The sequence below is a fragment of the Rhipicephalus microplus genome, chromosome X (genome assembly GCF_043290135.1).
Source record: "Rhipicephalus microplus isolate Deutch F79 chromosome X, USDA_Rmic, whole genome shotgun sequence".
Taxonomy (NCBI): Eukaryota; Metazoa; Arthropoda; class Arachnida; order Ixodida; family Ixodidae; genus Rhipicephalus; species Rhipicephalus microplus.
Window position 1 is genome coordinate 469109961 of NC_134710.1, and position 72089 is coordinate 469182049.

General features: G+C 48.2%; 1 protein-coding gene across 1 annotated transcript; it reads left to right on the forward strand.

The window, feature by feature from the left end:
* Positions 1-12741: 12741 nt before the first annotated feature.
* LOC119161766 (uncharacterized) lies at positions 12742-16031 on the forward strand. The gene is made up of 3 exons (XM_075876981.1): positions 12742-13066; positions 13863-14063; positions 15388-16031. The coding sequence occupies exons 1-3, from the start codon at positions 12742-12744 to the stop codon at positions 16029-16031; spliced, it is 1170 nt and encodes a 389-aa protein (XP_075733096.1).
* Positions 16032-72089: the final 56058 nt, after the last annotated feature.

Here is a 72089-nt window from a genome sequence, read left to right on the forward strand (position 1 = left end):
GCAATCGTGCAGCCATTGCATAAGCAGATTGTGGAAAACACGATAAAGTTGGACCACCTATTGATGACCGCTGAAGGTTCGGCCATTTCGTTTAAGAGCAACCAGTTATGACCCGGCACCAAACTAATCTAACTTTTATGAAATATGTGGGCAATAATGCACAAAACACCTTTATTATGCGCAATTCAGCACGAACACAAAGTTAAGCGCAAAGAGACAAAGGATCTGTAATTATAACAGCCGCTCAAATTCTCGGGTTTAACTTTCGTAAGGCGAGTACCGCCGCGAGAAACTCAGCCACGAAAATGGGCATCCAATCAGGTAGTCGGAGCGATTAGGACCAATCCAAGCTCGGGATGAATACACCAACAGCTGACTTTTCATCCCACTGTGCTGCATCTGTACAATAATTACACTTGTTTTGATGCTCTGCAAGCGTCCTTGAAATAGACCATCTAGAGTGTGATGGGGGATTATGTTTGCATTAAAAGGAAAAATGTAGTCAAATTGATTATCCACATGGGGTGAATTATCGCTGGTCGGCCTTATCTCGCAGATACGTACATTCCGGGGGCCCAGTAAATGTTCTAGAAATATAATTTGTGGGGCGTAAAACCGTGGCCATCTAACACCAAAAAATACTTCAGGAGAGGATATGAATACCGTCTCTGATTGCTGGAGTGGCGACTCATAAATTCTTAGAAACGTATGAACGGTCAAAATACGAAACCTACACGAAAGAGAAGGAACTCTTGATCTAGGTTTAAAATGCAGTTAGAAATAATTTGAGGTAGACCAAGGCACAAGCGCAACAATTATTTTTTCTAACTGTATGAGATGCCGGATTTTGTAGGCTGGAGCACCAGAGAAAAGCACGCATCTGAATTCCAGAATAGGACCAACATACATTTAATATATCCTTACTAGTGTATCCCTGCTCGTGCCTATTCAGTAGTTCCTTATTCTACGTAACATGACAAAGACTCGTGCACCCTTAGCAGCTAAGTACTCTATGTGTTGGTGCTAGTTAGGACATGCATTTTAAATGTCCCCAAGATATTTATTAGATTCCACTTGTGGTATGTCCAACGAATGGTAACATAATGAGATGCACAACGGGTGTTTCAAGAAAAAAAACAAGATGTGGACATCTGCTTGGATTCAGTAAAAGGTGATTGTCATCAAGCAAGTTCTCCAGGGTGTTAAGGTAAGACTGCAGGTGGTCGTATAACATCTGAATGGTGTCTGCTGTAGCAATTAGGGCGATATTGTATGCATAAATATCAGTTGTTATGTCCTGGTTACGTGGAATGGTGACCATTGCAACAATAAATAACACCGAAGAAACCGCTGAGCCTTGTGGTACTCCTCTCGTTTGTGTGTGCATAGTCTATGAGACGCCACCTGTGAAACAACAAACATTCTTGTCCAAAAGAAATTCATGAATCAACGTTACTAGGTAGGCCAGACAATAGAGGGTTCCAGCTGATTTATTAGGATACCATGCTGTACAGTATCATATGCGTTAGAGATATCCTAAGTAACTAGAGCTGCATATTTGTTGTCCCGTTGGGCTAACTGTATACGACTTGCTAAACAACATGAGCATTCTATACGGATCACCTAGCCCTAACCCGATTCGACAGGAGCTAAGAGTTGACCTTTCTTCAATAAATTTATTTATCCTTCTTCCACGTAGTAAAAGTATTCGTTTTCTATCTTTTTATCTCATCTCAGGCACCATCCGATTCATGGCCTATTTACAAAGGTGCTTGTGCCAGGATGCCTAAGAACTAACCAACCACCAAACCAATGCATAAAGTTAGAAGAGTGGTAGATGCATTTTTTCAGATCTTTTAGTTAGTGTGTTATTTGTATAAGCTTGAATTAGCTTTTGATATATGGATGTTTGTTTGCTTGCACATCTGCTTTGGCTCTTACCCACTAAGGTGGATGGCGGCACATAATTTGTCTACTCTTCGTGCTTGCAGGCGGCATCGCTCTTGTGGTTTCATTTATTTCTGTGTTTTAGTTTTGTTTCGAATGAAAGAACAAACCATTTTGAAGTTCGTGCGCTGATTTTGAATAGTGATCCTAAGAGGTTAAGGTGCCCTACCGCAGTGTTGTGGTGGCTAAGGTACTTGGCTCTTGACCTGCAGGTCGAGGGATCGAATCCCGGCTGTGGTGGCTGCATATTAGATGGAGGTGAAAATGCTGTAGTGCGGTGTGCTCAGACTCAGACGCATAGTAAAAAAACCCAGGTCGTCAATTTCTGGAGCCCTCCACTATGGCGTCTCTTAAAATCATATGGTGGTTTTGCGAAATTAACCCTTTTGACCCTGGTGTCGTCACTTGATGTGACCACACGAACTTTCTTCTAGAACCTTGAAAACATAAATAGACCTGCTCATTCTGAGAGAAGTATTTTTTCAACTATCGCCCCTGCCATCGACCACACCATTGTTTCATTTTTGCAGAGTATGGAGCCGTAAAAAAGAAGCATGTGGACTGATGTTGTTGGTGACGATCACGCGGGCAAGTAAAAGCAGGATTGCGGCAGTTTCAGTTTGAAGTCCTGAAGTTGCTTTAGGAGCTCCAATGCTTTCAAATACTACGTTTGTTCAGATTTTGTGCAGTCTAGGGCATAGCAGCAATAATGTTGCCTTCTCTGTCATGTCATGAATACAGAGCTATGATGATCTCATTTGATGTTATGGCTGTAAATGCATAAATAGTTAGACTACTGACTAATATTTTTTTGTTGTATCCTGAGACTATACCTATTAGCAAAAAACGTACTAAGAATGTGTTTGACAAAAATAAAAATTTCTGCGCTGAAAGAGTTAAACCCCATATATGAATCAATTAAAAGGTGAAGGTGGTGAAGTGTAACTGAAGCACATTTGCCGATTGTTGCTTTGTCACAAAGCAGCTTCAAGCCACGCTAAGCTAGAAGAAACATAGTGTATGAACACTATGCAAATTGATGGACGAACCCTATTTGTCATGCTCGCTTAAGTGCCATGCCTTGCAGCTCACAAATGCGATAGCGTCAGATTTCTTTTTAGAGTTTATTTAGGAAACTTCATGACTGGCAGTTAATGTTTCGATTTCTCGTTTAAAGACCTTGGCTCTTGCCCACAAGAAGGATGAACTACACTGTACCATATGAGGAAAATCTAAATGCAATGCTTGATATAACAGAGAAAATTCAGATGTCCATGCTGAGCCACGAGTCTGAGACCTAGTCGTCGTCGTAATCAACGGTGTGAAACTCCACCTGCGCTTGATGTGAGTTGTCTGGTAGTCTGTCATCGTACGTTTAAGGTGCAAGGAAGAACGTTGCCAGGAAAATTGAAGGCGGAGCTTCAGACGTGGACACACGTCGAGCGGTTCGATGTGCCCGCTCATGTCGGCGTGTTTTCGCTCCACTTTGATTGGCAGCTGCTGGACGAGCCGAATCAGCTGACCGCACATGGTCCTGCTCAACGTCGGGCGGCAGCTGCTCGGTGTGCCGGAGCTAGTCACTATGGTCGTGCAGCATATCAGGCAGCAGGTGCTCGATGAGGCGGAGCAGGTCACTGTGGTCACGCACCACGTTGGGCGGCAGCTGATGAAGGAGCCGGTACAGCTCACTGTGGTACTGCTCGACGTCGAGTGCAGCTGCACGATGTGGCGGATCAGGTCGCCTCTGTCGCACACCACTTCAGGCGGCAGCTGCTTGATGAGCCGGTTCAGCTCACCATGGTCCTGTTCGACGTCAGGCAGCTGATGCTCGATGCACCGGACCAGTTCGCTGTAAACGCACACTATTTCGGCCGGCAGCTGCTGGATGAGCCGGTTCAGCTCACTGTGGTTCTGCTAAACGTCGGGTGGTAGATGCGCGATATAATATATCAGGTGGCTGCATTCGCGCACCACTTCCGGGGGCAGCTGCGGGATGAGCCGGCTCAGCTCACCGTGGTCCTGCACAATTTTAGGCGGCAACTGCTCGATGAGTTGCATCAGGCCGCCGTGGTCCTGCTCGACATTGGGCGGCAGCTGTTCAATGAGCTGGATCAGGTCGCTGTGGTCGTGCTCGATGTCGGGCGGCAGCTGCTCGATGCGCCGGATCAGGTCGCCATCCTCGCGCACCACTTCGGGTGGCAGCTGTTGGATGTGCCGGATCAGGCTGCCATGGACCTGCTCGACGTCAGGTGGCAGCTGCTCAATGAACCGGAGCAAGTCACCGTGGTAACGCAACACTTCAGGCGATAGCCGATGAATGAGCCGGTTAAGCTCACCGGGGTCCTCCTCTACGTCGTGCAGTGCTGCTCCATGCGCATGGTCAGGTCGCCGTGGTCACACACAACTCCGGGCGGCCGCTGCTCGATGAGCCAGATAAGGTCACCGTGGTCCTCCTCGAAGTCGGGCGTCATCTGCTCGATGCGCTGAACCAGGTTGCCAAGGTTGCGCTTCACTTAAAGCGGCAGCTGCTGGGTGAGCTGGAACAGCTCACTGTGGCCTGTTCGATGTCGGGTGGCAGCTGCTCGATACGCCAGACCAGGTTGCTGTGGCGTCGCAGCATGTCGGGCGGCAGCTGCTGAATGAGCCGGGCGAAGTCGGTTGTCAGCTGCTCGATGCGCTGGATCAAGTCGCCATGGTTTCGCATCCCTTCGGGCGGCTGCTGCTGGGTGAGCTGTATCGGCTCACACGCTGGTCTTGCTCAGCGTCAGGTGGCAGCTGCTCGATGTGGCGGATCAGGTCAAAATGGTCCAGCTCGCCGTCAGGCGGCAGCTGCTCAATACGCCGGACCTGGTTGCTGTGGTGGCGCAGCACGTCGGGTGGCAGCTGCTCGATGCGCCAGAACAGTTTTTTGTGCTCACGCTTCACGTGGGGTGGCAGCTGCTCAATGTGCTGGATCAGCTCAGTGTGGTCCCGTGCTCCACTCCGTGTGGCAGCTGCTCGATGCACCGAATGAGGTGGCCGTAGTCGTGCTTCATATCGGGCGGCAGCTGCACTATGCGCCAGATCAGGTCGTCGTGGTCTTGCTCCACACCGGGGGCAGGAATTCAATGTGCCGCATCAGCTCACCCATGTGGCGGTCCACGTCGGGTGGCAGCTACTCGATGTACCCGATCAGATCACCGCAGTCCCGCTTCAAGGCGGTTGGCAAATATTCGATGCGCCACTTCAAGTCATTACGGATTTGTTTCACGGCGGGTGGCAGGTGTTTGATGTGCCGGATCATCTCACCGTGGTAGGGTTCCACGTCGGGTGCCAACTGCTCGATCAGGTCGTCGTTGTCCCGCTCCACGATGGATCATCATCACCATCATCATCAGCCTGACTACGTCCACTGCAGGACAAAGGCCTCTCCCATGTTCCGCCAGTTAACCCGGTCCTGTGCTTGCTGCTGCCAATTTATACCCGCAAACTTCTTAATCTCATCTGCCCACCTAACCTTCTGTCTCCCCCTAACCCGCTTCCCTTCTCTGGGAATCCAGTCAGTTACCCTAATGACCAGCGGTTATCCTGTCTACGCGCTACATGCCCTGCCCATGTCCATTTCTTCTTCTTGATTTCAGCTATGATATCCTTAACCCCCGTTTGTTCCGTAATCCACTCTGCTCTCTTCTTGTCTCTTAAGGTTACACCTACCATTTTTCTTTCCATTGCTCGCTGCGTCGTCCTCAATTTAAGCTGAACCCTCTTTGTAAGTCTCCAGGTTTCTGCTCCGTAGCTAAGTACCGGCAAGATACAGCTGTTATATACCTTCCTCTTGAGGGATAGTGGCAATCTACCTGGCATAATTTGAGAGTGCTTGCCGAATGTGCTCCACCCCATTCTTATTCTTCTAGTTACTTCAATCTCGTGGTTCGACTCTGCGGTTATTACCTGCCCTAAGTAGACCTAGTCTTTTACAACTTCAAGTGCACTATTACCTATCTCGAAGCGCTGCTCCTTGCCGAGGTTGTTGTACATTACTTTCGTTTTCTGCAGATTAATTTTAAGACCCACCTTTCTGCTCTCCTTGTCTAGCTCCGTAATCATGAGTTGCAATTCGTCCCCCGAGTTACTCAGCAATGCAATGTCATCGGCGAAGCGCAGGTTACTAAGGTATTCTCCATTGACTCTTATCCCTAACTGTTCCCATTCTAGGCTTACGAAAACCTCCTGTAAGCATGCGGTAAATAGCACTGGGGAAATTGTGTCCCCCTGCCTTACACCCTTCTTGATTGGTATTCTGTTGCTTTCTTTATGAAGCACTATGGTAGCAGTTGATCCCCTGTAGATTTCTTCCAGAATGTTTATATATACTTCATCTACGCCCTGATTCCGCAGTGTTTGCATGACGGCTGATATTTCTACTGAATCAAACGCCTTCTCGTAATCTATGAAGGCTATGTATAGGGGTTGGTTATACTCTGAGCATTTCTCTATTACCTGATTGATAGCATGAATGTGGTCAATTGTTGAGTAGCCTGTTCGAAATCCTGCTTGTTCCTTTGGTTGATTGAATTCTAATGTTTTCTTTACTCTGTTAGCAATTACCTTTGTAAATAGCTTGTATACTACAGAGAGCAAGCTGATCGGCCTGTACTTCCTCAAGTCCTTGTCATCTCCTTTCTTATGTATTAAATGTATTTCTTATGTATGCCACGATGGATGGCAGGTGCTTGATGCGCGGGATTAGGTCACAGTGGTCGCGCTTCAAGTAGAGCGGCAGCTGCTCGATGCAGTGCATAAGATTGGCGTGCTAGTGCTCCACGTCAGGTAGGAGCTGCTCGATGCGCTGGATAATGTCGCCTTGGTCGCAATCCGGGTCGGATGGCAGCTGCTCGATGTGCCGTACCAGGTCGTCGTTGTCTCGCCGCATGACGGATGGAAGGAGATGGATGTGCTAGATGAGGTCACCGTGGTCGCGCTGCACGTCGGGCGGCAGCTGCCCTATGCGCCAAGTAAGACTGGCGTGGTAGCGCTCCACGTCGGGTGGCAGTAGTTTGATGCGCCAAATAAGGTCCCCGTGGTCACACTCCACATCGGGCAGCAGCTGGTCGGTTCGCCCAATCGGGTCGCCATGGTTGTGCTCTACGTGTGGCTATTGTTCCTCGTCGTACTTTAATGGACGGTAGTTCTTCGTCGATTACATGCACAGGAAAGAAAGAAATGAGTGCATTACCAATATTTACAAGTAGGTGAGAACCACCAGGACTGCCAGCCTTTCGCGCACTCAGTCCGCTTCTTGCTCGTCGATTAGTCTACGACGGTGGGGCCATGCCCACTGCATCGTAACATCACCACCGGCGGACGAAGCGCCGTCACGGCGCTGCTAAGTCAATCAGGACTGGCAGTTTCGTATAGTTTTAGTCGTGACACATGAACATTATCAGTAGGTGGGGTGGCAGAAGACAAGTGTGGTTGAACGGGAGGGATGAGGTAGTCGACGTCGGTGACCTTGCAGAGAACTTTGTAGGGCCCTGTGTATCGTGGCAGGAGCTTCTCGCACAAGCCTTCACGTCGATGCGGCGTCCAAAGTAGAACGATAGAGTCCGCAGTGTAGTCAACGTCACGGTACCAGTCATCATAGCGGACTTTTTGTGAGGTCTCAGAAGCAGTGAGCCTAGTGTGCGTGATTTGGTGAGCGACGCGGGCTCGAGATGCAACGTCCTGAGCTTATGCCATTGGTTCGGTGGTATCAGAAGGAAGGAGCGTGTCGAATGGCAACGCAGGGTAGCGGCCGTACAGAAGAAAGAACGAAGAATAGCCGCTGGTGTCATGCCTTGACGAATTGTATGCAAACGTAACGTAGGGGAGCGTTGTGTCGCAGTCATGGTGGTCAGAAGAGACGTACATGGACAACATTTCTGAGGAGTTTGGTTGAGGCGCTCCGTGAGACCGTTGGTCTGCGGTTGGTAGGGAGTAGTAAGATGATGTTTGGTAGAGCAGCTACGGAGGATTTCGGTGATAACTTTTGCGAGGAAGCAGCGACAACGATCCCTCAGAAGCTAGCACGGAGCCCCATGCCTCAGAATGACATCATTCAGTAGAAAGTCTGCGACGTCTGTAGCGCAGCTACTTGGCAAGACACGAGTTATAGCGTATCTGGTTGCATAGTCAGTTGCGACAGCAATCTATTTGTTGCCTGACACGGAAGTCGGAAAAGGACTGAGCAAGTCGAGACCGACGCGGAAGAATGGTTTCGGGGGAATGTCGATAGGTTGCAGCAGGCCTACCGTACGGATAGCAGGACGTTTGCGACGCTGGGAGCTCTCGCAAGCAGCGACACAGTGGCGCACAAATTTAGACAGGCCAGGCCAAAAGAACCGTTGTCGCACGCGGTGATAGGTGCGTGAAACCCCAGGTGTCCTCCCGTCAGAGCATCATGCAGATGTTGAAGAATGGTCGCACGCAGGTGTCGAGGAATAACTAGCAATAATTCCGGGCCATCAGGCTTCATGTTGCGGCAATACAGAATTTCGTTGCGAAGCACGTATTGACGGAGCGAAAGGTTAGAATGTCCTGAAGATATTCGCTCAATGACTGTCTTGAGGGTTGCGTCCCGGCGCTGCTCTGTACCGATGACGCACAAACCAGATATGACGAGCACACAAGAATCGCTCTCATGGACAGCGAGGCTAGCAGGATCCAACAGATAGCGCGAGAGAGAATCGGCATCTTGGTGCAACTTGCCAGACTTATAAATTACGTCGAAGTTATACCCCTGAAGGCGTAGTGCCTAGCGACCTGGGCGATCAGTTGGGTTCTTGAGCGACGACAACCAACACAGAGCGTGGTGGTCCGTAATAACAGAAAACTCCCGGCCATACAAGTAGGGGCGAAATTGCACTATAGCCCAGACCAGTGCAAGACTTTCGCGCTTCGTTATCGAATAGTTTCGCTCAGATGTGGAGAAAAGGCGGCTGGCATATGCAATAACATGCGTTTGGCCTCCCTGGTGTTGAGCGAGAACGGCGCCGATGCCGTGAGCACTGGCGTCTGTGCAAACTTCAGTCGTCGTGGACGGGTCGAATTGAGCCAGTATTGGTAGTGAAGAGAGCAGGTCGATTAGCGTGGCAAACGCTGCTGCTTGGGCTTGGCCACACGAGCATGGCGCGTTCTTTTTGAGAAGATCAGTTAGTGGTCGTGCAATTGTAGCGAAATTGCGTATAAAACGTTGGAAGTACGAGCATAAGCCCACAAAACAACCAACATTTTTGTCGAAGAAGGCAGAGGAAAGTTCTTCACAGCGGTAATCTTGTCAGGGTCCGGTTGGACTCCAGACGCACTTACGCGATGACTAAGGACCTTGATTTCTTGTCAGCCGAAATTGCACATTTTGGAGTTCAGCTAGAGCCCCGCTCGACGAAAAACGGCTAGAATGGTCGACAAACAAGTTAGGTGGCTTTGAAACGATGGGGAAAAATTATCACATAGTTGAGGCAGCAAAGGCAGATTGACCATTTATAACCATGGAGGAGAGAGTACATCATGCGTTCCAACGTTGCCGGGGCGTTGCACAGCCCAAAAGGCATAACCTTGAACTGATAAAGACCATCTGGTGTGACTAAGGCAGTTTTTTCTCGGTCTAAGTCGTCGAGAGAAATTCGCCAATAGCCTGAACGCAGATCTATAGATGAAAGTTATCGCGCGCCATGATTGCAGTCAAGGGCGTCGTCGATTTGTGGCAGCGGATATACGTCTTTGCGGGTTATGTTGTTCAAGGAACTGTAGTCAACGCAAAATTTCCAACTGCCATCCTTCTTTTTGACTAAAACAACAGGTGACGTCCATGGACTTGAAGAGGCCTCTATGACTCCTTTGGAGAGCATCTTCTTGACTTCTCGTTGTATGACCTGGCGTTCGGACTGGGAAACACGATATGGTCACCGTCTAACAGGACTGGCATCGCCGGTATGTATTTGATGATGCACGATGAACGTTTGACCTAAAGAGCAGTCATCGATGTCAAAAATATCTCAATAGACGGTCAGAACATGTTGAAGTTGCGCAGTCTGACAGGGCAGAAGATCAGGGGCAATCATCATCGTGATTTCGTCGGTAGGTGCATTTGCTCGGCTGGAAGCAATTGGGGACGAGGAGTCCTCAGGGTCTAATGCCACGATGCTACATGCATCATGTGGTGAAACATGGGCTAACTAAATACATTGCGGGAGAATAGGCTCGAATTACTAAAGTTGAGAAGCGGAAGCTGAACGTAGTTGTCCACAATAGTCCCAAGGATATGCGGCATAGCAACACTTCGGGCCAAGAGTACATCCACTATATCCACTATGTAGTCACCGTCAGGAAGAGCTGGTGATACCGTTAAGGCCACAAACTTGGTGGCTAGCGGTGACAGGCGAACATAATCAACAACGCACAAGCGGTGCGACGGTGAGGACGGCACAGTTCCAAGTCGAGGCAGTTCAAAATGGAGAACGCCGGTTGCACAGTCGATAAGAGCGGCATGAGTGGACAAGAAATCCAATCCAAGAATCAGGTCATTCGGGCACTGATCAATAACTGAAAAGAGAACAGATGTGGTGTGATCGGCGATTGTGATGCATGCGGTGCACATTCCTCTGATGGCAAGACACGTATGATGACAGGAACAGCCGGTGTAAGCACTTTCTTCTGGTGGCGACGAAGTTGGCCACTCATCACCGAAATATGTGCCCCGGTGTCAATAAGTGCAGAAATAGTTAGCCCGGTAACGTTCACGTCGAACAAATTTCGTCGTGTCGGCAGTACGAGGAGAGGATTTGATGTCGGTTTCGAGGATGCATCTTCACCGCACAGAGCTGCACCGCTTAGTATCCCTAGTGGGAATTGAGCGAGGACGTCGGGCGTTGTCGTAGAGGAGAAGGGGATGCCGGGCGACGTCCAGGAAGCGAACGAGACTGATGACGTCGAGGCGACGGTGAGCGGCTGTGCTGCGTATCAGGGGCATCGAAGGCGTAGGGTGAAAGGCGGCGGTAGTTGTCGGCGATCGGCGCAGGGGGCTGGAAAAGGCGGTAGCTGTTCGCGCGACGAGCAGTGTTGTACTGAGTTCGGGACGAAGACCAATGGTTTTGGCAATACCGTGCGACATAACCTATGCGGCGGCAGTTAAAGCAGATCGGACGATATCCACAGTTCTCCATTCGGCCGGATCGTGAGAGTGTAGATAATACCATTCCTGGGGCGGTGACCTGGGACGAGGCGGCGAGCTTGAACGGAAGCTATTTTGTCGAGACTGAGCAACCACGCACACATCGAAGCCCAAATCGCTGAGTTCTTCCCGCACAATCGACTGTACCAAGCAAACCTGAACTACTTGCAAATCGATGTGGCCGTTGGCGGGAAGAGCAGGTGTGATTGCTGCGATTTCCCGCCGGACGATTCGCGTAATTTCACATACCGGTGAAGACTGTCGACGAGAGGTCAATCCATGTTGTTGTCTTTGTCGACTTTACGACGTAGAGCCAGCACGTCCTGTATGTACGAGATAGACGCCTCTGTGGATATCTGAGCGTGTATAGACAACTCCTAATTCGCAGCCACCTTTCGACCGATGGGCTCCCAAATAAGTCGCGAAGCTTCTCCTTGAAGGTGTCCCAACTGCCGATCTTCTCCTCATGTTTCTCGTACCAGACTTTGGCCGTGCCTTTTGAGGTGAAACAGCACGTTGGCTAGCATGAGAGTTGGGTCATATCGGTTGAGCGCACTGGTACGTTCGTAGGTGGCTATCCAGTCGTCGACATTAACTTCGTCCGTGCACTTTTAGGCAAAATTACCCGAAAAAGGAGTAAAGAAGCCCAATAGCAGCGCGCGATTTACGGATAGACCGTTGAGGAGCAACCACAGAGGGAGGCGTGGAGCGCGAAGCCAAGGGATGAACCGCCCGGGCATTGCAGGTAGCGCGAAAAGCGTTGCCAAGGTGACCAGGTCTCCCTCTTTTCCTCTGCTGGCTCAGTCTTCCCCTGTATTTTGCCGGCGACGGTCCGCGTCGCGTCGCACTCGGAGTGCTTGACCACGGCTGCCTGGATTCTACGAGTTAAGAATTACGACGTGGTGCTTGTGTGTACACTTGGGTGAGCGTGAGCTGCTGCTTTTGGTTTCGCTGCACCAATGAAGTCTGGAGCAAGTCTCAACACGTCACCACGCCGCGCTGTATATCTCTGGCTTCAAGATTGTCACGACCAACACACGACAGCAATAGTTGAAAAGGCCAATATGGCGGCCGAGAAGAACAAGCCTATCGGATATATACTTCAGTCTGATTCAGGGCAGAAAACAGCGCTGGATTCTAAGGCCCGTATTCACAAACGCTCCTTCACTCACGGGCTCCCCTCGACTTGACGAAGTCAAGGCGGAGCGTGCTCCTCCACTCAAGGAGCCGATGTGCTTCATGAACGCTACTCGAGGGCTCTTTCGCCAAGGGCCGACTCGAGAAACGCTCCTTCATTTGGCTTTTGTAAGACGCATCTGGTAGCGAGGATATGTGATAAAATACCACATTAAATAACAAAAATTTAGGTTGAAACACTTTGGATAGGTTGAAAAATTGTCGGCTGTCACTAAATGTGAACGGTGGAAGTAATAAGCGAGACTTCAAATAGTATAAGCTAGTTTCGAATCAGGCAGGCGCCATATTAGCCAAGCCACGCCAGAGCCGAAGCCACCAGGATTGGATGCCGGTTTTGCGAAGACTCGTTTCACGCGTGAACGAAGTTTTGTTGCATTTTGTGTCATGGTGCCGTAGTGACGAACGGTGCAATGTCTCTCAACGACGACCGTGGCGTTGCGCGTGACGGCAGGAAGACCACCGCAACGCGGTTCGTGGTCACGCGTGAGGAGCGTGAACTGCTTGTCAATCTGGTGACGCGGCACAAGGCAGTTATCGAAAACAAGAGAACTGACGCGCTCGACAAGCGCGCTAAGGACAGTGCCTGGGAAAAGCTGACGAGCGAATACAACAGCCAACCAGGCATTCGTCGCGTTACGGGGGCACAGCTGCGTAAGTTGTGGGACAATGAAAAGTCCAGGTGGAAGAAGAAGCAGTCAGAGGAAAACGAAACTTGTATGCCACAGGCACGTTTACGTTTGTTTACTACTCTAAACGGGGAGTTTTCGAATAGCACTAAGCTAGCAGGCCTCGTGGGCGTAGCGTTTACGTATGGGGGTCATATATAAGTGTTCGAACTGCGTCTCTTGCGTAAGCTTTCCGAAAACGCCCTAATGAGGGCATGGGTTCCGCTCTGAAATATATGTGGTAAATAAATGGGTGCCTGCAAGAATTGTGCGAATCATGGGCGTGCACAGGTTTCTTCTTAAGGGGAAGGGGGTGATGGGTTTTCGCTTGCAGAAGCATTTTTTTAAATAGCATCACGTCGTCACCATTCATATTTTTTTCGGCAAAATCTTCTTGCACTTTTTGTTCACCATCGGGTGCCAAGTGTGTCATTTTATTTTGAAATAAGAAATGCTTTTGCTCAGTTTGAACGTGCTTTGCACTCTTTATACATATATTTTATATATAAGTGCGTGTTTTGGTTTCTTTGTCAGTATTTCTGTGTATTTTTGTAGGACATCTTTTTTTCTCTAACTTAAATCACTGTGCAGTTTTTTCTTTTAATTTCTTTTCTTGTATTTACTGATGTATTTTTCTCTATTTACTTTGTACTAGCCCCTCTTACTCGATTCCGTATTGGGCTCTGTAAGGTTTGATGAATAAATAAATAAATGGGTAGTAGTAGTAGTACAATAAGTAGTTATCTGTGCACCATGAATTTTCGCTTCCTATTTCTCTCGCATATGCGTTGTCTTCCTTAAGCACTTTCTTTGTGCTGTCACTTGAAATTTCAATGTATCCACGTAACAACATTTTCGCACCTTAGGGGGCGGGCCATCTACCTGCGGGCCAATGAGCCCCTCATTGGCGCTTGTTGGAGCGGTGGCATCACACATGGGGACACGGCTCCAGAACCCGCATGACAGTGATGGAGTCCACCTCAATCAGCCAGTGCTTTCTTTATCGCCGTCGCGGATTTTCGAGAGGATGCTCACTGGTAGCCAAGGCAACAGGGAAGAGCTGCTTGGTAAAAGACGAATGGGCAAAAACTGTCAGATTGCATCAACTTATGCATATTGCAATCAACTTGTGCTTACGCAATATTGCATCAACTTATGCATGTATACAATGTGCGAAGTATTGCGTTCGAATGTTGTTTAGTTTTGTGACCAATGCCACTGTTCATACAATTTGCATATGCATTTTACTAAAGTTTACGTGTACAAATAATTCTCATTCTCATGTCAAGAACATGCCATGGTGTTAACAGAAAGAAATGCTATGATAAGCCTACTATTACTCTTTTAAAAAGTTCCTAGCATAATTTGACGTGGTTTCGCAAGTACTTGTGTGACATATACAGATACATTTCACATCATGGGTGGCCTTCTAATTAGCCCAACTTTGGAATTGTATTTCAACTTTGTTTTTTGTGTGCAGATGCCCTTTTCCCAGCGCCAGTTCCCGGCAGGAAGAGGCTGAATAGTCCACGAGCTAGTACTCTTCATTTGCCAGGGATAGAATTCACCAATTGATTCAATATTTTTGCCACAACTGAAGTTCATATTCGTGAAGGACAGTCACTTTCTTGATTGTGTTTGTGTCTGATACCGTATGCATTCACATGAAGTATCTGTCACTATGTGTGATTACTGGTAAGGGGCTTGTATGTTTGCAGAGTGACGGTGTTGCATGCCACCAGCTCACATTATTCATTTTCATATTTACAACTGTTATTATTTTTATATTTCCATCACGTACCGATTTGTTGAAAATGTCGCGTGCTCACGTAAAAGCATGAAAACACACAAATATCTGTGCCTGTACCGTAAAGAGGCTTTTCTGATTACCTCGTATGCCAGCACAGCACCAGTTCTGCTTCTTTTGTATGTGCAGACACTACCAATGTCATGCCATGGCCAGCTGTTGGAGTCACCAAGAGCTATGGGTTTGCCGACATCGGGAGCACAGGCGCCGCTAGTCATAAGGCCCAAGTGCATGCAGCTATAAAAGTGCTGGCGACATGGCTTCTCGGGTTGTGTGACTAACATAAAAGAGGAATATTGAAGATAAGTTATTTCTACAGTTTTATGTAAAATTACACCTGCCTTTTGCATGAAGTATGTGGTTAACGTATATCACACACTTCAGAAAGAGGATGTGGGTAAAGGTATTTTAAATAAAATGCTTCTGAGGTATTCCACTGTAAAGCTCTCTTAGCTACTGCCATAGCGATATTCAGGTTGGACAGAACAGTATTATGAATTATCTGTGCAAGTAACAGGCCGGGCATGACCCGGATAAACTGCCACACTTCTCTTTTACTTGCAGGCCTGATGCGTGATATAAAACGTGCATGTATTTGTACGTGCAGCAGCATCTAACAGTCATGCTGACAATGCTTACACGTGTTACGTTTCCCTACCTTATGCAATTGTATTGTGTGTGTGCAGACGAGACAATTCAGCCACAACTGCGACCGAGCGAGGGTGCTGGTTCCCCCGGACCTCAGACTACACAGTCACCCACGGAAGGTGCTTGCGCAAGCTGTCCCTCTCACACATTGACAGTAGTTGCTCCTGGAAACGAGAAGTCACAAAAAACAGCAGTAGCTCCAGAAGAAAATGGGGAAAATTTGGTTGGTGCAGGAGAACGCCAACGGCCGAAATCAACGCGAAGCCGCCTAGCAGCCATAGAGCGTGTGCCTACCCCAGAAGTTGCGGCCCGAATGGAGGCACTGAAAACTGATGAGCAGCGCAAGGCACAGCTGCATGCCCTAGAGCAGTGCTTGCGTAAGCAGCAGCTCTTGCACCAACGAAAAATGCACAGTATGCAAGTGCAGCGGGAGCAGGAGCTGCATAAAATGCAAGTGCAGCTGTTGGAGCAGCAGCTGGAGCAGCAAAAATGGCACTTCAAAATCAAGCGCCAGAAGCTCCTTTTTCAATTACAGGAAAAACAGCAGCAGCGCATAGAAACCCAGCTGGAACAAAAATAAAGCTTGTGTGCAATCTCACACACCTGATGCTTTTAAAAGACATCTGAGACAGCTCCATGAGTGATCAAAAAATTTATTGTTGCGAGTCGGCAACGATGAAAAGAAAACCTAAAACGTGACGAATTCAGGAACTTTTCAGCATGCTCCAATATGTGAACATGCATAGATTTCCCAATCTGAGGTTGTTGTTCTACTCAAAAGAACATATTACACAATTTATTCATTAGGCGAGGTAAATGCACGAGTAATCAGCCGCATTTGGCATCGAGATCCGAGTAGGGTGTCGGCTTGGTTCGCCACAGCAGGCTGCTGCCGCCTCAAGTGTTGTGGGATAATTACAGGTGGTGGTTCTGCGATTGCTGTAGGACTGCAAGGTTGTGTAGGGCAGCACAGGCCGTTGTAATGACGGCGGAGCACTCCACCAAGTTTTGTAGCCCCATGTCTAAACACGGGAAGCGACGTTTCCACATGCCAAAGGCCCGCTCGATCGTGTTTCTAGTGCGCATGTGAGCTGCTTGATACCAATGCAAAGAAATCAATGTCATGTTACTGTATGAACTTACACTTATTAAACGATACACTTGAGTATTACAACCATGCCACTAGTCAAAACTGTTTCTGCTAATATATCGATTCTCTTGTAACGTGGGATATAATCAGTGCACAAAAAAAAACGATACATGCACCACGCTTATTGTAATAAAAGACTTCAAGCGCGATAGGTAGCACACACGTACATGTTTCGTTCTGGAGATGAAAATTAAAGGGTTATACAGCCGTACTAACCGGCTCTCAGGGCTGTACGGTGGCGGGTCAGCCATCGGGGTCATGAGAAATGACGTGCAGGGGTATCCAGCATCGCCAACTAGGAGACCCGGTACTCGTTTTTTTTTACGTACAGAACACGTGCACGACTGTTGTCGAAAATACGACTGTCATGCACTGATCCCGGCCAGCTCAAAACGACGTCGTATAATTGTAGCTTTGGCCCTGCAATCACCTATTGAAAATGCAATACATGTTATACTGTGTTTTTGTGCTGAAGCAGCCGTCTACTACGAACGTACTTAATGCCTGTATGATCTTGTTTCAGTGCAGTATATTCACTTTTGTTTCAGAGTGCAAAGCTACAGTCATGATAATTCAAAGCTATTCCATTTGTGGGCCAATATCAGCTGCATTCACAGGACAGGCGTCATCGCAGACACTCATGCAATATTTGACGCTGATCGGATCGCTCCGCAGCCAGCACTCGCACGAGAGGGGTGAATTACCACTGCAACAAAAACTTCAGTCCCCCCCTCCCACTGCACCCCTAGCATTGCAAATGCGACCTGGGCCTGCTCGCTCATCTCGCGAATTGCTTAGCGCGGACTGAAGGAGGACCGTGTGAGAACATGTGATGTTTGGTGTTGTAGTAAGCAATCCGTGGGTTTAAATCGCGATTTGGTCTTTCTTGTGAATACAGCTTTACTGGGTTGCAAACAAGCTAAACAAAATCATAAAAAAACGCCACGTTGTTACAATAGCTTGCACGGGGTTTTATCATCGAATAATCTACCATGAAGTTTTTTTGCTAATATGCAGTTTATGGAATGCCTCGTGCAGTGTTAATGTTGAATTACTACATCTTAGAAGTACTGCAAAGCTTTCAACGTTAGCAGCGAAGAATGAGCAAGTTACCTGAACATTTATGGAGAAGCAACCCTTCTGGTTGCGCTAAACTTCGCCATTAGGCCCACCAGGTGATTTGCTACGGACGTGGGTGCAATCAATGCACCCTTTCACACCGGGAAACTTGGTGATCCGGTAGGATTACACCATCGTCTCACGCAACCTGTCATCGGAGTTAGGGAAATTCACGACAGCCGAGAACAAGTGCTTCGCGATCAGCCGTGACACATGTTCCATGACGCGGCTCACCGTCGGCTTAGACACATTCACCAAGTCGCCCATCCCAACTTGAAAAGTACCCGCTCCATAAAAGCACAGCGTATTAAGAAGCTGCATCAGATGTGGAAGAGGGTGGCCACGCTTGCTGCAGCTCTCCTCAAATGGCAAGCAAACAAGTAGCTTCTTCACGCTGCTCTTGGTGAAGCGATAGCGCGCGAGAATTTCACTGTCTGTGAAGTGCTCCATGGGGTTCAACCGGTCTCTCAAATGTTGGCGTGGTATGCTTACACAGTCCTCTACGACGCCAAACAGCTCGTCGACGCGGAGAACATAATCGACGAACGACGCGTAGTCCGCCATGATACTTGGCTCGAGGGACGATTCAAGGTAGCTCGATCGCTTCCTTAGAAATCTCGAGGAAGTGAAGGAAGCGTTTCAAGTGAAGGGCGCTTTGTGAATGGAAAAACGCCACTTAAGGAGCGTTTCGAATGAAGGGTCGAATCAAGGAGCGTTTGTGAATACGGGGGTAAGGCAAGTAGGTTATCATTCTTTATTCTGTTCTACTTGTCGTGTGTGCGATAAGAATTGCGCTTGCCGGCAACGGGCTCGGTGGTGTTGTATATCGCACGCACGAAATGCATCGCCAAGGTCCGCTTCGGCGTCTGCATTTCCATTGTGTTTTTCGACCACCTGGAAATTGGCCGCAATTGCTGTTGGCCTCCCGTACGCTCGCTCATCGAGTGCTCGCCTGTCTTCGCCGCCGCGATGAGCTTCGGGCTGGCGATATTGGGCTGAGACATCGTCGCTGTGTTGGGAGTCGTCGAAAACACGTTACGGGTTCTCGTAAAGAACTTGGTTTGTAGTATGTCGCGCGCTGTAAGTGCACCAGCCTGGGCTGGCGGGGCTTTCGCTAGCGTCGGAACTCACTGAAAATTCGTCGCTATTACAGTTGGCTTTCCCGCCAGTCGGTCACAAGAAGCTCGGCACCGTGCACTGGCCGCGGCGGCGGCCCGAAATTGTGGAAAAGGGTCGCATTACCGTCGATTTCTTCGGTGCTTGCTCCAAACTAGCTCGGCGCTGTTTGCGGCGCCGGCCAAGCGTACGCTCGCTTTCCCGTTCGAAGTTCGCCTGTGGCAGACACTCCGCGTGCAGCGCCGTGTTTGGTCTCGCGTTCGCTTGCTCTAGCTGAACGATGTCGCTCGCTTAGGACTCGCCGACTTGTTAGCGGCACGTTGGTTTGCGGAGTTATGACTTCGGCCGCCGCTCCTAAGCTGTTGCGCTACGGGGATGCGGATCGAAATGAGTCTTTGACGATGTTTGACATCACGGTCAAATTAACATGTCATATCTCACATATGTTTTCATTTCACCTTGCACGTATTTCTCATATGCATTTGTAGGCATCCTCTGTCACGTGTGACTCACTATTTTACATACTTATTGTGCAGCCGTGGGCACACACCGTGCTGAAGACTGTGCGCTGACGTCTGCGATGCCCGTCATCCATCTCTTTCGTCACAGCAGCTTCAGGAGGACTGTGCGAGATGTGAAGGTAAAGTTATTTGTTTGTCATATTTTAACACTTGTTTTTATATTAACGTGCACGTACTTGTCATATGCGTGCATCTTCATCTTCTGTGCCGTGTGCCTTACAATTTTTACTATATTATTGCACGTGCAGCCGTGGGAACACAACAGGCAGAAGGCTGCGTGCGCTGGCGTCTGCAATGCCCCGTCGAAGGAGCTCCCCAACGAGTGAAAGAGATTTGACAACGAGACTGCACTTGTACACTTCACCATGAATTCACTTAAAAGAATGGGGAGAGTTCAAGTGTATGTAGAAAAATAAAAGATTTCAATGTCTCACTTTTGTCTTTTGTTGTTGCCGTGACTGTGAAAACAGTTACACATAGGTGGCTAACTACTTTTTCGCGTGTTCTTTTCTGCGAAATTTGTTTCTCACTGTGCAGAAAAACGGGCTAAAAAGTATTAGACCTGGTGGAAAATAAACAAAAAACAACGTTTGAACTGGGGAAAAAAGTTCATCTGATTGGAGTATCTGAGTGGATCAACCTTTCGTCCGGCAAGGTGCAACTGAGAGGACTAACGGTTGCCCGGTAAGGTGTAAATTTGGGGATTGACAGTTGCGCTATAAGGTGCAAATGTGAAGACTAAATATTAGTCCTTAGGGGAGAACTGTGGGACTAACGGTTACACACTAAGGTGTAAATATGAGGACTAAATGTTAGTCCCTTAAGAGGACTGACTGTTATACCCAGTGCCGTTAGTCCTCAAAGGAATTAATAGTTGTGGCAGCTTCATTAGTCCCCAAAAGGACGAACCACACACCCTTTTAACACCCCTTTGCCTTAGAGCGTATCACAGAACGTTCCTGGATGCTTCGGATGCGTCAGCACGTACGTGGGTGGGGGTGGGGCCGGTGGAGGCGTTGCCGTGGATGGTGTAGGCGTTGCCAAATCCGATGGAGAGGTGGCCGTGGGATCAGTCCCGTGTTTCACCACGGAAACTCCAGTTTGACGACCACTGCGGAGCTCCGTTGTATGGCACTTTGTACCCAGCACCTCCACTAATTTGTTACGGGGATTACAAGCACACGGAAGAAAGAAATGAGTGTATTACCAATATTTACAAGTAAGTGAGAACCACCAGGGCTGCCAGCCTTCCGCGCGCCAGTCCGCTTCTTCCTCTTCGATTAGTCTACGACGGTGGGGCCATGCCCACTGCCTCGTAACAGTATCGTCAACTCCTCGTCCTCACAAAGGTTTTCGTCCTCATATGCTCCCTCACTATCCAGCATCCGCCAGTCAGGAATGCTTGACTGGCAGAGCGTCTGGGTGATCATGCTAGTGAAGGTGATGATGATGATGATGATGATGTTTTCATTATGTCTCTTGCCCGCTCAGGAGATATGCCAAGAATTGAGGATGTAAAATTTATGGTCTTTCAAATGATACCTAATCCTAACAGAAGGAGAATAAAGCACACCTAAATACAGAAAGACTGTAACAATTTCTTTTTGCTAATCTGGCCAGACAGAATAATATATATCTTGAATAGAAATTGCAGTAATTTCGAACACTCGGTGCATTCTTGTCCTTCTTGTTAACCTTCACTTATGGCTCATACCCACTGTGGGAAATTGGTCAATAATTGAGTGGCCTTAAAAAGTATTACTCGAATTTAGGGTAAAAGAACTCTTATAATGAAAACGTTACAAATTTTAGAATGTAACTTTTATGAACACTAATCTTTACCTGCTATAAAGTTTTTTTATTAGTAATAAATAATAACCATTATTAAAACATAACTTAACAAGGAACTTATGTGTATGTCGACAGAGAAAAATAATAAGATTAGTTTGTTATTCTTTTTGATTTATTCACATAATTCTGCTCTGCCTCGCAATCTTTCGGACAGGCAAACCCAGAAATATAGGCTCCAAGTGATAGAAGCACGGGTATAGATAAATTCACTCTAAGGCGTAAACGGTTTTTATCTTCAATCAACAAGCAGTAGTAAATGAAAAACGTGTCAAACAGTAATGATTTACAGTTTCTGTTTCGCCACAGTAAGCGCACATTAGATAAATAGCCCGATTGGACCTGTGATGATAGAAGTTTAGTTTAGGCAACCTACCGGGAAGCCTCGTAATTGCGACTTTCAGTTTACGTGTGTCACTAGAGGATTGGCGCAAGGGATATAACAAGTGCGATTATTTCGCCGAATTTGTGGGTGATGTACCTGCGGAGCTTTCCACATTGGTACGCCTGTGCAATCGCGCAGCCATTACATAAGCAGATTGTGGAAAACAGAATAAAGTTGGTGCACTTATTGATGACTTCGCTAAAGAATCGACCATTTTGTTTAAGAGCAACCCTTCATGACCCGGCACCAAATGTGGGGGTAATAATGCACAAAACACCTTTATTATGCGCGATTCAGCACCAACAGGAAGTTCAGCGCAAAGAGACAAAGAATCTGTAATTGTAACAGCCGATAAAGTTTTCGGGTTTAACTTTCGTTTCTTTATTTTATTAATATAGAAATACTGTCAACCCTCTATCAAGGGTCATTACAAGAAAGGTACGACACACTGTACAAGAAAATTGGGGATATAACTATACATCTGCCAATGATAAACCAGGTATACATATATACAAATCCATGAAAACTCTGCATTCCAAACGAAAAACTAAAAAGACACACCCTGATTTGCAATGCAACGAATACCGATCGCAATAATATTTACAATAAATCACATAAATTGAATCAAGTAAATGCACAAATTTATTAACATCACCCGCATTGACAATGTGATTCGGTAACGTATTCCAACCTTCGATGACATCGGGGAAGAAAGTATGACGGTACGCTTTCGTTCGTGCAAAATAAGGTTGCAGTACTCGTGTATGGTTTGCGCTCTCGCTTCGTTTCACAGGTTTTTCTATGTAGTCATTTCTGTTAATTTTAAACTCACCTTCTAATAATTGAAAAAAAAAACTTTAATCTATTTTTGCGTCTGCGCTTGTGGAGCGTCTCCAGATCACATAGTTGTAGCATTTCTGTGACTGAGTCGTTCTGCTTATATCTCGAGAATATAAAGCGAGCTGCAAGCCGTTGTATGCGCTCAAGTTTATTTACAAGCACTTTTTGGTGGGGACTCCACACAATACTGGCATATTCCAGTATCGGCCATATGAAAGTTTTAAAAGCAAGAAGTTTTACGTCCATACTAGCACCCTGCAGTTTTTTTCTTAATATGTATATTTTTTGTGAGGCCCTAGAGCAAACATTATCAATATGAGTGTGCCACTTTAGGTTATGCGTTATTGTGAGACCTAGGTACTTAAACGCATTAACTGTCAACAAGGTGTGGTTCCCGATACAGTATTCAAATGAAATTATAGTTTTTTCCCAGAAATGTGGGTGACGGTGGATTTCGAATAATTGATTTCTATTCCCGAAGCTTCCCACCATAAGTGTAATTTCTTTAGACATTCGGCAATGTTCAATTGGTCCTTCCTGCCAGTCACTCGCGCATAAAATTGAACAATCATCAGCAAACAGTGTGAGCTTAACATGGGGTTTTGCTTTATCTGCGATATCATTGACATATATAAAAAACAATAAGGGCCCAAGAACCGAGCCTTGTGGAACCCTAGAAACACTTCTACTGAGCTAGACATAGATTTATCAATTTTCACGAATTGCTTCCTGTCATTTAGGTAGGCTTTAATCCAATTAGGTAAAAGTTGACTTAGTCCAGCGCAGTGGAGCTTATACAGTAATCTGTCGTGAGGTACCTTATCGAAGGCCTTAGCAAAATTCATGCAGATGACATCAATTTGTTCATTCATATCTAAAGCTGTCGCAAAGTGTTGAATAGTTTCGATAAGCTGTGTTGTAGTCGAAACTGTACTCCTAAAGCCATGTTGATAAGGATAAAAGTAATTTTTATTTTCTAGGAATGTGATGACATGCTTGACAATCACATGTTCCAATATTTTGCAGCGCATAGATGTGAGCGATATTGGACGGTAATTGTTGGCAGAAAACCGATCACCACTCTTAAACACAGGGACAACCACAGCTGTGCGCCAGTCCGATGGCACTGAACTAGTACAAATAAATTTTTGAAAAATAACTTCTAAGTAGTAAGATATCCACTCCGCATAACGCTGCAAAAAAGGGGTGGGTATTTCATTAGGCCTGCGTGCTTTTTTGGAATCAAGAGACAATAGACTATTCAATACTTCTTCTCAACTGATAGTAATCTCACCCATCGGCTTAGATAAGTGGCATATTACATCCTCTGTTTCAGTGTCACATCTGCGCCTTGTAAAAACTGACTGAAAAAAATGTTAAGACTATCTGCAATATCAACATTCTTCGTCACGATTTCTTTTCCACGTTTCAGCTGGTCAGTTTTATCGCGCCGATCGGACATATAAAGTCTGAACTTGCGAGGTGAATGTTTAATAAAAAAAAAAAACTCAACTTTTGACAAAAAAAGTGCGCTTAGATTCCAACAAGTCTTTCGTCAATTCTCTTCATACACGTGCTATATCCTCGGAGCCATCGTTTCTTTTCCTCCGCAGCCTTTTTAACTTTCGCTTTTTGTGAATAATATCTCGTGTTATCCATGGATTGCGCTTTTTAGTCTGTTTTACTCTACTAGGAACGACTTTGTTCATGCAATATTTAATAATATCTTTAAAACTTTGCCACAATTCATCAACTGTTTGGCGCTCGGATGCGTGCTCAAATTGACCAAATGAATACCCCAGCATGTCAAGAATTGAAGTGTCATCCGCTTTCGTGTAATCTTTTACTTTATGGTCTCATAGGTTCCAGCTCGTGAAACACTCAGCGGAATAGTAACAGACACTAATCTATGATCAGAAATTCCCTCATCAACACAGATATTAAAATTGAACAATTTGTTTGAAAGGAACACCAGGTCAAACATTGACCGAGACGAAGATGTCATCCGTGCATATTCGCGCACTATTTGGGTTAGGTTATGAGTGAACATAATTTCCAACATCTTTTCGCCACTATCAATTTCGACGTGTCCGGGCAAAAAAGCGTCCCAGTTAATGTAGGGCAGATTAAAGTCTCCAGTAAGAATTAGCATGGTGTTCCCATTTACATGGGCACGAAGGAAGTTATTCAATTTATCAAGATAGTCTGATGCTTCTGCGGGTGGTCTATACACGACACCAAGAAGGTATACTGTGTTAAAAAGGGTCATTTCACACCACACCGTTTCTGGTACATTGATTCGAACATGCGCGACCACAACAGTTTTTTGCCATGATAGCGACCCCGCCCCCTCGCGAGTCTCTATCAGATCTAAAGATTTTGTAGCCTTCTGGCACAATGCAGTTATCAGGGACACAACTGTGTAGCCACGTTTCAGTTATGGCCAACACATGAGGACTTCGTGATAGCAAAACGTATTCAAGTTCAGTTACTTTGTTAACGATGCTTCGGGCATTAAAGAAAAGAAGCCGGATCTATGCCTGTGGTGAAAAAAAGGACGTTCCTAGCACGTTGGATGACATGCTCTCGTTTCTTGTAGTGCTCCTTCCCACTACGGCAGCTTCAACAGCATATCTCTGTTTATCTGCATGATTTTGATACAGGTATCGTTCTTCTCGAGTGACATCCCAGCTGTGTATATCACCGTTTATTTTAATCTTATCATGCCCCAACTTGACCTGCACACCTTTAGCCCTATCTGAAGCTTCACTTTTCCATAGCTTGCGCCTTATTTCAACCGTGTCTCGGGCGTAGTCGTGGCTTATGGTTATATTGGTCCCTCGCAGTTTTCTTGCAGTTTTTTAGAACACTTTCTTTCTCACAGTAATCATAAAACCTTATGATTATGGGCCTATCTTTCTCAGGTTTTTCCTTACCAAGTCGATGGATTCTTTCAATCGTTTGAATTTCTATACCAAGGGTTTCTTTGAAAATCGCACCGACCACGACTTTCTTCGAATCAACAGCTGAAGCTCTCTTGCTTTCGGGAATACCAAAAACCAGAAGATTATTGCGTCAACTGCGGTTTTCATAATCTGCAAGTTTAGCAGCTTGTTCCTGCACGATATGCTCTAGGATTTCAATTCGTTTATTCATTTACTGTATTACCGTAAGATAACCACTTAAATTTTCAGTTTTAGCATTAAATGCACTGATTTCTTCGTTTAGTGCGTCCATTTTACGGGTTGAGGCCCCTTGTTTGTCTAGAATAGCTTGTAGCATTTGAGTATTAGTGGGCCCAGGGTTTTCCTCCACATCGCCCGACAGCAGGATTGAAATCGTTGTACAGCAATGACAAAGAATACTGAAACATCTGCCAGCGCACGGCACAAGTAACAAAAATCGATCGTCACTTCTATAACAAACAACATTCGTAAAGTAACCAACCCGCATAGGTGCAAGCAAAGTCTTAGGCATGTTGTTCGTCGGATGCGTGCCGTGCCCTCTGAAGAATTCGCTGTCGTGCTGGTCCTTTAGTAGATCCGCCGCCGATGACGTAATGCGCCGTGACTGCATATTCGCCGGTAGATAAATCACAGTATCGTCTCGCTGTCCATCCGGTAGAACGATAGCAGTTCCCAGGCAGTACGGCAATGTGTAAGGGGAGTACCGCCGCGACAAACTCAGCCAAAAAAATGGGCATCAAATCAGGTAGTCGGAGTGAAAAGGACCAATCCAAGTTCGAGCTGTATATACCAACAGCTGACTTTTCATCACACTGTGATGCATCTCTAGCAATAATTACACTTGTCTTCATGCTCTGCAAGTGTTCTTGGAATAGACCTTCTAGAGTGTGAAGGAAAACTTTGCATCACTAGGAAAATTGTAGTCAAATTGAATATCCACATGGGTTGAATGACCGCTAGTCCGCCTTATCTCGCAGATACGTACATTTAGGGTGTCCAGTAAAGGATGTAAAAATATAATTTGTGGGGTGTGAAGCCGAGGCCATTTAACACGAAATAATATTTCCGGAGAGGATAAGAATACTGTCTGTCCGGCTGCTTGAGTGGCGACTCATAAATGTTTAAAAACGTATGAATGGTCAAGATACGAAACCTGCACAAAAGAAGAAGGAACTCTCACTTCTAGGTATAAAACGCAGTTAGAAACCGTTTCAGGTAGACCAAGGCATAAACCTAACTATTATTTTTCTAAATGAATCAGATGCCGGAATATATAGGCTGGAGCACCAGAGAAAAAAGCAGGCATCCAAATTCCAGAATAGGACGAACATACATTTAACATAGCAATACTAGTGAACTCTGCTCATGCCTATTCGGTAGTTCCTTATTCTACGTAACATGGCAAAGGCTCATGCACCCTTACGAGCTATTTACTCAATGTGTTCATGCCAGTTGAAATATTTATTATAAATTTCTCCAAGAGATTTATTAGATTTCGCCTGTGGTATGTCCTAAGAATGGTATTATATTGAGATGCGCACGGCGTACTTCAAGGGGAAAACATGACGGGAACATGTACTCGGGTTCAGTTAGATGTGATTGTCATCAAGCCAGTTCTCCAGAGAGAGAGAGAGAGAGAGAGAGATAAAGATGCAAGGAAAGGCAGAGAGGTTAACCAGATGCACATCCGGTTTGCTACCCTGCACTGGGGAAGAGATAAAGAGGAGGAAAGAGGTTGCAGAAAGATCAGAAGGTACACACAATCACGAGCACACTTGGGGAGCACACACAGTCTACAGGCGGTCGCTCAGGTTTGTTGACTTAAGGTAATGTAGCAGTGCTTTAGTTGCTTTCTGCGCAACTAAGGCAGATGCCCAAAGTCCTAGTATCTTCTGCACACAAAATGGTTCGGGGTCAAGTCGATTCAAAACCAGTTCTCCAGGGTGTTAATGTAAGACTGCAGGTGGGCGTATAACGTCTGAATGGTGTCTGCTGTAGCAAAAAAGGCGCTATCGCATGCATAAATATCAGTTGTTATATCCTGGTTACCTGGAATGGTGATCATCGCAACGTGAAATAACACCGAGGAAACCACTGAGCCTTCCGGTGCTCCTCTCATTTGTGTGTGCATAGTCGATGAAACGCCACTACTCAAACAAGAAAAATTCCTGTCCAAAAGGAATTTCTGAATCCAAGTTACTACGTAGGCCGGAAAATGGAGGAATTCCAGTCGATTTATTATAATATTATGCTGTACAGTATCATATGCTTTAGGGATATCCAAAGTAAGTAAAGCTGCATATTTGTTTTCCCGTTGGGCTAACTGTATACGACTTTCTAAGTCAACATGAGCATTCTAAGCAAAACACCCAGCCCTGAACCCGATTTTACAGGAGCTAAAAATTAACGTTTCTTCAATAAATCTATTGATCCTTCCTCTTCGTAGTAAACGTCTTCGTTTTTTTTATCTGGTCATCTCATCTCAGGCACCGTTCGATTCATGGCCTATTTACCAAGGTGCTTGAATCAGGATGCCGAATAACTATCCAACCAAACAATGCATGAATTAGAAGAGTGGTAGATGCCTTCTTCAGTTTTTTCTTTAGCATGTGACTTGTATAAGCTTGAATTGGTTCCCCCGCCGCGGTGGTCTAGTGGCTAAGGTACTCGGCTGCTGACCCGCAGGTCACGGGTTCAAATCCCGGTGGTGGTGGCTGCATTTCCGACGGAGGCGTAAATGTTGTAGGCCCGTGTTGTCAGATTTGGGTGCACGTTAAAGAACCCAGGTGGTCGAAATTTCCGGAGCCCTCCAGTACGGCGTCTCTCATAATCAAATGGTGGTTTTGGGACGTTAAACCCCACATGTCAATCACATCAATCAATCAATTTATTTACCTCCTCATATATGCATGTTTGCTTGCTTGCACCTCTGATAGGGCTCTTACCCACTAAGGTGAATGGCGGCATAGGCTTTGACTAGTCTTCGTGCTTGCAGGCGGCAAATCGCTCTTGTGGCTTCATTTATTGCTGTGTTTTGGTTTTTATTCCGAATGAAAGAACAAATGATTTAGAACTTCGTGTGCAGATTTCGAATGGTGATCCTAAAAGGTGAAGGTGCCCTACCACGCTGGTGTAGTGGCTAAGCTACTTGGCTGCTGACCCGCCAGTCAAGAGAACGAATCCCTGTTGCGGCGCCTGCATATTCGATGGAGGTGAAAATGCTGTAGCCCCGTGTGCTCAGACTTGGGTGCTCGTTAAAAAACCACAGGTGGTAAATTTCTGGAGCCCTCCACTTCAGCGTCTCTCAGAATCATATTGTTGCGTACATGCACGAAGAAAAAGAAGCGTATACGGTGAACGCACTGGTCGCCCAGAGTGAGAGAGGAAAAAGAGGATCAGGAGGATCTTTAACCAGTCGGCCGCTATGCTAGTCAACGTAGTGTTCTCTCTTACCGACACCGCACTGGTATGGTACGAGAACCACGAGGACGCACTCACGACATGGGATCTTTTTCTTGAAGAGCTCATGGCGTGTTTCAGCCGACTGGATAAAGATCCTCCTGATCCTCTTCTTCTTCTCTCGCTCTGGGCGACCAGTGCGTTCACCGTATACGCTTCTTTTTCTTCGTGCATGTACGCAACAATATTGTGGTTCTGCGACGTTACCCCTTTTGGACGTGATGTCGTCCATTGACGATACCACAGGAACTTTCTTCTAGAACCTTGAAAGAATAAATAAACCTGCTCATTCTTAGAGAACTATTTTTCAACTATCGCCACTGCCATCGACCACACCATTGTTCCATTTTTGCAGAGTATTGGGCCGTAAAAAAGAAGATTGTGGACCGAGGTTTTTGGTGACGATGACGCGGGCGAGAAAAAGCAGCATTGTGGCAGTTTCACATTGAAGTCCTGAAGTTGCTATAGGAGCTTCAGTGCTTTCAAATACTACTTTTGTTCAGATTTTGTGCAGTCTACAGCATCGCAGCAATAAAGTTGCCATTTCTGTCATGTCATAAATACAGAGCCACGATGATCTAATTTGATGTTATGGCTGCAAATGCATAAATAGTTATACTACTGACTAAATTTTTTTGTTGTCTCCTGAGACTATATTTATTAGCAAAAAACGTACTAAGAATGTGTTTGACAAAACGAAAATTCCTGGGCTGAAAGAGTTAAACCCCATATATAAATCACTTAAAAGGTCAAGGTGTTTAAGTGTAGCTGCCGCACATTTGCCGATTGTTGCTTTGTGACAAAGCAGCTTCAAGCCACGCTAAGCTAAAAGGAACATAGTGTATGAAGACTATGCAAATTCATGGACGAATCATATTTGCCATGCCTTGCATGTCCCAAATGCGCTAGCGCCAGAGTTCTTAATAAAGTATATTTAGGAAACTTTATTGCTGGCAGTTAATGTTTCCATTTCTTGCTTAAATATCTTGGCTCTTGCCCACAAGGAGGATGGACTACACTGTACCATATAAGAAAAATTGAAATGCAATGCTTGTTATAACAGAGAAAATTTAGATGTCCATGCTGAGCCACGAGTCTGAGACCTAGTCGTCGTAGTCATCAATGGTGTCAAACTCCTCCAGCGCTTGTGTGAGTTGTCTGGTAGCTTGGCATCGTACGTTTACGGTGCAAGAAAGAACGTTGCCAGGGAAATTGAACACGGAGCTCCAGACGTGGACACACGTCCATCTGTTCGATGCACCCGCTCAAGTCGGCGTGTTCTCGCACCACTTCGAGTGGCAGCTGCTGGACGAGCCGGATCAGCTTACCGCACCTGGTGCTGCTCAACGTCGGGTGGCAGCTGGTCGGTGTGCCGGAGCTAGTCACCGTGGTCGCGTAGCATATCAGGCAGCAGGTGCTCGATGAGGCGGAGCAGGTCACTGTGGTCACGCACCACGTTGGGCGGCAGCTGATGAAGGAGCCGGTACAGCTCACTGTGGTACTGCTCGACGTCGAGTGCAGCTGTTGATGTGGCGGATCAGTTCGCATTTGTCGCACACCACTTCACGCGGCAGCTGCTTGATGAGCCTGTTCAGCCTACCGTGGTTCTGCTCGACGTCAAGCAGCTGATGCTCGACGCACCGGATCAGTTCGCTGTAATCGCACACCATTTCGGCCGGCAGCTTCTGGATTAGCCGGTTCAGCTCACTGTGGTTCTGCTAAACGTCGGGTGTCAACAGAGCTCGATGTACTAAATCAGGTGGCTGCAATCGAGCACCACTTCGGGTGGCAGCTGCGGGTTGAGCCGTATCAGCTCACCATGGTCTTGCACAATGTTAGGTGGCAGCTGCTCGATGAATGTGATCAGGTCGCCGTGGTCCTGCTCGACGTCGGGCAGCAGCCGTTCGATGAGCTGGGTCAGGTCACCGCGGTCGTGTTCGATGTCGGGCGGCAGCTGCTCGATGCGCCGGATCACGTCGCCATCGTCGCGCACCACTTTGCATGGCAGCTGCTGGATGTGCCGAATCAGGCTGCCTTGGACCTGCTCGACGTCGGGTGGCAGCTGCTCAATGAACCGGAGCAAGTCGCCGTGGGAACGCAACAAGTCAGGCGACAGCTGATCGATGAGCCGGTTAAGCTCACCGGGGTCCTGCTCGACATCGTGCAGCAGCTGCTCTATGCGCAGGGTCAGGTCGCCGTGGTCACACACAACTCCGGGTGGCAGCTGCTTGATGAGCCGGATAAGCTCACCATGGTCCTCCTCGAAGTCGGGTGTAAGCTGCTCGATGCGCCGAACCAGGTTGCCAAGGTTGCGCATCACTTCGGGCGGCAGCTGCTGGGTGAGCTGGATCGGCTCACTGTGGTCCTGCTCGACGTCGGATGGCAGCTGCTCGATACAACGGACCAGGTGTCTGTAGCGGCGCAGCATGTCGTGTTACGCTTCATTTTACGCGAACCCCTTTGGGCCCAAATGCAAGACCACGGACAGCGTGCGAATGCTCCCGGGCCTGTAAACGTATCGGGGGTAGAGGCGCAGAAGTGTATGCCCAGACGCCGAGGAACCTGAGATGCTGCTGCCGCGAAGGTCGTCATGTGCTGTGCGAGAGAACGCGGTGAGCTCATGGCTCATTCGCACCTGGCTCTTGAGTGTGGGAAGGCCGGTGGTGTGATCCGTGGCGCGATCAGTCGCGTTATCGGTGGCGTGACCAGTGGCGTGGTAGGTGGTGCGAACACAAGGTGATCCATATTTGGTCATGTCTGGAGGCGCCTGACGTCACAGAAGCGTCTGGAACCCTTTAAAAACGCGCAGGGAGAGACTGGGTGAAGCAGTCTGGATTGAGATTCTGCCGGAACTGTGCTCCTCGGCTTCTTACTTTTGTTGGTAAACTTGAATGTCCACTTTGGTCTAACTATGTAGTATTAAACTCTTTTGATTTGCTGTTCTGCGCCGTCTCGCCGGTACTTCCCTTCTCGTCGGTCCTGATGCAAGTTACGAGCACAACCTGCTGACGGCGGCGGTCAAGAGACACCCTTAACAACTGGTGGCAGCGGTGGGATGCTGCAGTCATTTCGACGACTCGAGGGCTGAGCTGCGATACGGATCCACGAGCCGTCTCGTCTGCCAGGCCGCAACCAGATGCAGTGTTTGCGAGGGTCTACGCGGAATTCTTGGCTGTTGAGTGGTGAGTGCGGGGCTTTGTCTGCTGAGTTTTGCCAGGCTTTTTCAGTGAGGAAGCGTAACTGGTAATTCGAACTATTGTTGTCGCCAAAGTGGGCTGCGGCAAGATAGTTGTGTACAGTAGGAAAGGTCGCACTGAACACAGCCATGAATTTGAAGTTGCTGCGTAAAGCGGAGTTATTATAGCTTCCAAAGGAGTTGCGTTTGGATGTTTCTGACGCACTCCGGAAACCAGAATTGGTCGAGGCTATTAGTGCTCTGGAGGCTGAGGAAGATGAGCTGACGGAATGCCTTGAGATAATTCGAGAAAGGGAAGCCGCAAAAAGACAGGCAGAGGAGCATAGAGAACAGCAAGAGAAAGAGCGTGAGGAAAGAGAGCTCGAATTAAAACGACTCGAGTTTCAACGTTCGAGAGAGCGCGAGGAACGCGATCACGCGCTCGAGTTAAAGCGACTCGAGGTTGAAATAGAGCGCGTGCGAACGGCAGGGCAGAGAAGCGAGGCAAACAGTGCAGGGGTGCACATATCGCTCAAAATGACAGAACTAATTCGCCCTTATAAACTCGGAGAGGACATTGGGTTGTTCTTGGTGAACTTTGAGCGGACGTGTGAGAAGCATGGGTTCTCCCGTGAGTCGTGGCCACAGCGCTTGCTCACACTCTTACCTGGCGAGGCAGCCGAAGTAATCGCTCGTTTATCCACTGAGGAGGTCGACGATTACGATAAAGTAAAATCCAGTTTGCTTAGGAAGTACAGGCTGTCCGCGGAGGCATTCCGGCGGAAATTCTGTGAGTTGGAGAAAGGAAGGGTCATACACTGAATTTGCCTAAAAACTGAAGTCAAACATAGTGGAATGGCTAAAGGAGGAGAAGGCCTACGGTGACCACGCAAAGGTTATTGAGTGTTTTTTTACTAGAGCAATTCTACAACCGGTTACCAGAGAACATTAGGCATTGGGTGCAAGGCAGGCCAGATGTTAGCTCTGTAGCCAGAGCCGCAAAGCTAGCAGAGGAATTCGTCACACGTCGGGCTCGCGAAGGCAGTGACAGTGGTCGAAAAGGGGGTCCCGATTTTAGGTTCAAGCCAAAGAGAGGGCCTGTGAAAACGAAGGAAGAGCCTGAAATTGGGAATGCCCGAACCGTAAATACGTCGGAGTCGGAACGGAACACCGAACCTGCGTTAGAACAGCAAAGGAAGCTAGAAGCGAGGAAACCGTTCCTTTGCTATAACTGCCATAAACCCGGTCACATTGCGGCGCACTGTAAGAAACCAAAAGTTGTGTTTCTATCCATCAGTGGCAGGGACGAGAATATCAAGCTTCTCGAACCTTACATGCGCGACCTTGAAGTGAACGGGAAGCCATGCCGCGTACTGCGCGATTCTGCGGCTACGATGGACGTAGTTCAGTGCTCGTACGTTGAACCGCAAATGTTCTGTAGAGTCGTGTAGTGCATGCCTTCCCGTCGCAAAGGTAACTATCAAAGGTCCTTTCGGCACGCTCGAGACGGAAGCTGCCGTGTCGCCGGCACTCCCTCCGCAATACCCTTACCTGTTTTCGAATAGATCTGATAAGATGCTGCGCGAGAGAGGGCAGCTGTTTGGGGAGGCAAATGTGATGGCGCTAACGCGTTCGAAAGAACGAGAACTCGCTGCGAAGGCAGTTGCCGAGTCCCCTTTAGCTGAAATCAACCTGACGCAGGACTCCCCAGCAGAGGTCGAACTTACGCCAGCGTTACAACAGCAGGGGGTCCCATCCGTGGAGGATGAAGCTACGGCACGGGCACCATCAGAAATATTGGAAGAGCATTCCAGAGATTTACTTGTAGCGCCTACGTCGGAAGCTTACAGCGACTGTTAATGGTAGACAGCATGGCCTTGAGGAATCAACAAGATAAAGACCCGAGCTTGCGAAACATCCAGAGCAGGGTAAATGAAAAGATAGCCCCGAAAAACATAAGTTATTATGAGAAGGATGGCATACTGTACAGGAAGTATGTTGACAAAAGGGGTGTAATGTTTGATCAGCTGGTCGTGCCTCAAGCTTATCGAGAGGATTTACTGCGCTTGTCGCATGGAAGTTCTTGGGCAGGTCATTTAGGCGTCAAGAAAACGAAGGGACGGTTGTTGCAGGAGTATTATTGGCCAGGCTGTTTCCGCGACGCAGAGCGATTTGTAAGGACATGCGACACGTGTCAGCGTGTAGGTAAGCCGGGTGACAAGTCGAGGGCGCCGATGAAGCTGGTGCCTATCATCACAGAGCCGTATCGGCGGCTCCTAGTGGACACTGTAGGCCCACTGCCGGCGACATCGTCGGGGTACCGCCACGTGCTGACCGCGATATGCCCAGCGACTAAGTTCCCCGAAGCGGTTCCACTTAAAGAACTTAGCTCTGTGTAAATAGTTAACGCGCTCCTTTCCATATTCGCACGAGTTGGCTTTCCCGCCGAAATACAGTCGGATCAAGGCTCTGTGTTTACTAGTGCTCTTACCACTACGTTTTTGGAAAGGTGCGGAGTAAAACTAATTCATAGTTCAGTCTACCACCCTCAGTCTAACTCCGTGGAGAAGCTCCACTCCGTTCTGAAGCGAGTGTTGAGGGCGTTATGCTACGAAAGGAAGACGGACTGGGAGCTATGTTTGCCGGCTACCATGTTCGCGTTCAGGACTGCCCCGCATGAAGCAACGGGGTTTTCACCAGCCGAGCTCGTGTACGGCCGCTCGTTGCGATCTCCTCTTCGCTTGCTTCGAGAATCGTGGGAAGGCCGAGCCGAAGACCCAGTAGTGGTCGAGTACGTTTTGAAGCTACTGGAGCGTTTAAGAAGCGCTCAACGGCTATCAGAGCAAGCCATGGCTGAAGCGCAACATAGGTCAAAGGTGTCCTATGACCGCACAGCCAGAACCCGTCGATTCGATGTCGAGGACAAAGTAATGATACTGCGACCGTCGCAGAAAAACAAGTTAGAAGTGCAGTGGGAAGGTCCCGCCAACGTATTTGAAAAGCTTTCTGACACAAACTACGTGATACGCCTGCCTGGAAAGCGAAAGATACAGCAAGTGTATCATTGCAATCTGCTCAAGCCATACCGAGAACGGGAAGCAGTGGTATGCATGATGGTGAACATCCCCGAGGAGATTCCAGTTGAACTTCCAGGGCTTGCATCAGTCATAAACGGTGAGGATGGTGAACCACTAATCAAAGAATTAATATCGAAAGCGCAGTTAGAGCCGGAGCAAAAGATCGAGCTCCAGGATCTTCTGACAGAATTTCAGGACTTATTTGTAGATAGGCCTGGAAGAACCTCAGTTGTTACTCATGACGTCGAGCTGACATCCTCAGAACCCGTGCGTAGCAAAGCTTACCGAGTGTCACCGCGCCAACGAGAGATTATGGATTCCGAGGTGAAGAAGATGTTGGAATTAGGCGTGATCGAGCCTTGTGAGAGCAATTACACTTCGCCTTTAATCTTAGTTGAGGTGCCGGGAAAAGATCAACGCCCTTGCGTGGATTATCGCAAGCTAAACTCGATCACCAAAGATCAGATTTACCCTATACCAAACATTGAAGAGCGCATTGAGAGGGTTAGTGGAGCTCGATATATTTCCACGCTGGATCTCGTTCGAGGCTACTGGCAGGTCCCTCTCACCGAAAGGGCTAGCAGATATGCAACGTTCATATTGCCGTTGGGAACGTTCTGCCCTAAGGTTTGAAAAATGCACCATACTGTTTTTCAAGCCTTATGGACAAGGTGTTACGAGGACTAGGGGAATTCGCTTTACCCTACTTAGACGATGTGGCGATATATTCGTCCTCTTGGTCGGAACACATGCAACATCTGCGAGTGGTTCTAACGCGTTTGCGTGAAGCGGGACTAACTGTGAAGGCACCTAAATGCCAACTCGCTCAAGCTGAGGTGATCTACCTAGGTCACATAATCGGACAAGGACGCCTCCGACCTTCTGAGCTCAAGGTGGCTGCCATACGCGATTTCCCGCAACCACGCTCAAAGACAGATATCCGCTCATTTCTGGGGGTTGCAGGTCACTATCAACGTTACATCCCGAGATATTCGGAATTAGCTACCGCTTTAACTGACGCGCTCCGAAAAACTGAGCCACAAACTGTCATCTGGGATGACCGTAAAGAGGAGGCTTTCAAAGCATTAAAAGCCGCCTTAACAAGTCAACCTGTGCTGAAATCACCTAATTATTTGAAAGAGTTCATAGTTCAGTGTGATGCTAGTGAGCGAGGCATGGGAGTAGTGTTGTGCCAACGAGGAGAGGACGGTGAACACCCAGTTCTTTATGCCAGTCGTAAGCTGACTGTGGGAGAACAAGCGTATAGCGCAACCGAGAAAGAATGTGCGTGTCTCGTATGGGCAGTGCAAAAGTTGTCGTGCTACCTTGCAGGCTCGAGGTTCATAATAGAGACAGACCACTGTCCTCTCAGATGGCTGCAGTCCACTTCTTCCAAAAATGGTCGCCTCCTGCGCTGAAGCCTCGTTTTGCAGCAGTATTCATACGAAATACGGTACAAAAAGGGGAGTCTCATTGGCAATGCCGATGGCTTAAGCCGAAGTCTCTAGGTCATGAATTGGCCTCGATTGTTTTTCTTCCTGACATAGGTTTTTGTGTTATTATTTCTTCCGTAGTTTTGGAAGACCTGTGCGTCGTTAGGTGGGCAACAAAATTAGGAGTGTGTTTAGTACTTTGTACGAGTAATAAGATTGAGACTTTTGTGTTTAGGGTAAGCCTGGCGGGGCTCAGTGGATACGTGTCTCGCGCTTGCTTCTTCAGTGGCTTTGTTATCCTGTGTTTTCCCGTGGATTGTTTGTTCAGTCGACCGGCTCTACCATGGCAAGGATCTTGCCCTCCCAGAGAGAGGACTTCGTTGTCATCTGGCATCTCTTCGGATACCACGTCGGTTCCAAACTCTTGGCAGGAACGCCAGAAGAACCTGTGGTTTCCCTTCTTGCTGATGAAAGACCTGAAGCGGTGGGGTGTGATGATCTCACCACCCTGAACTGCCTGGCGACCAGCCCCACCGACGAGCCCCTGCGGGGTCGCCCCGGAAAGGAGCTCATACATTGTCTTTGGCCACTTTTGACTGTCGCTATTTGATGGATTACATTGTATGGTTCGCCTCCAGCCTCCGGCGAACCTCGACAACATCAGGGAAATCTGGCGGAACTACCTTACGAGACGGAACAGGGCCTAGAGCCAGGTATCACGTACCGTGCTCCAGGTTAAGAAAGCTACGAGCTTCGACGACTGATCCCTGTTGACAGTGGATGCTGTCCCCTGCCATTCGGGATCTCCATCCGCGGGGGGGCAGTCTGTTACGCTTCATTTTACGCGAACCCCTTTGGGCCCAAATGCAAGACCACGGACAGCGTGCGAACGCTCCCGGGCCTGTAAACGTATCGGGGGTAGAGGCGCAGAAGTGTATGCCCAGACGCCGAGGAACCTGAGAAGCTGCTGCCGCGAAGGTCGTCATGTGCTGTGCGCGAGAACGCGTTGAGCTCATGGCTCATTCGCACCTGGCTCTTGAGTGTGGGAACGCCGGTGGTGTGATCCGTGGCGCGATCAGTCGCGTGATCGGTGGCGTGACCAGTGGCGTGGTAGGTGGTGAGAACACAAGGTGATCCATATTTGGTCATGTCTGGAGGCGCCTGACGTCACACAAGCGTCTGGAACCCTTTAAAAACGCGCAGGGAGAGACTGGGTGAAGCAGTCTGGATTGAGATTATGCCGGAACTGTGCTCCTCGGCTTCTCACTTTTGTTGGTAAACTTGAATGTCCACTTTGGTCTAACTATGTAGTATTAAACTCTTTTGATTTGCTGTTCTGCGCCGTCTCGCCGGTACTTCCCTTCTCGTCGGTCCTGATGCAAGTTACGAGCACAACTTGCTGACGGCGGCGGTCAAGAGACACCCTTAACAGTCGGGATCCAGCACCTCGATGCGCCAGAAGAGCTCTTCGTGCTCGCGCTCCACGTCGGGTCGCAGCTGCTCGGTGCGCTGGACCAGCTCACTGTGGTCCTGCTCTCCTCCAGGTGGCATCTACTCGATGCACCGAATAAGGTCTCCGTTGTCGCGCTCCACGTCGGGCGGCACCTGCACTATGCGCCGGATCAGGTCGTGTTGGTCTCGATGCACACTTGGTGACAAGAATTCGATGCGCCTGATCAGCTCACTCATGTCGCGCTGCACGTCAAGCGGCAGCTGCTCGATGCGCCGAATAAGGCTGGCGTGGCAGTGCTCCACGTCGGGCGGCAGATGGTTGGTGAGCCCATTCAGCTCACCATCGGGCGCTTGGCGTGTGGTGGTTGTTCCTCGTCGTACCTCTCGGTATCGGCAAACTCTCCGTCTTCACAAAGCTTCTCGTCCTCATACACTGCCTTACTATCCAGCATCCGCCAGTCAGCAACGCTTGACTGGCACAGCGTCTGGGTGATTATGCTAGTGAAGGTTATGATGATGATGCCTGCATTATGACTCTTGCCCACTGAGGGAGATTGGCCAAGAATCGAGGATAAGAAGTTAAATGCTTTTCAATTGATACGTTATGCCAACAGGCAGATAAAGCACACCTAAATACAGAAAGAGTGCAATAATTTATTTGTGCCATTCCGGCCAGACAGAATAATATGTATCTTGAATTGAAATTGCAGTAATGTCGAACACTAGGTGCATCCTTGTTCTTCTTCTTGTTCACCTTCACTTGTGGCTCATGCCCACTGTGGGAGATTGGCCAATAATTGAGTGGCCTTATAAAGTAATACTCAAATTTAGGGTAAAAGATATTGATACGCAACAGCCGGCACAGCCTGTCTGCAAGAAAGAGAAAGACGACGTTGGTGGCTGTTGATGAATTGTCGCCATCTTGTTCGCCGAGCACGGTGCATCGTATATAATTTATTAAATAAGTTACCCGAAACAATATTGGTGGAGGTGGACGACTCCCGTACCTCGATGGAGACGCGCAGCGGTCGTAACACCGGGGACTCTTCGGCTACTTCAACTGCCAGTGCCTCAACCCCACCGGTCTCTCGATCCGAGTCACCTACGTCACCCTGCCACCCCTGCGGGGTCCTGGAACTTTCTCTGCTGACGGCACCATCGACGTTGACTCCTGACTGCACCGGTACGAGCGAGTCAGTGCTACCCACCGCTGGTATCCCATGCTCATGCTCGCCAATGTTGTGTTATACCTCGACGGCACGCCGCGGACATGGTTCGAAACCAACGAAGCCGAAATCACAAGCTGGGATCTTTTCAAATCGAAGATCCGCGATCTTTTCGGCGATTCATCTGGTCGTCAGCTCGCTGCCAAGAAGACTCTCGCCACTCGCGCCCAGACGTCTACTGAATCGTACGTCTCATACATTCATGACGTCTTGGCGCTTTGTAGCAAGGTCGACCAGCGCATGTCAGAAGAAGAAAAAATTAATCACGTCCTCAAAGGGATTGCTGACGATGCCTTCAACCTGCTGGTTTTTAATAATGTCACGAGCATCGATACGATCCTGACAGAATGCCGCCGTCTAGAACAGGCTAAAGCCCGCCGTGTCACCCACGGCATCACGTGCCTACCGAACATAGCTGCTACTTCCTCTTGTGATGACTCCGTCCGCCCAGTTCCGCGATGTGACAACCTCACCCGCATCATTCGTCGTGAGGTCGAGGCAGCCCAACCAGTAGCCACTCCATTTCCAACGCCTGATCTTTCACCGACCACTATCTCACTGATACAAGCCGTCGTTCGTCAAGAATTATCGAACGTCGGCCTACACCCCATTCAACCAGTCTACTCTCCCGAGCCTTTTTATCGTCGTCCCTCCGCTCTTCGATTTGGTTCCAACTACTCTGGACGGCGCAATTTGTCCGAATGGCGTACACTGGACGACAAGCCCATATGCTTCAACTGCCGACGTGTCGGTCATATTGCTCGCCACTGCCGCAATCACTGGGCTCTGCCGGCACGCTATGGGCCTCCTACCCCGGCCACTTCTGACCCCCAGTCGTCCTCAACATTTGATTTTGATTCCCCTATGCCGACCACATCCTCTGATTCTGCCGCACCTCTGACGAGACCTCGCTACACCCGCTCACCATCCCCTGCTCGCCGTCAATCTCGTTCGCCCCCACAACGCCGTCCTGCCTCTCCGACCTATTCGCAGCGCCTCCAATCGGAAAACTAGGCAGTGCAGGTTCTGGGGGTGAAGCTGCAATGACGACGACCTCTGCAAGAAAGCCTCGTGTAACATTACCGACCACCCGGAATCTGTTGAACGTTACTTTAGACAATGTACCTGTGCGCGCGTTTATCGATACCGGCGCGCATGTGTTCATAATGAGTGCTGCTCTTCGTCGCCGCCTAAAGAAAGTTGTCACACCCGCCTTAAACCGAGCCGTTCGAGTCGCCGACGGGGGAACTGCCGCGATTATTGGCATGTGCTCTGCCCGTGTGACTATCGCCGATAGAAGCACTGCTGTTCTTTTCACCGTTAAAGAAAAGTGCCCTCATGAAGTAATTCTAGGCATGGATTTTCTAACCGCTCACTCGGCACTTATAGATTGTTCAGCCGGCTGTCTTGACCTTGAAATGCCTCTACTTTCTGATCTGACCAACCCACCCCAATGTCCCCTTTGCGGCATTGATTTCGCAAGCCTTCCGCCTAACTGTGTCACACATATCGACCTCTTCTCTACACCACCTGTACCTGACGGCGATTACATGGTGGCACCAATTCATGCCGTGATGCTTACGCATGGCGTCGCTGTTCCGCACACCATTTTGACAATCGTTGAAAACCGCACATGCCTTCCTATTACCAATTTTGCCCTCACTGCCCAAACTCTTTCACAAGGTATCTCCCTGGCCAAAATTACTGCTCTACAAGACCATACGGTTGAACCCTTCAGAGTGGATGATTGCTGCACCTCAGACTATGATCCAACTCTATCACACTCATCGGGCGTCGACGTTGACCACATGGTACCATCAGACCTCGCTCCTGATCAAGCGGAAGCCCTTCGTCACGTCCTGGAGTCCTATAGTGACATTTTCGACTTCGCCAGCACGGCTTTAAGCCGAACGAGTGTTGTTACTCATCGCATCAATACTGGTGACGCGAGTCCCATTTACCGACGTCCATACCGTGTTTCCGCGTCCGAGCGCACAGTCATACAACAGGAAGTCGAAAAGATGCTTGCAAAGGACATAATCGAACCCTCTTGTAGCCCCTGGGCTTCTCCTGTCGTCCTGATTAGAAAGAAGGATGGAACATGGCGCTTTTGTGTAGATTATAGGCATCTCAACAAATTTACGAAGAAAGATGTTTATCCGTTGCCTAGAATCGACGATGCCTTAGACTGCCTTTACGGTGCTACGTATTTTTCCACTATCGACCTTCGATCTGGCTATTGGCAGATCGCTGTGGATGAGATGGACCGTGAGAAGACCGCATTCGTCCCTCCTGACGGGCTTTATCACTTCAAAGTTATGCCCTTTGATCTCTGTAATGCGCCGGCCACATTCGAAAAAATGATGGACTCATTGCTCCAAGGGTTGAAAGGGTCAACCTGCTTAAGTTACTTAGACGACGTTATCGTTTTCTCGCCCACATTAGACTCCCATCTCAAGCGTTTATCGGCGATTCTTGAAGTTTTTCGTCGAGGCGGACTTACTGAACTCATCGAGATGCCACTTTTCTCGTCATCAAATAACCGTACTTGGCCACATCGTCGATGCCGCCGGATTCCACCCGGATCTCGAGAAAATTCGCGCCGTCACGGACTTCCCTGTTCTGAAGACAACAAAGGACGTTCGCAGTTTTGTGGGCTTGTGCTCCTACTTTCGACGCTTTGTTAAGGACTTCGCCATCATTGCACGCCCACTCACAAACCTCCTGAAGAAGGACACTCCGTTTTTCTGGGGCTCTGATCAAGCCTCATCTTTTTCCCAGCTCACGACGCTCCTTACAACACCGCCGATTTTAGCCCATTTTGATCCATCAGCTCCAACCGAGGTTCGCACTGACGCTAGTGGGCATGGCATCGGGGCAATGCTAATGCAACATCAACGCGGACATGACCGTGTTATAGCATATGCAAGCCGCCTGCTATCTACAGGTGAGCGCAACTATTCAATAACGAACGTGAGTGTCTCGCTCTTGTGTGGGCAGTCGCCAAGCTTCGCCCATACTTATACGGGCGTCCATACCGGGTAGTCACCGACCACCACGTGCTCTGCTGGCTGGCCTCACTCAAGGATCCCACAGGACGCCTCGCTCGTTTGTCCCTACGATTACAAGAATACACGTTCACCGTAACGTACAAAACAGGGCGGTCACATCAAGATGCTGATTGTTTATCACGCTACCCTGTGGAAGAGGCTGCCCATACTGACGCCTTTCTAGACCTTCTGTCTGTGACGCAGCTACTCAACCTTGGCCACGAACAACGCCTGGATGCTTCCCTGCGAACCATCATTGACAAGCTTGAGTCAATGCCTCGCGACGCATCTCTACAAATGTTCCTGGTAAAAGACGGCATCCTTTATCGACGTAACCTCGATCCATATGACCATGACTTGCTCCCCGTCATACCAGCACATCTTTGTGCGACTGTTCTCAACCAACTTCATGACGCTCCTTTGGCGGGCCACTTGGGCGTCTCTCGCGCATACGACCGTGTACGTCGTCGTTTTTTTTGGCCTGGTCTTACCCGCTCTGTTCGACGCTACGTCGCCGCTTGTGAGCCCTGACAGCACCGCAAAAAGCCATCTTCCCTACCAGCTGGATTCCTTCAGCCGATCGACATTCCCATTGAACCTTTTTTTCGAGTTGGCCTCTACCTGCTTGGCCCATTCCCGATCTCCAGCTCAGACAACAAAGGATTGCTATCGCCACTGACTATGCGACACGGTACGCTATGACACGAGCACTTCCGACGAGTTGTGCAACCGATGTGGCGGACTTTCTAGTATATGATATTACTTTAGTACACGGAGCTCCACGCCAACTTTTCACTGACCGAAGCCGGACCTTCCTATCAGCTGTCATTGATGAAATCCTGCGCCCTTGTTCTTCCAAGCACAAGTTTGCCACTTCGTACCATTCGCAAACGGTCTTACGGAGCGTCTCAACCACACCATAACCGACATGCTTTCTAAATACGTAACGGTCGACCACCAGGACTGGGACGTTCATTTGTCATTTGTGACATTCGATATAATTCGTCACGTCAAGACACTGCCGGCTATTCACCATTCTATCTTTTGTACGGCCGAGAACCCGCCCTACCATTTGACACCTTGCTGGCCTCGGTCACTGAGTATGCCGACGAAGCCATCGCACGAGCCGACCACGCATGCCAACTCACCCGCAGCCACCTGCAGGCCTCACAGGAGCGCCAAAGACAGCTCTACGATTCCCATCATTGAAACATGCACTTTTCACCAGGCTTCCTTGTCCTCCTCTGGTCCCCCACTCGGCGTGTAGGGCTTTCTGAAAAACTGCTGTCACGCTACACTGCACCATACCGCGTTGTTCGCCAGGTGACTGACGTTACATACGAGATCGTTCCAGCCGATTCAACGTCATCATCGTCACCTTCGAGTGACATCGTGCACATAGCTCGACTCAAGCCTTTTCACCCTCCTTCTACCGCATGCGAGTTGCTGAAGCACCGAGACGGTGCTTCTACCGCGGGGGGGTTATGATACGCAACAGCCGGCACAGCCTGTCTGCAAGTAATAGAAAGACGACGTTGGTGACTGGTTGTTGATGAACTGTCGCCATCTTTTTCGCTGAGCGCAGTGCATCATATTTAATTTATTAAATAAGTTACCCGTAACAATATTATAAAATCATAACGTTAGAAATTTTAGAATGAAACCTTGATGATCACTAATCTGTACCAACTATTAAAACTTTGCATAAGTTATAAATACTAACCTTGATCGCCTAACTTAAAAGAAAGTTATGTGTATATCAACAGAGAAGCATAATAAGATTAGTTTGTTAATCTTTTGGATTTAATCAGATAATTCTGCTCTGCCTCGCAATATTTCGCACGGACGAACCCAGAAATAGAGGTTCGAAATTTCAGAATCATGGGCATAGATAAATTATTTCCAATTAGACGTAAAGGATTTTCTAACTTCAATATATAAGCTGTAGTAAATCAAAAACATGTCAAAAAGTAATGATCTACAGTTTCTCTTTCGCCACGGTAAGCGCACATTGGAGAAAGAGCCTGACCAGACCTGTGTTAATAGAAATTTAGTTTCGGCCCCCTACTGCACCGCATCGTAATGGCGACTTTCAGTTTACTTGCGTCACAAGGGGATTAGAGCCAGGGATATAATAAGTGCGAATATTCATTCGAATGTGTGGGTTATGTACCTGCGGAGCTTTTCATAATGGTACGCCTGTGAAATCGTGCAGCCATTCCTTAACTAGATTGTGGAAAACACAATAACAATGGCCCAATTATTGAAGACTTCACTCGAGAATCGGCCATTTTGTTTAAGAACAACGCTTTAGGACCCCGCACCAAACCAATCTAACTTTTCGCAAGGTTGGGAGTAACAATGCACAAAACACCTTTATTACGCGTGATTCAGCACCAACAGAAGGTTCAGTGCAAAGATACAAGAAATCTCCAAATATAACAGCCAATCAACTTTTCTGGTTTAACTTTCGTAACGCGAGTACCACAGAGACAAACTCAGCCACAAAAATGGGCATCAAATCATGTAGTCGGAGCGAATAGGACCAGTTTAAGTTCGGTCTCAATATACCAAAAGCTGACATTTCATCACCCTGTGTTGCATCTGTAGCAATTATTACACTTGTTTTGAAGCTCTGCAAGTGTTTTTGGAATTGACTATCTAGAGTGTGATGGTGGAATAACTTTGCATTATTAGGGAAAACGTAGTCAAATTGAATATCCACCTGGGGCGAATCATCGCGAGTCGGCCTTTACTCGCAGATACGTGAATTCAGGGGGCCCAGTAAATGTTCCAGAAATATAAATTGTGGGGCGTAAAACCGTGGCCATCTAACACAAAAAAATACTTCAGGAGAGGATATGAATACCGTCTCTGATTGATGGAGTGGCGGCTTATAAATTCTTAGAAACGTATGAATGGTCAAGTTACGAAACCTACACGAAAGAAGAAGTAACTCTCGAGTCTACGTATAAAACGCATTTTGAAACCGTTTCAGGTAGACCAAGGCATAAACGTAACTATTCTTTTTCTAGATGAATCAGATGCCGGATTTTGTAGGCGGAAGCACCAGAGAAAAGCAAGCATCCAAATTCCAGAATAGGACGAACATACATTCGATATAGCATTACTAGTGTATCTCTGCTCATGCCTGTTCGATAGTTCCTTGTTCTACGTAACATGACAAAGGCTCATGCACACTTACCAGCCATTTACTCAATGGGTTGTTGCCTATTGAGACGCATTATAAATTACCCCAAGAGATTTATTAGATTGCATCTGTGGTATGTCCTAAGAATGGTACTATATTAAGGTGCGCACGGGGTATTTCAAGTGGAAGACAAGACGGGCACATTTACTCGAATTCAGTAAGATGTGATTGTCATCAAGCCACTTATCCAGGGAGTTAAGGGAACACTGCATGTGGTCGTATATCGTCTGAATGGCGTCTTTTGTGGCAAAGAAGGCAATATCGTATGCATAAATATCAGTTGTTATGTCCTGGTTACGTCGAATAGTGATCATCGCAACATTAAGTACCGCCGAGGAAACCACTGAGCCTTTCAGTACTCTTCTCGTTTGTGTGTGGATATTTGATGAAATGCCCCATTTGAAACAATAATTTTTGTGTCCGAAACAAATTTTTCAATCATGCTACTATGTCGGCCGGAAAATGGAAGTATTCCAGACGATTTATCAGAATACGATGCTGTACAGTATGATATGCTTTAAGTATATCCAAAGTAACGAAAGCTGAATATTTGTTGTCCCGTTTGGCTAACTGTATATGACTTTTTAATCTACATGCGCATTCTATAAGGAACACCCAGCCCTTAGCCTGATTGCACAGGAGCTAATAATGGACCTGTCTTCAATAAATCTATTGATCCCTCCTCCTCGTAGTAAAAGTCTTCGTTTTTCTATCTTCTCATCGCACCTCAGGCACCGTAGGATTCGTGGCCTATTTACCAAGGTGCTTCAGGATTCCGAGGAACCAACCGACCGACCGACCAACCGACCGACCGACCGACCGACCGACCGACCGACCAACCGACCGACCGACCGACCGACCGACTGACCAACCAACCAATGCATAGAATTAGAAGAATGGTAGAGGCATTTTCTCAGTTTTTTTCTTTAGTGTGTTACTTGTGTAAGCTTGAATTAGCTCCTCAAATATGCATGTTTGCTTGCTTGCACCTCTGCTTTGGCTGTTACCGACTAAGGTGGAACAGGATTTGATTTGTCTTAATGCTTGCAGGCGGCATCGCTCTTGTTGCTTCATTTATAGCTTTGTTTTGCTTTTGTTTCGAGTGAAACAACAAAACATATTGAACTTGGTGAGCTGATTTCAAGTGGTGATCCTAAAAGGTGAAGGGGCCCTACCACGGTGTTGTAGTGGCTAAGGTACTTGGCTCTTGACGCGCCGGTCAAGGGATCAAATCCCAGCTTAGGCCGCTGCATATTCGATGGAGGTGAAAATGCTGTAATGCGGTGTGCTCAGAGTTAGACGCACGGTAAAAAAAACACCAGGTGGTCAATTTCTGGAGCCCTCCGGTACGGCGTCTCTAAGAATCATATTGTGGTTTTGCGAAATTCAGCCTTTTGGCCCTTGTGTCGTCAATTGACGACCACACGAAGTTTCTTCTAGAACCTAGAAAACATAAATAAACCTGCTCATTCTTAGTCAAGCATTTTTCAACTATCGCCACTGCCATCGACCACACCAATGTTCCGTTTTTGCCGAGTATGGGTATGTAAAAAAGAAGAATGTGGACCGAGGTCATTGGTGACGATGACGAAGGCGAGAAAAAAAAAGGATGGCGGCACTCTCAGATTGAAGTCTCGAAGTTGTTTTAAGAGCTCCAATGCTTTCAAATACTACATTTGTTCATATTTTGTGCACTCTAAGGCATCTCGGCAATAAATTTGCCATTTCTGTCATGTCATAACTACAGACCATGATGATCTGGTTTTATGTTATGACTGTAAATGCGTAAATGTTTGTACTACTGCATAATGTTTTGTTTGTGGTCTCCTGAGATCCTATCTATTAGTAAAATACGTACAAAGAATGTATTTGACGTAAATGAAATTTCCTGGGCTGAAAGAGTTAAACCCCCCATATCAATCAATTGAAAGGAGAACATGAATTGTAGCTGCCGCACATTTGCCGATTGTTGTTTTGTGACATAGCAGCTTGAGGCCATGCGAAGCCAGAAGGAACGTAAAGTATGAAGACTCTGGAAATTCATGTACGAACCATACTTGCCATGCTCGCTGAAGTGCCATGCCTTGCAGCTAACATATGCACTAGTGCCAGAGTTCTTTTTAGAGCATATTGCCCGCCGCAATCATCGTGGCACGAGCACAAGCAAGACCCGGCTGGCATGCACTACGCGTTCGTGCGCTCGGGCTACGAGGAAGATAGTTGAATTGAAGTGCCATGCCTTTTCGCTCACATAGGCACTAGCGCCAGAGTTCTTGTTAAAGTATAATTAGGAAACTTTATGGCTGGCGGTTAATTTTGTTTTGTCACTTAAAAATCTTGGCTCTTGCCCACAAGAAGAATAGACCACACTGTTCCTTATAAGAAAAATTGAAATGCAATGCTTATAAAAGAGAGAAAATTCAGATGTCCATGCTGAGCCATGGGTCCGAGACCTACTCGTCGTCGTCATCAACGGTGTCCGAACTCCACAGGCGCTTGTGTCAGTTGTCTCCTAGCCTGGTATCATGCGTTTACGGTTCAAAGAAGAATGTTGTCAGGGAAATTGAACGCGCAGCATCAGACATAGAGACACGTCCAGCTGCTCGATGCGCCTGCTCATGTCGGCATGTTCTTGCACCACTTCGAGTAGCAGCTGCTGGGTGAGCCGGATCAGCTCACTGCTTGAGGTGGGGTGGGAGCTGCTGGATGTGCCGGAGCAGGCCGCCATGGTCTCGCAGCAATTCAGGCGGCAGCTGCTTGATGAGCTGGTTCAGCTCACCATGGTTCTACTAGATGTCGGGAGGGAGATGCTCGATGAGCTAGATCAAGTCGACGTGTTCGCGCACCACTTCAAGTGGCAGCTGCTGGATTAGGCAGATCAGCTCACCGACGTCCTGCACGGTGTTAAGTGGCAGCTGCTCGTTGAGCTGGACCAGGTCACCGTGATGCTGCTTGAAGTCGGGCGGCAGCTGCTCGATGAGGTGGATGAGGTCAACGTGGCTCTGCTCGACATCGTGCGGCAGCTGCTCGATGCACCGGATCATGTCACTGCGGTCGCGCATGGTTTCGGGCGCCAGACGCTGGATGCGCCGGATCAGGCGGCCATGGACCTGCATGACGTCGGGTGGCAGCTGCTCGATAAACCTGAGCAGGTCACCGTGGTAACGCAACACGTTGGGCGACAGCTGATGGGTGAGTCGGTTAAGCTCACCGTAGTTCTTCACCACGTCGGGTGGCAGCTGCTCAATTAACCGGAGCAGTTCACCGTGGTCACAAACAACTTCGGGTGGCAGCTGCTGAATGAGCCGGTACAGCTCACCTTCGTCCTGCTCGACGTTGAGTGGCAGCTGCTCAATGGGCTGGATCCAATCACCATGGTCGCGCCGCACAACGGGCGGCAGCTGCTGAATGAGCTGGATCAATTCACCTTGTTTGCGCAGCACATTGGGTGGCAGCTGCTGGATGAGCTGAATCAGGCTGCCATGGACCTGCTCGACGTTGGGTGGAGCTGCTCGATGAACCGGAGCAGGTCATCGTGGTAACGCAACACGTCGGGAGACAGCTGATGGATGAACCGGTTGAGCTCATCGTAATCCTGCTCGACGTCGTGCGGCAGCTGTTCGATGCGCCCGGTGAGGTCGCCCTGGTCACAAACAACTTCAGGTGGCAGCTGGTGAATGAGCCGGTTCACCTCAACTTGGTCCTGCTCGACGTCGGGTGGCGGCTGCTCAATAGGCTGGGTCCAATCACAAATTCGCGCAGCACAACGGGTGGCAGCTACTATATGAGCCGGATCATTTGGCCATGTTCGCGCACTACTTCGGGTGGCTGCTGCTGGATGAGCCGGATCAGCTCACTGTGGTCCTCCTCGAAGTCGGTTGTCGGCTCCTCGATGCGCTGGATCAGGTCGCCATGGTTGCGCATCTCTTCAGTCAGCTGCTGCTGGGTGAGCTGTATCAGCTCACATGCTGGTCTTGCTCAACTTCAGGTGGCAGCTGCTCGATGTGGCGGATCAGGTCAGCATGGTCCAGCTCGACGTCGGGCAGCAGCCACTCGATACGACGGACCTTGTTGCTGTGGTGGCGCAGGACGTCGGGCGGCAGCTGCTCGATGCGCCAGAACAGTTCTTCGTGCTCGCGCTTCACGTCGGGTGGCAGCTGCCCGTTGCGCTGGATCAGCTCACTGTGGTCCCGCTCCACTCCGAGTGGCAGCTGCTCGATACACCGAATGAGGTGGCCGTAGTCGCGCTCCATGTCGAGCGGAAGCTGCACTATGCGCCGGATCAGGTCGTCGTGGTCTCGCTCCACACTGGGGGCAGGAATTCGATGCGCCGGATCAGCTCACCCATGTGGCGCTCCACGTCGGGCGGCAGCTACTCGAAGTACCCGATCAGATCAACATGGTCCTGCTTCAAGGCGGTTGGCAACTGCTCGATGCGCCACATCAAGTCGTCATGGATCTTCTCCACGGTGGGTGGCAGGTGCTTCTTTTTCCGGATCATCTCACCTTGGTAGGGTTTCACGTCGGGCGCCAACTGCTCGATGCGCCGGATCAGGTCGTCGTTGTTCCGCTCCACGATGGATGGCAGGTGCTGGATGCGTGGGATTAGGTCATAGTGGTCGCGCTTGAAGTAGGGCGGCAGCTGCTCGATGCAGTGGATAAGACTGGCGTAATCGCGCTCCGCGTCGGGCGGCCGTAGCTCGATGCGCAAAGTAAGGTCGCCGTGCTCGCGCTCCAGGTCAGGCGGCAGCTGCTCGATGCGCTGGATGATGTCGCTTTGGTCGCACTCCGTGTCGGGTGGCAGCTGCTCGATGTGCCGTACCAGGTCGTTGTTGTCTCGCTGCATGACGGATGGCAGGTGCTGGACATGCCAGATGAGGTCCCCGTGGTCGCGCTGCACGTCGGGCGGCAGCTTCCCAATGCGCCAAATAAGACTGGCGTGGTAGCGCTCCACATCGGGTGGCAGTAGCTTGATGCGCCAAAAAAGGTCCCCGTGGTCACACTCCACATCAGGCAGCATCTAGTCGGTTCGCCCATTCGGATCGCCATGATTGTGCTCTACGTGGGGCGGTAGTTCCTCGTCGTACTTTAATCGACGGTAGTTCTTCGTCGAATACAAGCACAAGAAGGAAAGAAATGAGTGCATTACCAATATTTACAGGAGGAGGAGGAAGTAACAAAAGGGAGAAGGCAGGGAGGTTAACCAGAAAGACATCCGGTTGGCTACCCTACACTGGGGGATTAGGAAAGGGGACAAGAGAGACGAGAAAGAAGGAAGAGAGGAGAAAAAAGGTGGGGTCTCACCCCCACCAATATTTACAAGTAGGTGAGAACCGCTAGGGCTGCCAGCCTTTCGCGCGCTCAGTCCGCTTCTTGCTCTTCGATTGTCTATGACAATGGGGCCATGGCCACTGCCTTGTAACATCACCCCCGGCGGACGAAGCGCCGTCACGGTGCTGCTAAGTCAATCAGGACTGGCAGTTTAGTACCGTTTTAGTCGTGACACATGAACAACATCAGTAGGTGGGGTGGCAGAAGACGAGTGTGGTTGAACGGGACGGATGAGGTAGTCGACGTCAGTGACCTTGCAGAGAACTTTGTAGGGCCCTGTGTATCATGGGAGGAGCTTCTCCCGCAAGCCTTCACGTCGATGCGGCGTCCAAAATAGTACGAGAGAGTCAGCAGGGTAGTCAACGTCACGGTACCAGTCATCGTAGCGGAATTTTTGTGAGGCCTGAGAAGCAGTGAGCCTAGTGTGCGTGATTTGCCGAGCGACGCGGGCTCGAGGTGCAACGTCCTGAGCATAGGCCGTTGGTTCAGTGGTATCAGAAAGAAGGAGGGTGTCGAATGGCAACGGAGGGTTGCGGCCGTACAGAAGAAAGAACGGAGAATAGCCGCTGGTGTCATGCCTTGACGAATTGTATGCAAACGTAACGTAGGGAAGCGTTGTGTCGCAGTCATGGTGGTCAGAAGAGACGTACATGAACAACATTTCTGAGGAGCACCGAAAGGCGGGCGAGTTGGAACTTATCCATAGTGGGCAGCGCACAAAAGGAAACACACAAGAGAAGGAATCAGGACAAGCGCTGGTCTAACAACTGAAAGTTTTATTTGAAAGAAAGCATATATATACATGTGTACACAGAAAATCAAGTGCTACGCAAGATTACTTCCGATCAATGAAACCAATCTCCTGTTCAGATAAAGAAACAGATGGCTGGCTAACGCAAATGCCAACACTCTTCGCCATGTGGTAAGCCTCAGCAATCTCACGTGTCCTTTGATTATGATGGCGGTCGATGATTGCGGTTTGCTCAAAAGAAGGAATACAACCGCAATCGCGGCAATGGCTGGCGAGGTGAGACAGAACCCCACCCTTTAAAGAATTTTCATGCTCCCGTAGCCTAATATTAATACATCTACCGGTCTGTCCTATGCAGACACTCCCGCACGAGCAAGGAATTTTATAGACTACCCCGGTCGAACATTCGGTATACTTCTTAACGTGCTTGATTGAACAAGTGTTATCAACCGCCCTCGTAATTCCCTTAACGCGTCTATGAATCTTGCCACATAAGCTACCCAATTTATTCCCACTTGAAAAAACAACGTCAACCCCATACTGCCCCCCAACTTTCTTTAATCTATGTGAAATGGAATGTACATAGGGAATCACTGCAAAACGCTTTTGCTCGCGTTGAGAGGTTGCTGGTTGGTTGGTGGGCTGCGCATTACTATTTACTTTCTTTAGCAAACGCTCGGAAGCAGAAACGAGAAAGGCGGTGGGAAAACCCGCTGTCTTAAGCCGATCACACTGATTACGAAAGCTTTCCTCTGTGGCATGGAAACAAGATTTTGCGACAGCTGCGTGAAGGCATGAAGTGACTATACCATTTTTTACCAGTTTTGAATGAGCAGATTTAAAGTTTAGGAGGGGTTTAGCCGACCTGGGAGCGTATAACCAACAGACATGCGCATCCTGGAATCGCAATGTTAGGTCAAGGAACTGAAGCTCATTCTTTTCATTGGGAACTTCACACGTAAACTGAAGACCCTGCCCCCTTTCCCTAAATGCCTTGAGAATGTTCACCTTATCATGTAAGCTACTAACACTATCCAAAAAAACCAAGTAATCATCCACATACCTAAATATACGAGTCCCCCAACCCTCAAAATCTCTTTCTAGATCGCGATCAATTCTACTCAACAATATGTCACTTAGGACCGGGGCAACTCTGGAACCTATGCATACACCTGAGGCCTGAACAAACAAATCCCCCTGCCAAGAAACAAAAGTAGAATCAAGATAAAAACGAAGAAGTTCAAGGAAACTTTGAACAGAAATACCACATTTGTCAACAAACCGCGTTTCTTCATTTAGTTCAGTGATAGTTTCCTTAACACATAGTAACAGAAAATTATGCGGCAGTGAGTAGAACAGGTCCTGAACATCGACACTGAAGGCAGACTTTTTTTCCCAAAGGTTCTGATTACCCAAGAAATCAACAACCTGTAGTGAATTCCTAACCAAGAATGGATCCACTAAATTCAACGAGCTGAGGTGGGTTTGCAAGTAGCCCGAGACAACGTGTTGCCACGAGCCACGCTCCGACACAATTGCCCGAAAGGGTACATCGGGTTTATGCGTCTTGGCGGAGAAGAACACCTGCAACTCCAGGCTTTTTGAATTCTTCGCCAAGGACCTCAGTCGTTCAAGCTTTAGGTCTGACAATAATGCCAATGCCTTCTTCTTAACAGAAGCCGGCTTACAAGTGACTGGTTTGAAGTTTTTTTGCATTGCTTGAACAGCCTTATCCTGAAACATGCCCGCGGGCATCACGACGAAGGATCCTTCCTTATCTGACACCAAAAGCCGCAAATCACTTGCGGCAAAAGAGTTTACTAAGCGTCGCGACTGGCCATCTCAACTGAATCTCGTACTGCACTTGGAAACCACATCAATACACATCAATACAAGGGAATTACGAGGGCGGTTGATAACACTTGTTCAATCAAGCACGTTAAGAAGTATACCGAATGTTCGACCGGGGTAGTCTATAAAATTCCTTGCTCGTGCGGGAGTGTCTGCATAGGACAGACCGGTAGATGTATTAATATTAGGCTACGGGAGCATGAAAATTCTTTAAAGGGTGGGGTTCTGTCTCACCTCGCCAGCCATTGCCGCGATTGCGGTTGTATTCCTTCTTTTGAGCAAACCGCAATCATCGACCGCCATCATAATCAAAGGACACGTGAGATTGCTGAGGCTTACCACATGGCGAAGAGTGTTGGCATTTGCGTTAGCCAGCCATCTGTTTCTTTATCTGAACAGGAGATTGGTTTCATTGATCGGAAGTAATCTTGCGTAGCACTTGATTTTCTGTGTACACATGTATATATATGCTTTCTTTCAAATAAAACTTTCAGTTGTTAGACCAGCGCTTGTCCTGATTCCTTCTCTTGTGTGTTTCCTTTTGTGCGCTGCCCACTATGGATAAGTTCCAACTCGCCCGCCTTTCGGTGCTACAACAGTTTATTGCTAGTTCTTCGGGCTCTCTTTTGTGTCAATACGTCAATTTCATGGACGCATCTGCCATTTCTTCAGTCATCGCCGTTTGCATCTGCCGTGCACGGACTGCTTCGTGGTATGCCAGGATCTCACAGTGTCCCCCGGATCTTCAGGGGCTTTGCGGTTGGCTACAGCCGTCCCCCAGTCATGTTAGGAGAGTGTGCCGACTTCTGCGCTCGGAGTGGTGGCGGCAGGCGCGGTTCTTCAGAAGCTGTTTGCGGGTATGCTGTGGTGCTGAAGGCGACGACCGTCGGAAGCGGCGACTCTACGCTGATTGGTGCTCGGCCACGGACGCGGCGACTGAGTACCTTTGGAGGGCTGTGCTGGTGACGCTACCACCACGACCGAAGGCGAAAAAAGGTACAGGTCGGGTTGTGCTTCTTGGAGGTGCCCACATTGAAGAATATGACCAGGAATTTCTGGGGCTTGGTCCCAAATTTGCCTTTGAACCAAAGCTCACCGCCACGGAAAAATTGGCAATGACTCATTCCGTTGCTAACCAGGTTTCTGAGCCTAACCGATCCTTTTGTTTGAAACAGTGTATTGATGTGGTTTCCAAGTGCAGTACGAGATTCAGTCGAGATGGCCAGTCGCGACGCTTAGTAAACTCTTTTGCCGCAAGTGATTTGCGGCTTTTGGTGTCAGATAAGGAAGGATCCTTCGTCGTGATGCCCGCGGGCATGTTTCAGGATAAGGCTGTTCAAGCAATGCAAAAAAACTTCAAACCAGTCACTTGTAAGCCGGCTTCTGTTAAGAAGAAGGCATTGGCATTATTGTCAGACCTAAAGCTTGAACGACTGAGGTCCTTGGCGAAGAATTCAAAAAGCCTGGAGTTGCAGGTGTTCTTCTCCGCCAAGACGCATAAACCCGATGTACCCTTTCGGGCAATTGTGTCGGAGCGTGGCTCGTGGCAACACGTTGTCTCGGGCTACTTGCAAACCCACCTCAGCTCGTTGAATTTAGTGGATCCATTCTTGGTTAGGAATTCACTACAGGTTGTTGATTTCTTGGGTAATCAGAACCTTTGGGAAAAAAAGTCTGCCTTCAGTGTCGATGTTCAGGACCTGTTCTACTCACTGCCGCATAATTTTCTGTTACTATGTGTTAAGGAAACTATCACTGAACTAAATGAAGAAACGCGGTTTGTTGACAAATGTGGTATTTCTGTTCAAAGTTTCCTTGAACTTCTTCGTTTTTATCTTGATTCTACTTTTGTTTCTTGGCAGGGGGATTTGTTTGTTCAGGCCTCAGGTGTATGCATAGGTTCCAGAGTTGCCCCGGTCCTAAGTGACATATTGTTGAGTAGAATTGATCGCGATCTAGAAAGAGATTTTGAGGGTTGGGGGACTCGTATATTTAGGTATGTGGATGATTACTTGGTTTTTTTGGATAGTGTTAGTAGCTTACATGATAAGGTGAACATTCTCAAGGCATTTAGGGAAAGGGGGCAGGGTCTTCAGTTTACGTGTGAAGTTCCCAATGAAAAGAATGAGCTTCAGTTCCTTGACCTAACATTGCGATTCCAGGATGCGCATGTCTGTTGGTTATACGCTCCCAGGTCGGCTAAACCCCTCCTAAACTTTAAATCTGCTCATTCAAAACTGGTAAAAAATGGTATAGTCACTTCATGCCTTCACGCAGCTGTCGCAAAATCTTGTTTCCATGCCACAGAGGAAAGCTTTCGTAATCAGTGTGATCGGCTTAAGACAGCGGGTTTTCCCACCGCCTTTCTCGTTTCTGCTTCCGAGCGTTTGCTAAAGAAAGTAAATAGTAATGCGCAGCCCACCAACCAACCAGCAACCTCTCAACGCGAGCAAAAGCGTTTTGCAGTGATTCCCTATGTACATTCCATTTCACATAGATTAAAGAAAGTTGGGGGGCAGTATGGGGTTGACGTTGTTTTTTCAAGTGGGAATAAATTGGGTAGCTTATGTGGCAAGATTCATAGACGCGTTAAGGGAATTACGAGGGCGGTTGATAACACTTGTTCAATCAAGCACGTTAAGAAGTATACCGAATGTTCGACCGGGGTAGTCTATAAAATTCCTTGCTCGTGCGGGAGTGTCTGCATAGGACAGACCGGTAGATGTATTAATATTAGGCTACGGGAGCATGAAAATTCTTTAAAGGGTGGGGTTCTGTCTCACCTCGCCAGCCATTGCCGCGATTGCGGTTGTATTCCTTCTTTTGAGCAAACCGCAATCATCGACCGCCATCATAATCAAAGGACACGTGAGATTGCTGAGGCTTACCACATGGCGAAGAGTGTTGGCATTTGCGTTAGCCAGCCATCTGTTTCTTTATCTGAACAGGAGATTGGTTTCATTGATCGGAAGTAATCTTGCGTAGCACTTGATTTTCTGTGTACACATGTATATATATGCTTTCTTTCAAATAAAACTTTCAGTTGTTAGACCAGCGCTTGTCCTGATTCCTTCTCTTGTGTGTTTCCTTTTGTGCGCTGCCCACTATGGATAAGTTCCAACTCGCCCGCCTTTCGGTGCTACAACAGTTTATTGCTAGTTCTTCGGGCTCTCTTTTGTGTCAATACGTCAATTTCATGGACGCATCTGCCATTTCTTCAGTCATCGCCGTTTGCATCTGCCGTGCACGGACTGCTTCGTGGTATGCCAGGATCTCACAGTGTCCCCCGGATCTTCAGGGGCTTTGCGGTTGGCTACAGCCGTCCCCCAGTCATGTTAGGAGAGTGTGCCGACTTCTGCGCTCGGAGTGGTGGCGGCAGGCGCGGTTCTTCAGAAGCTGTTTGCGGGTATGCTGTGGTGCTGAAGGCGACGACCGTCGGAAGCGGCGACTCTACGCTGATTGGTGCTCGGCCACGGACGCGGCGACTGAGTACCTTTGGAGGGCTGTGCTGGTGACGCTACCACCACGACCGAAGGCGAAAAAAGGTACAGGTCGGGTTGTGCTTCTTGGAGGTGCCCACATTGAAGAATATGACCAGGAATTTCTGGGGCTTGGTCCCAAATTTGCCTTTGAACCAAAGCTCACCGCCACGGAAAAATTGGCAATGACTCATTCCGTTGCTAACCAGGTTTCTGAGCCTAACCGATCCTTTTGTTTGAAACAGTGTATTGATGTGGTTTCCAAGTGCAGTACGAGATTCAGTCGAGATGGCCAGTCGCGACGCTTAGTAAACTCTTTTGCCGCAAGTGATTTGCGGCTTTTGGTGTCAGATAAGGAAGGATCCTTCGTCGTGATGCCCGCGGGCATGTTTCAGGATAAGGCTGTTCAAGCAATGCAAAAAAACTTCAAACCAGTCACTTGTAAGCCGGCTTCTGTTAAGAAGAAGGCATTGGCATTATTGTCAGACCTAAAGCTTGAACGACTGAGGTCCTTGGCGAAGAATTCAAAAAGCCTGGAGTTGCAGGTGTTCTTCTCCGCCAAGACGCATAAACCCGATGTACCCTTTCGGGCAATTGTGTCGGAGCGTGGCTCGTGGCAACACGTTGTCTCGGGCTACTTGCAAACCCACCTCAGCTCGTTGAATTTAGTGGATCCATTCTTGGTTAGGAATTCACTACAGGTTGTTGATTTCTTGGGTAATCAGAACCTTTGGGAAAAAAAGTCTGCCTTCAGTGTCGATGTTCAGGACCTGTTCTACTCACTGCCGCATAATTTTCTGTTACTATGTGTTAAGGAAACTATCACTGAACTAAATGAAGAAACGCGGTTTGTTGACAAATGTGGTATTTCTGTTCAAAGTTTCCTTGAACTTCTTCGTTTTTATCTTGATTCTACTTTTGTTTCTTGGCAGGGGGATTTGTTTGTTCAGGCCTCAGGTGTATGCATAGGTTCCAGAGTTGCCCCGGTCCTAAGTGACATATTGTTGAGTAGAATTGATCGCGATCTAGAAAGAGATTTTGAGGGTTGGGGGACTCGTATATTTAGGTATGTGGATGATTACTTGGTTTTTTTGGATAGTGTTAGTAGCTTACATGATAAGGTGAACATTCTCAAGGCATTTAGGGAAAGGGGGCAGGGTCTTCAGTTTACGTGTGAAGTTCCCAATGAAAAGAATGAGCTTCAGTTCCTTGACCTAACATTGCGATTCCAGGATGCGCATGTCTGTTGGTTATACGCTCCCAGGTCGGCTAAACCCCTCCTAAACTTTAAATCTGCTCATTCAAAACTGGTAAAAAATGGTATAGTCACTTCATGCCTTCACGCAGCTGTCGCAAAATCTTGTTTCCATGCCACAGAGGAAAGCTTTCGTAATCAGTGTGATCGGCTTAAGACAGCGGGTTTTCCCACCGCCTTTCTCGTTTCTGCTTCCGAGCGTTTGCTAAAGAAAGTAAATAGTAATGCGCAGCCCACCAACCAACCAGCAACCTCTCAACGCGAGCAAAAGCGTTTTGCAGTGATTCCCTATGTACATTCCATTTCACATAGATTAAAGAAAGTTGGGGGGCAGTATGGGGTTGACGTTGTTTTTTCAAGTGGGAATAAATTGGGTAGCTTATGTGGCAAGATTCATAGACGCGTTAAGGGAATTACGAGGGCGGTTGATAACACTTGTTCAATCAAGCACGTTAAGAAGTATACCGAATGTTCGACCGGGGTAGTCTATAAAATTCCTTGCTCGTGCGGGAGTGTCTGCATAGGACAGACCGGTAGATGTATTAATATTAGGCTACGGGAGCATGAAAATTCTTTAAAGGGTGGGGTTCTGTCTCACCTCGCCAGCCATTGCCGCGATTGCGGTTGTATTCCTTCTTTTGAGCAAACCGCAATCATCGACCGCCATCATAATCAAAGGACACGTGAGATTGCTGAGGCTTACCACATGGCGAAGAGTGTTGGCATTTGCGTTAGCCAGCCATCTGTTTCTTTATCTGAACAGGAGATTGGTTTCATTGATCGGAAGTAATCTTGCGTAGCACTTGATTTTCTGTGTACACATGTATATATATGCTTTCTTTCAAATAAAACTTTCAGTTGTTAGACCAGCGCTTGTCCTGATTCCTTCTCTTGTGTGTTTCCTTTTGTGCGCTGCCCACTATGGATTTCTGAGGAGTTTGGTTGAGGCGCTCCGTGAGACCATTGGTCTGCGGTTGGTAGGGAGTAGTAAGATTATGTTTGGTAGAGCAGCTACGGAGGATTTCGGCGATAACTTTTGCGAGGAAGCAGTGACAACGATCCGTCAGAAGCTGGCACGGAGCCGCATGCCTCAGAATGACGTCATTCAGTAGAAAGTCTGCGACGTCTGTAGCACAGCTACTTGGAAAGGCACGAGTTATAATAGCGTATCTGGTTGCACAGTAAGTTGCGACAGCGATACATTTGTTGCTTGACACGGAAGTCGGGAAAGGGCTGAGCAAGTCGAGACCGACGCCGAAGAATGGTTGCGGGAGAATTTCGATAGGTCGGAGCAGGCCAGCCGTACGGAGAGCAGGACGTTTGCGACGCTGGCAGCGCTCGAAAGCAGCGACATAGCGGCACACAAATTTATACAGGCTAGTACAAAAGAACCGTTGTCGTACGTGGTGATAAGCGCGTGAAAATCCAAGGTGTCCTCCCGTCGGAGCACCATGCAGATGTTGAAGAATGGTCGCACGTAGGTGTCGAGGAATAACTAGCAATAATTTCGGGCCATCAGGCTTCATGTTGCGGTGATACAGAATTTAGTTGCAAAGCACGTATTGACGGAGCGAAGGCTTGGAATGTCCTGAAGATATTCGCTCAATGACCGTCTTGAGGGTTGCGTCCCGGCGCTGCTCTGTACCGATGACGCACAAGTCAGATATGGCGAGCACACAAAAATCGCTCTCATGTACAGCGAAGCTATAAGGGTCCACCGGATAGCGCGAGAGAAAATCAGCGTTGTGGTGCAACCTGCCAGACTTATAAAAAACGTCGAAGTTATACCCCTGACGATGTAGTGCCCAGCGACCTAGGCGACCAGTTGGGTTCTTGAGCGATGACAACCAACACAGAGCGTGGTGGTCCGTAATAACTGAAAACTCCTGGCCATACAAGTAGGGGCGAAATTGCGCTACAGCCCCGACCAGCGCAAGACACTCGCGCTCCGTTATCGAATAGTTTCGCTCAGAAGTGGAGAGAAGGCGGCTGACATACGCAATAACACGCGTTTGGACTCCCTGGTGTTGAGCGAGGACGGCGCTGATGCCATGAGCATTGGCGTCTGTGTGAACTTCAATCGTCGTGGACGGGTCGAAGTGAGCCAGTATTGGTGGTGAAGTGAGCAGGTCGATTAGCATGGCAAAAGTTGCTGCTTGGTCTCCGCCACACGAGATTGGCACGTTCTTTTTGAGAAGATCAGTTAGTGGTCATGTAATTGTAGCGAAATTGCGTATAAAACGTCGGAAGTACGAGCATAAGCCCACAAAACAACGAACATTTTAGGTCGAAGAAGGCAGAGGAAAGGTCTTCACATAGCTAATCTTGTCAGGGTCCGGTTGGACTCCAGCAGCACATACGCGATGAACAAGGACTATGATTTCTTGTCGGCCGAAATTGCACTTTTTCGAGTTCAGCTGGAGCCCCGCTCGACGGAAAACGGCTAGAATGGTCGACAAACAAGATAGGTGGCTTTGAAATGTTGGGGAAAAAACTATCACGTCATCCAGGTAGCAAAGGCAGATGAAACATTTAAAACCACGGAGGATAGAGTCCATCATGCGTTCGAACGTTGCCGGGGCGTTGCACACCTCAAAAGAAATAACCTTGAACGGATCAAGACCATCCGGTGTGACGAAGGCAGTTTTTTTCTCGGTCTAAGTCGTCGACAGAAATTAGCCAATAGCCCGAACGCAGATCTATAGATGAAAAGTATCGCGCGCCATGAAGGCAGTCAAGGGCATCGTCGATTTCTGGCAGCGGACATACGTCTTTGCGGGTTATCTTGTACAAGAAACGGTAGTCAACGCAAAAGCTCCAACTGCCATCCTTCTTTTTGACTAAAACAACAGGTGACGTCCATTGACTTGAAGAGGCCTTTGTGACTTCTTTGGAGAGCATCTTCTCGACTTCTCGTTGCATGACCTGGCGTTCGGACTGGGAAACACGATATGGTCACCGTCTAACAGGACTAGCATTGCCGGTATGTATTATATGATGCCCGACGAACGTTTGACCTAAAGGGCAGCCATCGATGTCGAAATATCTCGGTAGAGTGTCAGAACGTGGTGGACTTGCGAAGTCTGACAGGGCAGAAGAACAGGCGCATTCATCATCGTGATTTCGTCGGTAGGTGCGTTTGCTTGGCTGACTGCAATAGGGGACAGGAGTCTTCAGGGTCTAATGCCACGATGCTACCTGCATCAAGTGTTGAAACGTGGGCTAACGAAATACTTTGCGGGAGAACTTGGCTCGAATTACTAAAGTTGAGAAGCAGAAGCTGGACGTAGTTGTCCACGATAGTCACAATGGTATGCGGCGTAGCTACACTTCGGGCCAAGAGTACATCCACTATAGGAGACACTATGTACTCACCGTCAGGAAGAGCTGGTGATACCGTTAAGGTCACAAACTTGGTGGCTAGTGGTGACAGCCAAACATAATCAACAGCGCATAAGCGGTGCGACCGTGAGGACGGCACAGCCCCAACTCGACTCAGTTCAAGTTGGAAAACGCCGGTTGAACAGTCAATAAGAGCGGCATGAGTGGACAAGAAATTCAATCCAAGAATCAGGCTATTGGGGCACTGCTCAATAACTTGAAAGAGAACAGATGTGGGGTGATCGGGGATTGTGATGCATGCGGTGCACAGTCCTGTGATGGCAAGACACGTATGATGACAGGAACAGCCGGTGTAAGCACTTTCTTCTGGTGGCGACGAAGCCGTGCACTCATCACAGAAATATGCGCCCCGGTGTCAATAAGTGCAGAAACAGTCAGGCCGTCAACGTCAACGTCGATCAATTTTCGTTTTGTCGGCAGTACGTGGAGAGAATTTCAGGTCGGTATCGAGGATGCAGTTTCACCTCTAACAGCTGCACCGCTTAATTTCTCTGGTGGGAATTTAGCGAGGAGGTCAGGCGTTGTCGTAAAGGAGAAGGGGATGATGGGCGACGTCCAGGAAGCGAATGAGACTGATGACGTCGAGGCGACGGTGAGTGGCTGTGCTGCGTATCAGGGGCATCGAAAGAATAGGGTGGAAGGCGGATGTTGTTGTCGGCAATCGGCACAGGGGGCTGGAAAAGGCGATAGCCATTCGCACGGCGAGCAGTGTTGTACTGAGTTTGGGACGAAGACCAATGGTTTTGGCAATACCGTGCGACATAACCTATGCGGCGGCAGTTAAAGCAGATCGGACGATATCCGCAGTTCTCCATTCGGCCGGATCGCGAGAGCGTCGAAAAGACCATTCCTGGGGCGGTGACCTGAGACGAGGCGCGAGCTTGAATGGAAGCTATTTTGTCGAGACTGAGCAACCACGCACACATCGAAGCCCAAATTGCTGAGTGCTTCCCGCACAGTCGACTGTACCAAGCAAACCTGAACTACTTGCGAATCGATGTGGCTGTTCGCGGGAAGAGCAGGTGTGATTGCTTCGATTTCCCGCCAGACGATTCGCGTGATTTCACATGCGGTGAAGACTGCCGACGAGAGGTCAATCTATCTTCGCAGGAGGACGTCGTAGCGGTGTTCGGCAGTCGAGTGAATGATCTTGAAATGCGCCTGCTTTTAGCTAGTTCAAAACACCAGCATTCCTGAATAACTTCCTGGACCGTCACACAGTTCCGGCACATTAGCAGGTTGAACGCATCATCTGCTATCCCCTTGCGGACGTGGCCAACCTTATCAGACTCCAACATGTCGTTGTCGACTTTACGACATAGAGCCAGCACGTCCAGTATGTATGAGATATACGCCTTTGTGGACGTCTGAGCACGTATAGACAACTCCTTCTTCGCAGTAGCCTTTCGACCGATGGGCTTCCCAAATAAGTCGCGAAGCTTCTCCTTGAAGGTGTCCCAACTGCCGATCTTCTCCTCATGTTTCTCGTACCACACTTTGGCCGTGCCTTATGAGGTAAAATAGCACGTTGGCCAGCATAAGAGTCGGGTCATATCGGTTGAGCGCTCTGGTACGTTCGCAGTCGGCTATCCAGTCGTCGACATTAACCTCGTCCGTACACTCTAAAGCGAAATTACCCGAAAAAAGAGTAACAGAGCCCAATTGGCGCGCGCGATTAACGGATAGACCATTGAGAAGAAACTACAGAGGGAGGCGTGGAGCGCAAAGCCAAGGGATGAACCGCCCGGGCATTGCCGGCAGCACGAAAAGCGTTGCCAAGGTGACCAGGCCTCCCTCTCCTCCTCTGGTGGCTTAGGCTTGCCCTGTATTTTGCCGGCGACGGTCCGCGTCGCGTCGCGCACGGAGGGCTCGTCCACGGCTGCCTGGATTCTACGATTTAAGAATTACGACGTGGTGCTTGTGCGTACGCTTGGGTGAGCGTGGGCTACTGCTTTTGGTTTCGCTGCACCCATGAAGTCTAGAGCAAGTCTCGACACGTCACCACACCACGCTGTATATCTCTGGCTTCAAGATAGTCACGAACAACACACGACAGCAATAGTTGGGAAGGCCAATATGGCGGCCGTGAAGAACAAGCCTATCTGATATATACTTCAGTCCGACTCAGGGCAGAAAACAGCGCTGGATTCTAAGACAAGTAGGTTATCATTCTTTATTCTACTCTACTTGTCGCGTGTGCAATACGGATCGCGCTTGCCGGCAACGGGCTCGGTGGTGTTGTATATCGTCCGCACGAAATGCATCGCTAAGGTCAGCTTCGGCGTCTGCAGTTCGCCTGTGTTTTTCGACCACCTGGAAATTGGCCGCCATTGCCGTTGGCATCCCGTACGCTCGCTTATCGAGTGCTCGCCTGTCTTCACCGCCACGATGAACTTTGGGCTGACGATATTGGGCTGAGACATCGTCGTTGTGTTGGGAGTCGTCGAAAACACGTTACGGGTTCTCGTAAAGAACTTGGTTGTAGTATGTCACGCGCTTAAAGTGCACCAGCACGGGCTGGCGGGGCTTTCGGTAGCGTCGGAACTCACTGAAAATTCGTCGCCATTACAGTTGGCTTTCCCGCCAGTCGGTCGCAAGAAGCTCGGCACCGTGCGCTGGCCGCGGCGGCGGACTCGCGTTTGTGCGCTGCTCTAGCTCGAGGTTGTGGAAAAGGGCCGCATTACCGTCGAATTCTTCAGCGCTTGCTCCAAACTAGCTCGGCGCTGTTTGCGGCGCCGGCCAAGCGTACGCTCGCTTTCCCGTTTGAAGTTCGCTGGTGGCAGACACTCCGCGTGCAGCGCCGTGTTTGGTCTTGCGTTCACTTGCTCTAGCTGAACGATGTCGCTCGCTTAGGTCTCGCCGACTTGTTAGCGGCACGGTGGTTTGCGAAGTTGTGACTGCGGCCGCCGCTCCTAAGCTGTTGCGCTACGGGGATCGAAACGAGTCTTTGACGATGGGTGACATCACGGTGAAATTATTAGCATGTCATATCTCACATACGTTTTCATTTCACCTTGCACGTATTTCTCATATGCATTTGTATGCATCATCTGTCACGTGTGACTCACTATTTTACATACTTATTGTGTAGCCGTGGGCACACACCGTGCTGAAGACTGTGCGCTGGCGTCTGCAATGCCCGTCATCCATCTCTTTCGTCACAGCAGCTTCAGGAGGACTGTGCGAGATGTGAAGGTAAAGTTATTTGTTTGTCATATTTTAACCCTTGTTTTTATATTAACGTGCACGTACTCTTCATATGCGTGCATCTTCATCTTCTGTGGTGCGTGCCTAACAATGTTTACTATATTATTGTGCGTGCAGCCGTGGGAACACAACAGGCAGAAGGCTGCGTGCGCTGGCGTCTGCAATGACTGTCATCTATCGCTTCCGTTGGAGAAGCTCCCCAAGGAGTGAAAGATATTTGACAACGAGACTGAACTTGCAAACTTCTCCGTGAATTCACTTAAAAGAATGGGGAAATTTCATGTGTATGTGGGAAATAAAAGATTTCAATGTCTCACTTTTGTCTTTTATTGTAGCCGTTACTGTGAAAGCAGTCACTTATAGGTGGCTAACTACATTTTAGCGTGTTCTTTTTTGCGGAATTTGTTTCTCACTGTACAGAAAAACGGCCGAAAAAAGTATTATGTCTTGCGGAAAATAAACAAAAAACAACGTTTGAACTGGGGAAAAAAATTCATCCGATTGGAGTATTTGAGTGAATCAACCGTTCGTCCAGCAAGGTGCAACTGAGAGGACTAACGGTTGCCCGGTAAGGTGTAAATTTGGGGATCGCCAGTTGCTCCATAAGGTGAAAATGTGAGGAATAAATGTTAGTCCTTAGGGGAGAACTATGGGACTAACTGTTACTCACTAAGGTGTAAATGCGAGGACCAGATGTGAGTCCCTTAAGGGGACTAACTGTTAGATCCGGTGCCGTTAGTCTTCGAAAGTAATAATGGTTGTGACAGCTCCAATAGTTCCCAAAAGGACGAACCACACACCCTTTTAACACCCCTTTGCCTTATAGTGTATCACAGAACGTTCCTGGATGCTTCGAATGCGTCAGCACGTACGTGGGTGGGGTGGGGCCGGTGAAGGCGTTGCCGTGGATGGTGCAGGCGCTGCCGAAGCCGATGGAGAGATGGCCGTGGGATCAGTCCCATGTTCCATCACGGAAACTCCAATTTCACGACCACTGCGGAGCTCCGTTGTAAGGCGCTTTGTACCCAGCACCTCCACCAATTTGTTACGAGGATTACAAGATCACGGAAGAAAGAAATGAGTGTATTACCAATATTTACAAGTAGGTGAGAACCACGAGGGCTGCCAGCCTTTCGCGCGCCAGTCCGCTTCTTCCTCTTCGATTAGCCTACGACGGTGGGGCCATGCCCACTGCCTCGTACCAGTATTGTGAACTCCTCGTCCTCACAAATCTTTTCGTCCTTATACGCTGCCTCACTATCCAGCATCCATCCGCCAGTCAGGAATGCTTGACTGGCAGAGCGCAGGGTGATCATGCTAGTGATGATGATGATGATGATGAAGTCTTCATTATCTCTTGCCTGCTCAGGAGATAGGCCAAGAATTGAAGATATAAAGTTTATGGTCTTTCAAATGATACGTAATCCAAACAGAAGGAGAATAAAGCACACCTAAATACAGAAAGACTGTAACAATATCTTTTTCTATTCTGGCCAGACAGAATAATATATATCTTGAGTAGAAATTGCAGTAATTTCGAACACTCGGTGCATCCTTGTTCTTTTTGTTAACCTTCACTTGGGGCTCATGCCCACTGTGGTAGATTGGCCAATAATTGAGTGGCCTTAAAAAGTATTACTCGAATTTAGGGTAAAAGAACTCATAAAATGAAAACGTTACAAAATTTAGACTGTAACTTTTATGAACTATAATCTGTACCTGCTACAAAGCTTTTGTATTAGTAACAGATAATGACCTTGATTAAAACATAACATAAAAAAGAACGTATTTGTATGTCAACACAGAAGAATAATAAGATTAATTTATTATTCTTTTGGTTTTATTCACATAATTCCGCTCTGCTTCGCAATCTTTCGGAGAGGCAAACCCAGAAATAGAGGCTCCATATGATAGAAGCACGGGTATAGATAAATTCATTCTAAGATGTGAAGAGTTTTTTATCTTCAATCTACGAGCTGTAGTAAATCAAAAACATGTCAAAAAGTAATGATCTACAGTTTCTGTTTCGCCACAGTAAGCGCGAATCGGATAAATAGCCCGATTAGACCCGTGATTGTAGATATTTAGTTTAGGCACCCTACCGGGCAGCCTCGTAATTGCGGCTTTCAGTTTACGTGGGTCACTAGAGGATTGGCGCAAGGAATATAACAAGTGCGATTATTTCGCCGAATTTGTGGGTGATGTACCTGCGGAGTTTTCCATATTGGTACGACTGTGCAATCGCGCAGCCTTTACATAAGCAGATTGTGGAAAACAGAATAAAATTGGCGCACTTATTGATGACTTCGCTGAAGAGTCGACCATTTCGTTTAAGAGCAACCCTTTATGACTCGGCACCGCGCAAAGAGACAAAGAATCTATAATAATAACAGCCGATAAAGTTTTCGGGTTTAACTTTTGTAAGGAGAGTACCACCACGACAAACTCAGCCAAAAAACTGGGCACCAAATCAGGTAGTTGGAGCAAATAGGACCAATCCAAGTTCGGGCTGAATATACCAACAGCTGACTTTTCATCACACTGTGATGCATCCCTAGCAATAATTACACTTGTGTTCATGCTCTGCAAGTGTTCTTAAAATAGACCATCTAGAGTGTGAAGGGGGAAAAACTTTGCATTCCTAGGGAAATTGTAGTCAAATTGAATATCCACATTGGTTGAATGATCGCTAGTCCGCCTTATCTCGCAGATACGTACATTCAGGGTGTCCAGTAAAGGATGTGGAAATATAATTTGTGGGGTGTGAAGCCGAGGCCATTTAACACGAAATAATATTTCCGGAGAGGATAAGAATACTGTCTGTCCGGCTGCTTGAGTGGCGACTCATAAATTTTTAAAAACGTTTGAATGGTCAAGATACGAAACCTGCACAAAAAAGAAGAAACTCTCACTTCTAGGTATAAAACGCAGTTAGAAACCGTTTCAGGTAGACCAAGGCATCAACCTGACTATTATTATTCTAATTAAATCAAATTCCGGAATTAGTAGGCTGCAGCACCAGAAAAAAAGCAGGCATCCAAATTCCAGAATAGGACGAACATACATTCGACATAGCAATACTAGTCAACTCTGCTCATGTCTATTCGGTAGTTCCTTTGTCTACGTAACATGACAAAGGCTCGCGCATCCTTACGAAATATTTACTCAATGTGTTCGTGCCAGTTGAGATATGCATTATAAATTTCACAAGAGATTTATGAGATTCCGCCTGTGGTGTGTCCTAAGAATGGTATTATACTGAGATGCGCACGGGGTATTTCAAGGGGAAAACATGACGGGCGCAGATACTCGGGTTCAGTTAAATGTGATTGTCATCAAGCCAGTTTTCCAGAGTGTTAATGTAAGACTACAGGTGGGCGTATAACATCTGAATGGTGTCTGCTGTAGCAAAGAAGGTGCTTTGTATGCATAAATATCAGTTGTTATATCCTGGTTACGTGGAATGGTGATCATCGCAAAGTTAAATAACACCGAGGAAACCACTGAGCCTTGCGGTACTCCTCTCGTGTGTGCATAGTCCATAAAACGCCACCTGTGAAACAACGAAAATTCCTGTCCAAAAGAAATTTATGAATCCACGTTACTATGTAGGCCGGAAAATGGAGGGATTCAAGTAGATTTATCATAATACCATGCTGTACCGTATCATATGCTTTAGCGATACCCAAAGTAAGTAAAGCTGCATATTTGTTTTCCCGTTGGGCTAACTGTATACGACTTTCTAAGTGAACATGAGCATTCTATACAAAACACCCAGCCCTGAACTCGATTTTACAGGAGCTAACAATTGACCTTTCTTCAATAAATCTATTGATGCGTCCTCCTCGTAGTAATAGTCTTCGTTTTTCTATCTTCTCATCGCACCTCAGGCACCATCCGATTCATGGCCTATTTACCAAGGTGCTTGAATCAGGATGCCGAATAACTAACCAACCAACCGATGCATGGAATTAGAAGAGTGCTAGATGCCTTTTTTAAATTTTTTATTTAGCATGTTACTTGTATAAGCTTGAATCAGCTCTTCATATATGCATGTTTGCTTGCTTGCTCCTCTGATTGGGCTCTTACCCACTAAGGTGAATGGCGGCATAGGCTTTGACTAGTCTTCGTGCTTGCAGGCGGCAAATCGCTCTAGTGGCTTCATTTATTTCGGTGTTTTGGTTTTGTTCCGAATGAAAGACCAAATAGTTTAGAACTTCGTGTGCTGATTTAGAATGGTGATCCTAAAAGGCGAAGGTGCCCTACCGCGCTGGTGTAGTGACTAAGGTACTTGGATTCTGACCCGCCAGTCGAGGGAATGAATTCCGGCTGCGGCGCCTGCATATTCGATGGAGGTGAAAATACTGTAGTCCCATGTGCTCAGATTAGGTGCCTGTTAAAAAACCACTGGGGGAAAATTTCTGGAGCCCTCCACTAAAGCGTCTCTCAGAATGATATTGTGGTTTTGCGACGTTACGCCTTTTGGTCGTGATGTCGTCCATTGACGAGACCGCGCGAGCTTTCTTCTAGAACCTTGAAAACATAAAAAAATCTGCTCATTCTTAGAGAAGTATTCTTTCAACTATCGCCGCTGCCATCCACCACACTACTGTTTCATTTTCACAGAGCACGGGGCCATAAAAAAGAAAAATCTGGACCGAGGTCGTTGTTGACGATGACGCGGGCGAGAAAAAGCAGGATTGCGGAATTTTGAGATTGAAGTCCTGAAGTTGCTTTAAGAACTCCAATGCTTTCAAATACTACGCTTGTTCAGCTTTTGTACATAGTAGAGCATCGCAGCAATAAATTTGCCATTTCTTTCATGTCATGACTACAGAGTCATGATGATCTATTTTGTTGGTGTGGCTGTAAATGCATAAATACTTAGACTACTGACTAATACTTTCGTTTGTGGTCTCCTGAAACCAATAGCGAAATACGAACTAGGAAAGTGTTAGACAAAATAAAAATTCCTGGGCGGAAAGAATTAAACTCCACCTAACGATCAATTAAAAGGTGAAGGTAGTAAGGTGTAGCTTCCGCAGATTTGCCGATTGTTGTCTCGTGACAAAGCAGCTTCAGGCCACGTGAAGCCAGAAGGAACGCAAAGTATGAACACTATGCAAATTCATGTACGAACAATAATTGCCACACTCGCTGAAGTGCCATGCCTTTCTGCTCACATAGGCACTAGCGCCAGAGTTTTTGTTAAAGTATATTTAGGAAACTTTATGGCTGGCGGTTAATTTTGTTTTGTCACTTAAAAATCTTCGTTCTTGCCCAGAAGAAGAATAGACGACACTGTTCCTTATAAGGAAAATTGAAATGCAATGCTTCCTAAAAGAGAGAAAAATGCTGAGCACGGGCCCGAGACCTAGTCGTCGTCGTCAGCAACAGTGTCTGAACTCCACTGGTGCTTGTGTGAGTTGTCTCGTAGCCTGGCATCGTGTGTTTACGGTGCAATGAAGAACGTTGTTGGGGTAATTGAACGCGGAGCCTTCGTTGAGCTGCTCGATGCCACACGCTCAAGCCGGCGTATATTTAGGAAACTTTATGGCTGGCGGTCAATGTTTCAATTTCTTGATTAAAGATCTTGGCTCTTGCCCACAAGGAGGATGGACTACACTCTACCATATAAGAAACATTGAAATGCAATTCTTGTTATAACATTGAAAATTTAGATGTCCATGCTGAGCCACGAGTCTGAGACCTAGTCGTCGTCGTCATCAAGGGTGTCAAACTCCTCCAGCGCTTGTGAGAGTTGTCTGGTAGCTTGGCATCGTACGTTTACGGTGCAAGAAAGAACGTTGCCAGGGAAATTGAACACGGAGCTTCAGACGTGGACACACGTCGAGCTGTTCGATGCGCCCGCTCAAGTCGGCGTGTTCTCGCACCATTTCGAGTGGCAGCTGCTGGATGAGCCTTATCAGCTGACCACCCGTAGTCCTGCTCGACGTCGGGCGGCAGCTGCTCGATGTGCCGGAGCATGTCTTTGTGGTCGCGCACCACATCGGGCAGCAGCTGCTTGATGAGCCGGTTCAGCCCACCGTGGCCCTGTTTGACGTCGGGTGGCTGATGCTCAATGCACCAGATGAGATCGCTGTGGTCGCACACCATTTCGACCAGCAGCTGCTGGATGAGCCGGTTAAGCTCACCGTGGTTCTGCTAGACGTCGGCTGACAGATTCTTGATGCACCGAAACAGGTGGCTGTATTCGCGCACCACTTCAAGCGGGAGCTGCTTGGTTAGGGGGATGAGCTGCCATGGTCCCTTTTGACTTCGGGCGGCAACTGCTCGATGAGCTAGATCAAGTCGACGTGTTCGCACACCACTTCGAGCGGCAGCTGCTGGATTAGCCGCATGAGCTCACCGTGGTCCTGCACGATGTTAGGCAGCAGCAGATCACTAAGCTAGATCAGGTCGCCGTGGCCCTGCTCGAGGTCGGGCGGCAGCTGCTCGATGAGCTGTATCAGGTCGCCGTGGTTCTGCTCGGAGTCGGGCGGCAGCTGCTAGATGCGCCGGATCAGGTCGCCGTGGTAGCGCCACACATCGGGTGGCAGCTGCTCGATGAGCCAGATCATTTCGCCATCGTCGCACACCACTTCGTGTGGCAGTGGCTGGATGGCCCGGATAAGGCTGCCGTGAGCCTGCTCGATGTCGAGTGGCAGCTGCTCGATGAACCGTAGCAGGTCACCGTGTTAACACGGCAGTTTAGGCGACAGCTGATAGAATTGCCGGTTCAGCTCGCCATGGTCCTGATGGACGTCGGCAGGCTGATGCTCGATGCTCTGAATCAGCTCGCTGTGTTCACGCACCACTTCGGGCGGCAGCGCCTGGATGAGCAAGATCAGCTCGCCATGGTCCTGTTCGATGAGCTGGATCAGGTCACCGTGTTCGCGCACTTCTTCGGGCGCGAGTCTGGATTAGCCGGATCAGCTCACCGTGGTCCTCCTCGAAGTCTGGTTTCAGCTGCTCGATGCGCCGGATCAGGTTGCCATGGTTGTGCATCACTTCAAGCAGCAGCTGCTGGGTGAGCTGGATTGGCTCACTGTGGTCGTGCTCGATGTCAGGTGGCAGCTGCTCGATACGCCGGAATGAGATGCGCATGGGGTATCGCAAGATTAATTACCACTGAGGAAACCACTGAGCCTTCTGGTACTCTTCTTGTTTGCGTGTGAAGAGTCCATGAAACACCACCTAAAGCTGCATGTTTGTAGTCCCATTGAGCTAACTGAACACAACTTTTTAAATCAGCATTATCATTCTATACGGAACACCCAGCCCAGTTATGTACCTGGGGAGGTTTCCATAATGATACGTTTGTGAAATCGCGC

Bases quoted from the DNA above. Each gene is read 5' to 3' on its own strand.
- LOC119161766 (XM_075876981.1), top strand. From the start codon at position 12,742: ATGTCTCTCAACGACGACCGTGGCGTTGCGCGTGACGGCAGGAAGACC. The intron at 13,067-13,862 runs GTTTGTTTACTA...TTCGCACCTTAG, and splicing joins TATGCCACAGGCACGTTTAC to GGGGCGGGCCATCTACCTGC. The intron at 14,064-15,387 runs GTAAAAGACGAA...CGTGATATAAAA, and splicing joins CAACAGGGAAGAGCTGCTTG to CGTGCATGTATTTGTACGTG.